This window comes from Procambarus clarkii, chromosome 46 (genome assembly GCF_040958095.1).
Source record: "Procambarus clarkii isolate CNS0578487 chromosome 46, FALCON_Pclarkii_2.0, whole genome shotgun sequence".
NCBI classification, from domain to species: Eukaryota; Metazoa; Arthropoda; class Malacostraca; order Decapoda; family Cambaridae; genus Procambarus; species Procambarus clarkii.
Window position 1 is genome coordinate 33,665,677 of NC_091195.1, and position 72,089 is coordinate 33,737,765.

Below are 72,089 nucleotides of genomic sequence, written 5' to 3' on the forward strand. Positions count from 1 at the left end.
CCCTTTTATATACCTCTAAGCAGCCTTTTATACGGCTCTAGGCGGCTGCTTTACGTATCTCTACGCGGCCATTTTAAGGGCCTCTAGGCGGTCATTTTATGTGCCTCTAGGCGGCCTTATATGTACACCTAGGCGGCCCTTTTATGTGCCTCTTTGCGGCCCTTTATGTGCCTCTAGGCGGCCCCTTTATGTGCCTCTCGGCGGCCTCTTTATGTGCCTCTAGGCGGCCTTATATGTACACCTAGGCGGCCCTTTTATGTGCCTCTAGGCGGCCCTTTATGTGCCTCTTTGAGGCCCTTTATGTGCCTCTAGGCGACCTCTTTATGTGCCTCTCGGCGACCTCTTTATGTGCCTCTAGGCGGCTCCTTTATGTGCCTCTTTGCGGCCCTTTATGTGCCTCTAGGCGGCCCTTTATGTGCCTCTTTGAGGCCCTTTATGTGCGTCTAGGCAGCCCTTTATGTGCCTCTAGGCGGCCCTTTATGTGCCTCTGGACGGCCCTTTATGTGCCTATTTGCGGCCCTTTATGTGCCTATTTGCGGCCCTTTATGTGCCTCTAGGCGGCCCCTTTATGTACCTCTAGGCGGCCCTTTATGTGCCTATTTGCGGCCCTTTATGTGCCTCTAGGCGGCCCTTTATGTGCCTCTTGGCGGCCCTTTATGTGCCTCTAGGCGGCCCCTTTATGTGCCTCTAGGCGGCCCTTTATGTGCCTATTTGCGGCCCTTTATGTGCCTCTAGGCGGCCCTTTATGTGCCTCTAGGCGGCCCTTTATGTGCCTCTTGGCGGCCCTTTATGTGCCTCTTGGCGGCCCTTTATGTGCCTCTAGGCGGCCCCTTTATGTACCTCTAGGCGGCCCTTTATGTGCCTATTTGCGGCCCTTTATGTGCCTCTAGGCGGCCCTTTATGTGCCTCTAGGCGGCCCTTTATGTGCCTCTAGGCGGACCTTTATGTGCCTCTTGGCGGCCCTTTATGTGCCTCTAGGCGGCCCCTTTATGTGCCTCTAGGCGGCCCTTTATGTGCCTATTTGCGGCGCTTTATGTGCCTCTAGGCGGCCCTTTATGTGCCTCTTGGCGGCCCTTTATGTGCCTCTAGGCGGCCCCTTTATGTACCTCTAGGCGGCCCTTTATGTACCTCTAGGCGGTCTTTATGTGCCTCTAGGCGACCCTTTATGCACCTCTAGGCGGCCCTTTATGTGCCTCTTGACGGCAATTTATGTACCTCTAGGCGGCCCTTAATGTGCTTCTAGGTGACCCATTATGTACCTCTAGGTGGCCTTTTATTTGCCTTTTGGTAGCCCTTTATGTACCTCTAGGCTGCCCCCTTTATGTACCTCTAGGCGGCCCCTAAATGCACTTCTAGGCGGCTCCTTTATGTATCTCTAGGTGGCCCTTTATGTACCTCTAGGCGGCCATTTTATTTGCTTCAAGGCGGTTCTTGTATGGGCCTATACACGGCCATTTTATGTGCCTGTAGGCGGCCATTTTATGTGCCTCTAGGGGGCCATTTTATGTGCCTGTAGGCGGCCATTTTATTTGATTCTAGGCGGTTCTTGTATGGGCCTATACACGGCCATTTTATGTGCCTCTAGGCGGCCATTTTATGCGCCTGTAGGCGGCCATTTTATGTGCCTCTAGGCGGTCATTTTATGTGCCTCTAGGTGGCCATTTTATGTGTCTCTAGGCGGCCATTTTATGTGCCTCTAGGCGGCCATTTTATGTGCCTCTAGGCGGCCATTTTATGTGCCTCTAGGCGGCCATTTTATATGATGAGCCTCTACGCGGCCCTCCATCATTGCTCCTATAAGAGACTCTCAGGGGACGGAAGTTTACTTGTAGTAAACTCCATGTAAGTTGTTAACATTATACTGTGAATATTGTCCACAAGAGAGCGGAGGGGGAGAGGGCGATCTACACAGAAGCTCAGATGGGAACCCCAGCAATACAAAAATAAATAATTCAAAGCCTAATTAATATGATATAGCAAAGTTCGTGGTACGGGGGTAGCTTTGGTACTCTTTAAAGTTGTACTCCCTACATATATGCCATTCCCTGTTGGGCACATACCCAGCAGGAATTACTGTTAGAAATTAGGTGAGGCTAGCTCCCTGAGTAGGGTCTTCTAGCTCGCATAGACAGAGAAGCAGACATTATTTTTTGTTGATACAGATTTATCATTTCTTGTTCTATTTTGTGTTGATGCAGTTAACAACTTATTATTACTACCTTCGATATAACTTTTCATCCTTTTGACAACATCAATAATATCAACTAAACTTTCCGAAGAATGTGTAAACATAGCTTCCTTAATCTCTCTTAATAAGGGAGATTTCTAGTTCCTGAGATCAACTTTGTCATTCTTCTCTTTACGGGTTCAAGTTAAATTATGTCCAGTATATTGTATGTTGACCAAACTGAACTGCATAATCTAAATAGGTCCTTACAAGAGCAAGATAAAGGCAGAGAATAACATTACTAAATGCTACACCGTATATTTCTGTGTGAGAAAATGAGCACCATTACTCTACCTAAACCAGAAGCCAACACCACAATGATCACAGGAGTTAGGTCAAAATATTGACAAGTTTTAAGTTATAAAATAAAACAAAATGCAGGAGGCAGACTTTGGAATTTTATTTGTTTTAGTGATCTCAAAAATGTATTTCTGACCCAATGTTTAACACTAACATCTTGTTTTAATAACGTTAAATTGTTTTTCCAGATGACAGAAATCTGAAGAGTATAAAGACAGAAGAAATTAACTAGTTAAAGAACAAATTGAAAATAACAAATAAAGCTGGAACCAAATATTGCATTAACTTGTGAACACATTTAGTAAAATTTGGTTTATATGGAAATCACTTATATTTTTGGTCAATTAAGTGACTGTATTATGGTTAATGCAGTCGGATCATCACCGATTAGATCCGAGTTTGATTCCCTGGCAGTGTGAGATGCTCAGCCTCCTGATACCTCTGTTCACCTAGCAGTAAATATTAACCTTGAAATTAGTCAACTGTTGAGGGATACATCCTGAGGAAGGTCTGTCGTTGGCTTAGGAAGGCCTACACAAGCCTAATAAGCTGCCCGTCTCCGAAAGTGGGAAACAATGTTATGTTTTTAAACATAATATAATAACAAAACCAGCGTGGGACATTTACTGCTTGTGTGAGGTGAGAATCATACGGCCCAATATGGCGGCCTCGAGTCCTGTTATCCAACCGGAAGATGTGAACAGACTGCTGTATGGACTGGCTGTGACTAAGGCAGGACGAGACGCGCTAGCAAGTGTGTTTATGTGGTCGTACCGTGGCACCTTCCCAGTAGTGACTTACCTCACTCAGGACTTGGGGTACACCAATGCTCAGTACAGGCGTGTCTTCGATGATCACCAGAGGGATAAACTCGAAGTTTCCTCTGACGCGGCAACTTTTGACATCACCCTGTTGTATAAACTCCTGCAACTTGTGTGTGGTCTGGCTGAGATGAATGACCCCACGTGGACCACTCCAGGGCCTCAGGGACCATCACTTGAACACCTCATTCACAGCCTGAAGCAACACCGAAACACGTTGGCCCATGATAATGTGAGAATGTCAGAGCAAGATCTTACGTCAACACTGACGGAGCTCAGTGACTTATTGGCTAAGATGCTGGCTGAGGCCGGCGTCCGGTGTGGGACAAACAGCGAGGATGTGGACCATGTGATCAGAGATGTCACCGAGTATATTGGTGGTCTGCTAGCGAAGGTCAGAGAGCCGCTGGATCCCTCAGATGTGGCGTACTTGCCTCAGCTCCGCCAGGAGATTAAGATGTTCAGAATCCATATAATAGAAGAAGTTAAGTAGATGAGCAAACAGGAGCTAACTGACGAGTATAAACTGCTGTACCAGATTGCTCCCGCACCCTGGCTCTTCCTCAACATTAACTACAACCCAAGTCTTGCTTTTACACGACTGCGACTTCTTGAAGATCCCGTCATACGGGCAAGACTCTCCCACGCTGCCAAGGGTCAGGATATAGACTATGAACACATCTTGAGTATGAGACGAGAGGACGGAAGAGTCCCTCAGTGTGTCCTCCTGACGGGGGAAGGTGGTATGGGCAAGACAATTTTACTCATGCTGATCCTCGATGTGAGGGATCTAGATCCCTCAGCTAGTTTTCCTAGTTTCTAGAGCAGGCTAGACACTCTAGAAATTGAAGCTTTCAAAAATAACATATGCTTGTTGGGTGTTGAATGAAAGCTTATGTCAAGAACTATCACTTGAGAGTAGTTAGAAGTCTGTGATTGCTCTGTAGAGAGAATTACAGAGATTTTCCTGTTTCTGTGAAATAGGATGTGAGTTGAGAGTGAGTGTGAGAGGATACTTGACTAAAACCGTTAGAGGTGGGGGGGAAGAGTGGGGGAGCGCTGCCTCACCCCCCCCCCCACATGGGAGACATCACGCCACTCCTTAGGCCTCCTCCTCCTTGTGACGTCACAAGACGCCGAGGGTGACGGAGAGAGGTGATTGGTTTGGGGCACGTGTGGTCCAAGCCTAGTTTTGGCGCGAAGAATTCTGATTGGGGGCGGCACGAGGGGCTGTGCCGGCTCCAAGCTGATTGGTTTAGGGATTGTAGGGAGTAGGTATGGGTATCTGTTGTACCCTGAGCCCGCGAAATCTTGAGTTTGAATTGGGCGGCCAGGGAAGGAAGAGGTGTTTGGGTGGGGCGGCACGCTTGCCGCCTCCACCCCCTGTTAATCGCTTCTGTCGTCCAAATTACTCGATGGGTGGCACTCCTGCCATCAGGGGTTGTCTCAAGGCCTAATTAAGTGAATTGGGGCCAGTGATTTACGGTAGAAACAGAAAAAAGCTAAGGGACAGTTGACTGTGTGAACGCATGAGGCAGGCTGGCAGAAGCCTCGTGGAGTATCAGATTGATCCCTCATCCCTCGGGTCTGAGCATCCTGTCTAGTGGCAATGGACAATTGATGTTGGCCAGTGTACGCGTATGTGTGATTGCAGGCCCATGTTGGACTCTGCATTCCGCCAGGCTGCGTCAGTATGGGGACGCCGCCTGGGGACGCCACCAACCATTGTCACCCCAGTGTAGAACAAAGGCATGGTTCTAGAGTGATGGGGTGGAGATTCCCCAGCCGCATGGGTACTCCTGTGGGCGGCAGCCTGCCAGCCCGCGGCCACCCGTGGCCACCCGCGCCTGCCCGCGCGCCGGCCACCCCAGGCCACCCACCCGCCTGCCCGCGAGGCGGCCACCCAGGCCACCCGCGAGCCGGCCACCCCAGGCCACCCAACCCCCCCTCTCTCAGCTCGGGGGGGGCGCTGTGGCCACCTGCCTTGGCCACATGCCTTGGCCACTTTCCCGGGACAGCCTAGGGCCACATCTTGTCGACGCATGAGGAGCAAGCCAGCTAAGTGTGTCAGCTAAAAGCTAAGTGTGGTAGTCAGTTTTGGGAATGAGGAAAAGTAAGGCAGTAGAAATGAGTAGAAATGAGTACTATTACAGTGTGATGAGTACCGGTGGATGTTCCCGGTAAGAGTTATCTCAGAGCCTCGGCAGGCCAGGAAAAAAACAGCTGGGGGGCAGCTGTCAGTGGAATCCAGATGTCGGGTAGGGGGGTACCTGGAGATAGAGATTATACACGGGACCACGCTGTATGGTAGTATGTTGGTAGACTGACTAGAGGATGTGACCAGTCAGTGTAGAGATTTACCATGTAAGTGATCCAGCCTGTCGATTCTATATAATCGTTCAGGCTGGATTAATGCCATAGAGTACGGTAAAATTATAATCATTAGAGGTAGTCAGGAGTGTCAGTGAGGACCCCTGAAGTCTGTGTAATTAGTACATATTACTTGGTGATATAATTTTCAGAGAGTAGGTGAAGGCCATTTCTATGTGTTCATTTGCATGTCTATGTACTGTGATTGTGTGGTAGTCAGTAGGGGTGATTGCTGACCGAGTGCCTAATGATGTCATTAGCATGTGGGTATGCTGACGGCATCATTATGTTGCAGGTTTGTGCAGTGTTGTTATCAGTATACAATATTATTGCCCCAGGAACTGTGTTGAGGGTAAGGGACCTCTAGGATTATTCAGGGGAATTTTCAGTACTTAATGAGAGCAGGCAATTGATGGGTTAATTGCCTGGCTGAAGTATGTGTGTGTTCACAGTATTCCTTTGCAATCGGGTGCAAGTAAAAGAAGAGGAGGGGCAGTAATATTAGTATACTTGTGTGTGTTGCACAACCGTGTGTGTTATTGTCTGGGCACAGTAATTAGCGAGTTGCAGTGCTGCAACTATATGTGTGGGTAGTGCTGATATGATGTTGCATGCCATTATAGTGTGACCTATGTAACGCTGGGGTTACTTTGTTCTTTAAGTTATGTTGAGGACTTAAGGATTCAGTGAGTTAATTAAGGGGTAATTAACTGGATAAGGGGTGCACACTTAGTATTGGGGAGTGAGTGGGGGCTGTTAAGGGAACAGTGTTGAGCTATAATGAGATACGTCTCGGGAGCAATTAATTGTCCATGTGACAGTTAATTGACCACTCTAGCTAATTATGTAATTAGCCTTCTCATCATGAATTCACGTAGTGGGAGAGGTTCTGTCAGAGTCTGTCAGTATTTGTGTTAACGTAATATGCTCGAGACTAATTACCTTTCAGGGGTATAGCATTAGTGGCTCATGTTAATTAGTGGAGTAATTAGCATTGGAGAGCTCCGGTGACTCGGTAAAGCGAGGTCATGGAGCTAGCATAAATCGTTGTATTAATCATATCCTGTCTGAGGACAGTGGATTATTGGCACATCTTGTTAATTAGGGTAATTAACTCCTTTCCCGTGAATTCACAGTGTTTGATGAGACCTGCTTAGGCAGTGCGGAGTGAGACGTATTTATGGATGGTTAATTATCGGTCCTGGTGACAGTTAATTAATGGCTCAGTAATTAGTGGGTTAATTAGGGTAATTAACACTCACTAGTAATTTTTTGGACACAGACTGTGGAGAAGCTACCAAGTTAGGGTAGGCTTAGTTAACGTAACTCAATGGGGATGTAGTTAGTGGTCCGTTTGACCTTAATTGAGAATTACTCACTGAATACTTGCAAGGAGTCAAGTGTGTTGTAATATGTTGAGTTATTGTTAACAAGAGAGAGACAAGTGTTAAAGATTAACGTAGAGTATCATCATGTTGTTGTCTAGTGGGAGACAATTGTTTGTGATTACCGTGGTACTTTGTTGCTGACTGCTGCGATCAGTCAATTAATGTAATTAATCACTTCAGGCAATTTCTTTTGGTTGTCGTCTGGTGACGAGAGTAGAGTCATACTAGGGATCTGTGGAGCTGTGTCCCAGAATTCCCGCCTTGCCTGTCGGTGTATCGGGTTACAACAGGGCAACTTCTTAGTGGGAGTTGCAAAGAGTGTTCACACGGGGTTGTGATAGGGGGGAGTCACTGTTAGACTTCCGCCTAGTTACGTGGGTCTCTCCTGGGGGGCGGGAGGATCCCTAAGCTTGTGATTATAGTAGCTGTCAGGGGAACCGTGACACTATTGATTGCCTGCTTGTGTCTTTGTTTCAGTGGATCCTTCATTTGTTCAGTTAGTTCATGTTATCAGCCCGAAGTGTCAGCAAGATGGAGCCTGCTGTCACTTCTCGAGGGGCTGTTGAATAGCTGTGTTGCAAATGCCACTTGATGTACAATAACGTAACCATTCGCTGTGGTGTAACTTAGTCTGTGATATTTTTCTTTGTTTTGCAATATTGCGTCATCAGTGGGCACACCTGTGTTCAGGTTAGTTCAGTATGCAGCCTCACAGCAAGGGTTGCTAGTTAGCTGTTTGTTATCGTGCCACTGGATGGACATTAACGTAACGTAAACTCGGTAATGTAGTAGTTAGTCTCTTGTTATTAATAAATTGTTATGTTATAGAAAACAGTCTTTGATGTCAACCCTTCAACCATATTATTCCACTATATTTCTGCATAATATCATTAAATGTTGATGTGATCTTGATAAGGCGGCTGTTCTTGGGAATTCGAATTCCAATTCATAGCGCCACTTCAAATATAAATATTTGATTGTGAGAACCCGTCGGTTACCCTTTATTAGTTTTAACGTCCTGTTTAACTAGAAGGAGCCAGCGGCCAATTGTGGACAGGTTTTCACCCTTGTTGGTGGAGGCCTGGCGGTTTGCTCCCGCTTTTCCTTTTTCTACTGGACTCATGCTTAACTGCCGTGAGCAAACTTTAAACTTGGAGTCCACCTCTTAAGGGAGGTAGGCGTAGAGAAAAATCTCACAGCTGGCGCCCAACGTGGGGCTATGCAACTTGGGTTCGAGCCCATGAAGAGTAGTCTTATTGAATTTTTAAAGTAACATAAAATATCGTTGCAGAATATTGTGGAACAGTATTGTTGGAGGTATGTTTTGTGCACGGTTGTCACACGTAGGTACACACACCACACACACACAGTATGATAGAGGTATTTCATGGTAGATATGGGGAAATCTGTCTGGCTTTTTGTGGCTGCGAGCTAGTGGACATTGACACACTCATTGGCGAGGGGTGTCAGCTCAGCAGCAGGTGTCGTGGACACACAGCCAGCGTGCAACAGTGGTTGCAAGAGTGCACTCAGGATCTGCCTGAGGTGCAAGACACCACCTACCTTAGGGTAGAAGAAGCTTCTAGAAGTGACCTCAAGTGTGAGAGGTCTTATTGGACGACACTGTAGTTGTCAAGGGTGTCATAGGAGTGTAGTTATTGTTACACAGTAGGATCTTAGTGGGAGGTCGCGCCACCAGAGTAGGATCCAAGTAGACTTCTTTAGAGAAGTGGAGTAATTCATCTGTAGTTAGACAGGTGATGGAATTTCTTGCCAGAGTGGGGACTGTACAACCCCAGGAAGAATTCATGGTAGTCACTAGAGAGGTTGAGCAGAGGCTCCCGTTAGCAGAGGTGACAGCAGGGCCGAGTTCGAGCCTGAAGGTGAGAGCGCAGCAAGTCAGTGCTGGCTCAAGTGCAGATTGCAAGGAGGCAATCTCACACAGGGAAGGGAAGACAAACCCACCCTAGTGCACTTAACCCGGTGACAAGGTATGAAGGTAAAGATGCCTAGCTTGGCAGTTCTGAGAAAGACGATTCGATGGATGCATACATCGATCGCCTTTTGAAGAAAGGCTGCCAATGCAAGATGGCAAGGGTCATTTTGGGCTGGTGATTTTCCATGGTTCAGATCCCCAGCAGCATAATGATTTTGTTCTTTAAGGATTGCCTTGGTAAAGGGTTATAGTAGATCTGCAGAGGGAATGCTGATCACATTCCAAGTTAGGTCCAGGGGAGAACTAGACAAGAGGGTTTGACAGATGTCAAAAGTTTTGCTTGAGTCCTTGTTAGAGTAGGGGGACCTAGGAGAAGCAAGGGAGGGACCCCAGGCTCAGTAGGGGAGCATAGGTACTTGTAGAAGAGGGTTTTCTCCCAGATAGTTCAGTCGGTAGAGCAAGACCGGCTGGTGTTGGGCAGTTGGACAGTGAGAGTGATCCTGTCAACTTGTTGCTAGGTCAGGTGGAGGACTGACAGTAAGTCTTTTGTAGGCTGAGGGGAGTGTAGAAGTGCTTCACTGGTAAGGCCACACCAGTGTGTTGCTCATGTGTCCAGTATGACACAGACCGAGGATGGAAATGGGAGGTCCAGTGATGGAAATGGTTGCGAGGTGTTGAGCCGGCCAGGACCAGAGCTGGAGCCGAACATGTTGCCACTCCAAGGTCGGGCAGCACCACCAGGGTGATCCGGTGGTAGTGCACAGAGACCCTCAGGCCAGGATGGATAGGAAACAGAGTTTCACACTCCACACTTGTTTAGCTAGTACACCTGTTGGGCAGGTGTGTGCAGAAAAACTAGCTGGTGTTTTGAATGTATTTTCCTTGCAGGAAAATATATTCTTTAGTGGGAGGTTGTGTGAGGGATCTAGATCCCTCAGCTAGTTTTCCTAGTTTCTAGAGCAGGCTAGACACTCTAGAAATTGAAGCTTTCAAAAATAACATATGCTTGTTGGGTGTTGAATGAAAGCTTATGTCAAGAACTATCACTTGAGAGTAGTTAGAAGTCTGTGATTGCTCTGTAGAGAGAATTACAGAGATTTTCCTGTTTCTGTGAAATAGGATGTGAGTTGAGAGTGAGTGTGAGAGGATACTTGACTAAAACCGTTAGAGGTGGGGGGGAAGAGTAGGGGAGCGCTGCCTCACCCCCCCCCCCCCCACATGGGAGACATCACGCCACTCCTTAGGCCTCCTCCTCCTTGTGACGTCACAAGACGCCGAGGGTGACGGAGAGAGGTGATTGGTTTGGGGCACGTGTGGTCCAAGCCTAGTTTTGGCGCGAAGAATTCTGATTGGGGGCGGCACGAGGGGCTGTGCCGGCTCCAAGCTGATTGGTTTAGGGATTGTAGGGAGTAGGTATGGGTATCTGTTGTACCCTGAGCCCGCGAAATCTTGAGTTTGAATTGGGCGGCCAGGGAAGGAAGAGGTGTTTGGGTGGGGCGGCACGCTTGCCGCCTCCACCCCCTGTTAATCGCTTCTGTCGTCCAAATTACTCGATGGGTGGCACTCCTGCCATCAGGGGTTGTCTCAAGGCCTAATTAAGTGAATTGGGGCCAGTGATTTACGGTAGAAACAGAAAAAAGCTAAGGGACAGTTGACTGTGTGAACGCATGAGGCAGGCTGGCAGAAGCCTCGTGGAGTATCAGATTGATCCCTCATCCCTCGGGTCTGAGCATCCTGTCTAGTGGCAATGGACAATTGATGTTGGCCAGTGTACGCGTATGTGTGATTGCAGGCCCATGTTGGACTCTGCATTCCGCCAGGCTGCGTCAGTATGGGGACGCCGCCTGGGGACGCCACCAACCATTGTCACCCCAGTGTAGAACAAAGGCATGGTTCTAGAGTGATGGGGTGGAGATTCCCCAGCCGCATGGGTACTCCTGTGGGCGGCAGCCTGCCAGCCCGCGGCCACCCGTGGCCACCCGCGCCTGCCCGCGCGCCGGCCACCCCAGGCCACCCACCCGCCTGCCCGCGAGGCGGCCACCCAGGCCACCCGCGAGCCGGCCACCCCAGGCCACCCAACCCCCCCTCTCTCAGCTCGGGGGGGGGCGCTGTGGCCACCTGCCTTGGCCACATGCCTTGGCCACTTTCCCGGGACAGCCTAGGGCCACATCTTGTCGACGCATGAGGAGCAAGCCAGCTAAGTGTGTCAGCTAAAAGCTAAGTGTGGTAGTCAGTTTTGGGAATGAGGAAAAAATAAGGCAGTAGAAATGAGTAGAAATGAGTACTATTACAGTGTGATGAGTACCGGTGGATGTTCCCGGTAAGAGTTATCTCAGAGCCTCGGCAGGCCAGGAAAAAAACAGCTGGGGGGCAGCTGTCAGTGGAATCCAGATGTCGGGTAGGGGGGTACCTGGAGATAGAGATTATACACGGGACCACGCTGTATGGTAGTATGTTGGTAGACTGACTAGAGGATGTGACCAGTCAGTGTAGAGATTTACCATGTAAGTGATCCAGCCTGTCGATTCTATATAATCGTTCAGGCTGGATTAATGCCATAGAGTACGGTAAAATTATAATCATTAGAGGTAGTCAGGAGTGTCAGTGAGGACCCCTGAAGTCTGTGTAATTAGTACATATTACTTGGTGATATAATTTTCAGAGAGTAGGTGAAGGCCATTTCTATGTGTTCATTTGCATGTCTATGTACTGTGATTGTGTGGTAGTCAGTAGGGGTGATTGCTGACCGAGTGCCTAATGATGTCATTAGCATGTGGGTATGCTGACGGCATCATTATGTTGCAGGTTTGTGCAGTGTTGTTATCAGTATACAATATTATTGCCCCAGGAACTGTGTTGAGGGTAAGGGACCTCTAGGATTATTCAGGGGAATTTTCAGTACTTAATGAGAGCAGGCAATTGATGGGTTAATTGCCTGGCTGAAGTATGTGTGTGTTCACAGTATTCCTTTGCAATCGGGTGCAAGTAAAAGAAGAGGAGGGGCAGTAATATTAGTATACTTGTGTGTGTTGCACAACCGTGTGTGTTATTGTCTGGGCACAGTAATTAGCGAGTTGCAGTGCTGCAACTATATGTGTGGGTAGTGCTGATATGATGTTGCATGCCATTATAGTGTGACCTATGTAACGCTGGGGTTACTTTGTTCTTTAAGTTATGTTGAGGACTTAAGGATTCAGTGAGTTAATTAAGGGGTAATTAACTGGATAAGGGGTGCACACTTAGTATTGGGGAGTGAGTGGGGGCTGTTAAGGGAACAGTGTTGAGCTATAATGAGATACGTCTCGGGAGCAATTAATTGTCCATGTGACAGTTAATTGACCACTCTAGCTAATTATGTAATTAGCCTTCTCATCATGAATTCACGTAGTGGGAGAGGTTCTGTCAGAGTCTGTCAGTATTTGTGTTAACGTAATATGCTCGAGACTAATTACCTTTCAGGGGTATAGCATTAGTGGCTCATGTTAATTAGTGGAGTAATTAGCATTGGAGAGCTCCGGTGACTCGGTAAAGCGAGGTCATGGAGCTAGCATAAATCGTTGTATTAATCATATCCTGTCTGAGGACAGTGGATTATTGGCACATCTTGTTAATTAGGGTAATTAACTCCTTTCCCGTGAATTCACAGTGTTTGATGAGACCTGCTTAGGCAGTGCGGAGTGAGACGTATTTATGGATGGTTAATTATCGGTCCTGGTGACAGTTAATTAATGGCTCAGTAATTAGTGGGTTAATTAGGGTAATTAACACTCACTAGTAATTTTTTGGACACAGACTGTGGAGAAGCTACCAAGTTAGGGTAGGCTTAGTTAACGTAACTCAATGGGGATGTAGTTAGTGGTCCGTTTGACCTTAATTGAGAATTACTCACTGAATACTTGCAAGGAGTCAAGTGTGTTGTAATATGTTGAGTTATTGTTAACAAGAGAGAGACAAGTGTTAAAGATTAACGTAGAGTATCATCATGTTGTTGTCTAGTGGGAGACAATTGTTTGTGATTACCGTGGTACTTTGTTGCTGACTGCTGCGATCAGTCAATTAATGTAATTAATCACTTCAGGCAATTTCTTTTGGTTGTCGTCTGGTGACGAGAGTAGAGTCATACTAGGGATCTGTGGAGCTGTGTCCCAGAATTCCCGCCTTGCCTGTCGGTGTATCGGGTTACAACAGGGCAACTTCTTAGTGGGAGTTGCAAAGAGTGTTCACACGGGGTTGTGATAGGGGGGAGTCACTGTTAGACTTCCGCCTAGTTACGTGGGTCTCTCCTGGGGGGCGGGAGGATCCCTAAGCTTGTGATTATAGTAGCTGTCAGGGGAACCGTGACACTATTGATTGCCTGCTTGTGTCTTTGTTTCAGTGGATCCTTCATTTGTTCAGTTAGTTCATGTTATCAGCCCGAAGTGTCAGCAAGATGGAGCCTGCTGTCACTTCTCGAGGGGCTGTTGAATAGCTGTGTTGCAAATGCCACTTGATGTACAATAACGTAACCATTCGCTGTGGTGTAACTTAGTCTGTGATATTTTTCTTTGTTTTGCAATATTGCGTCATCAGTGGGCACACCTGTGTTCAGGTTAGTTCAGTATGCAGCCTCACAGCAAGGGTTGCTAGTTAGCTGTTTGTTATCGTGCCACTGGATGGACATTAACGTAACGTAAACTCGGTAATGTAGTAGTTAGTCTCTTGTTATTAATAAATTGTTATGTTATAGAAAACAGTCTTTGATGTCAACCCTTCAACCATATTATTCCACTATATTTCTGCATAATATCATTAAATGTTGATGTGATCTTGATAAGGCGGCTGTTCTTGGGAATTCGAATTCCAATTCATAGCGCCACTTCAAATATAAATATTTGATTGTGAGAACCCGTCGGTTACCCTTTATTAGTTTTAACGTCCTGTTTAACTAGAAGGAGCCAGCGGCCAATTGTGGACAGGTTTTCACCCTTGTTGGTGGAGGCCTGGCGGTTTGCTCCCGCTTTTCCTTTTTCTACTGGACTCATGCTTAACTGCCGTGAGCAGACTTTAAACTTGGAGTCCACCTCTTAAGGGAGGTAGGCGTAGAGAAAAATCTCACAGCTGGCGCCCAACGTGGGGCTATGCAACTTGGGTTCGAGCCCATGAAGAGTAGTCTTATTGAATTTTTAAAGTAACATAAAATATCGTTGCAGAATATTGTGGAACAGTATTGTTGGAGGTATGTTTTGTGCACGGTTGTCACACGTAGGTACACACACCACACACACACAGTATGATAGAGGTATTTCATGGTAGATATGGGGAAATCTGTCTGGCTTTTTGTGGCTGCGAGCTAGTGGACATTGACACACTCATTGGCGAGGGGTGTCAGCTCAGCAGCAGGTGTCGTGGACACACAGCCAGCGTGCAACAGTGGTTGCAAGAGTGCACTCAGGATCTGCCTGAGGTGCAAGACACCACCTACCTTAGGGTAGAAGAAGCTTCTAGAAGTGACCTCAAGTGTGAGAGGTCTTATTGGACGACACTGTAGTTGTCAAGGGTGTCATAGGAGTGTAGTTATTGTTACACAGTAGGATCTTAGTGGGAGGTCGCGCCACCAGAGTAGGATCCAAGTAGACTTCTTTAGAGAAGTGGAGTAATTCATCTGTAGTTAGACAGGTGATGGAATTTCTTGCCAGAGTGGGGACTGTACAACCCCAGGAAGAATTCATGGTAGTCACTAGAGAGGTTGAGCAGAGGCTCCCGTTAGCAGAGGTGACAGCAGGGCCGAGTTCGAGCCTGAAGGTGAGAGCGCAGCAAGTCAGTGCTGGCTCAAGTGCAGATTGCAAGGAGGCAATCTCACACAGGGAAGGGAAGACAAACCCACCCTAGTGCACTTAACCCGGTGACAAGGTATGAAGGTAAAGATGCCTAGCTTGGCAGTTCTGAGAAAGACGATTCGATGGATGCATACATCGATCGCCTTTTGAAGAAAGGCTGCCAATGCAAGATGGCAAGGGTCATTTTGGGCTGGTGATTTTCCATGGTTCAGATCCCCAGCAGCATAATGATTTTGTTCTTTAAGGATTGCCTTGGTAAAGGGTTATAGTAGATCTGCAGAGGGAATGCTGATCACATTCCAAGTTAGGTCCAGGGGAGAACTAGACAAGAGGGTTTGACAGATGTCAAAAGTTTTGCTTGAGTCCTTGTTAGAGTAGGGGGACCTAGGAGAAGCAAGGGAGGGACCCCAGGCTCAGTAGGGGAGCATAGGTACTTGTAGAAGAGGGTTTTCTCCCAGATAGTTCAGTCGGTAGAGCAAGACCGGCTGGTGTTGGGCAGTTGGACAGTGAGAGTGATCCTGTCAACTTGTTGCTAGGTCAGGTGGAGGACTGACAGTAAGTCTTTTGTAGGCTGAGGGGAGTGTAGAAGTGCTTCACTGGTAAGGCCACACCAGTGTGTTGCTCATGTGTCCAGTATGACACAGACCGAGGATGGAAATGGGAGGTCCAGTGATGGAAATGGTTGCGAGGTGTTGAGCCGGCCAGGACCAGAGCTGGAGCCGAACATGTTGCCACTCCAAGGTCGGGCAGCACCACCAGGGTGATCCGGTGGTAGTGCACAGAGACCCTCAGGCCAGGATGGATAGGAAACAGAGTTTCACACTCCACACTTGTTTAGCTAGTACACCTGTTGGGCAGGTGTGTGCAGAAAAACTAGCTGGTGTTTTGAATGTATTTTCCTTGCAGGAAAATATATTCTTTAGTGGGAGGTTGTGTGAGGGATCTAGATCCCTCAGCTAGTTTTCCTAGTTTCTAGAGCAGGCTAGACACTCTAGAAATTGAAGCTTTCAAAAATAACATATGCTTGTTGGGTGTTGAATGAAAGCTTATGTCAAGAACTATCACTTGAGAGTAGTTAGAAGTCTGTGATTGCTCTGTAGAGAGAATTACAGAGATTTTCCTGTTTCTGTGAAATAGGATGTGAGTTGAGAGTGAGTGTGAGAGGATACTTGACTAAAACCGTTAGAGGTGGGGGGGGAAGAGTGGGGGAGCGCTGCCTCACCCCCCCCCCCACATGGGAGACATCACGCCACTCCTTAGGCCTCCTCCTCCTTGTGACGTCACAAGACGCCGAGGGTGACGGAGAGAGGTGATTGGTTTGGGGCACGTGTGGTCCAAGCCTAGTTTTGGCGCGAAGAATTCTGATTGGGGGCGGCACGAGGGGCTGTGCCGGCTCCAAGCTGATTGGTTTAGGGATTGTAGGGAGTAGGTATGGGTATCTGTTGTACCCTGAGCCCGCGAAATCTTGAGTTTGAATTGGGCGGCCAGGGAAGGAAGAGGTGTTTGGGTGGGGCGGCACGCTTGCCGCCTCCACCCCCTGTTAATCGCTTCTGTCGTCCAAATTACTCGATGGGTGGCACTCCTGCCATCAGGGGTTGTCTCAAGGCCTAATTAAGTGAATTGGGGCCAGTGATTTACGGTAGAAACAGAAAAAAGCTAAGGGACAGTTGACTGTGTGAACGCATGAGGCAGGCTGGCAGAAGCCTCGTGGAGTATCAGATTGATCCCTCATCCCTCGGGTCTGAGCATCCTGTCTAGTGGCAATGGACAATTGATGTTGGCCAGTGTACGCGTATGTGTGATTGCAGGCCCATGTTGGACTCTGCATTCCGCCAGGCTGCGTCAGTATGGGGACGCCGCCTGGGGACGCCACCAACCATTGTCACCCCAGTGTAGAACAAAGGCATGGTTCTAGAGTGATGGGGTGGAGATTCCCCAGCCGCATGGGTACTCCTGTGGGCGGCAGCCTGCCAGCCCGCGGCCACCCGTGGCCACCCGCGCCTGCCCGCGCGCCGGCCACCCCAGGCCACCCACCCGCCTGCCCGCGAGGCGGCCACCCAGGCCACCCGCGAGCCGGCCACCCCAGGCCACCCAACCCCCCCTCTCTCAGCTCGGGGGGGGGCGCTGTGGCCACCTGCCTTGGCCACATGCCTTGGCCACTTTCCCGGGACAGCCTAGGGCCACATCTTGTCGACGCATGAGGAGCAAGCCAGCTAAGTGTGTCAGCTAAAAGCTAAGTGTGGTAGTCAGTTTTGGGAATGAGGAAAAAATAAGGCAGTAGAAATGAGTAGAAATGAGTACTATTACAGTGTGATGAGTACCGGTGGATGTTCCCGGTAAGAGTTATCTCAGAGCCTCGCCAGGCCAGGAAAAAAACAGCTGGGGGGCAGCTGTCAGTGGAATCCAGATGTCGGGTAGGGGGGTACCTGGAGATAGAGATTATACACGGGACCACGCTGTATGGTAGTATGTTGGTAGACTGACTAGAGGATGTGACCAGTCAGTGTAGAGATTTACCATGTAAGTGATCCAGCCTGTCGATTCTATATAATCGTTCAGGCTGGATTAATGCCATAGAGTACGGTAAAATTATAATCATTAGAGGTAGTCAGGAGTGTCAGTGAGGACCCCTGAAGTCTGTGTAATTAGTACATATTACTTGGTGATATAATTTTCAGAGAGTAGGTGAAGGCCATTTCTATGTGTTCATTTGCATGTCTATGTACTGTGATTGTGTGGTAGTCAGTAGGGGTGATTGCTGACCGAGTGCCTAATGATGTCATTAGCATGTGGGTATGCTGACGGCATCATTATGTTGCAGGTTTGTGCAGTGTTGTTATCAGTATACAATATTATTGCCCCAGGAACTGTGTTGAGGGTAAGGGACCTCTAGGATTATTCAGGGGAATTTTCAGTACTTAATGAGAGCAGGCAATTGATGGGTTAATTGCCTGGCTGAAGTATGTGTGTGTTCACAGTATTCCTTTGCAATCGGGTGCAAGTAAAAGAAGAGGAGGGGCAGTAATATTAGTATACTTGTGTGTGTTGCACAACCGTGTGTGTTATTGTCTGGGCACAGTAATTAGCGAGTTGCAGTGCTGCAACTATATGTGTGGGTAGTGCTGATATGATGTTGCATGCCATTATAGTGTGACCTATGTAACGCTGGGGTTACTTTGTTCTTTAAGTTATGTTGAGGACTTAAGGATTCAGTGAGTTAATTAAGGGGTAATTAACTGGATAAGGGGTGCACACTTAGTATTGGGGAGTGAGTGGGGGCTGTTAAGGGAACAGTGTTGAGCTATAATGAGATACGTCTCGGGAGCAATTAATTGTCCATGTGACAGTTAATTGACCACTCTAGCTAATTATGTAATTAGCCTTCTCATCATGAATTCACGTAGTGGGAGAGGTTCTGTCAGAGTCTGTCAGTATTTGTGTTAACGTAATATGCTCGAGACTAATTACCTTTCAGGGGTATAGCATTAGTGGCTCATGTTAATTAGTGGAGTAATTAGCATTGGAGAGCTCCGGTGACTCGGTAAAGCGAGGTCATGGAGCTAGCATAAATCGTTGTATTAATCATATCCTGTCTGAGGACAGTGGATTATTGGCACATCTTGTTAATTAGGGTAATTAACTCCTTTCCCGTGAATTCACAGTGTTTGATGAGACCTGCTTAGGCAGTGCGGAGTGAGACGTATTTATGGATGGTTAATTATCGGTCCTGGTGACAGTTAATTAATGGCTCAGTAATTAGTGGGTTAATTAGGGTAATTAACACTCACTAGTAATTTTTTGGACACAGACTGTGGAGAAGCTACCAAGTTAGGGTAGGCTTAGTTAACGTAACTCAATGGGGATGTAGTTAGTGGTCCGTTTGACCTTAATTGAGAATTACTCACTGAATACTTGCAAGGAGTCAAGTGTGTTGTAATATGTTGAGTTATTGTTAACAAGAGAGAGACAAGTGTTAAAGATTAACGTAGAGTATCATCATGTTGTTGTCTAGTGGGAGACAATTGTTTGTGATTACCGTGGTACTTTGTTGCTGACTGCTGCGATCAGTCAATTAATGTAATTAATCACTTCAGGCAATTTCTTTTGGTTGTCGTCTGGTGACGAGAGTAGAGTCATACTAGGGATCTGTGGAGCTGTGTCCCAGAATTCCCGCCTTGCCTGTCGGTGTATCGGGTTACAACAGGGCAACTTCTTAGTGGGAGTTGCAAGGAGTGTTCACACGGGGTTGTGATAGGGGGGAGTCACTGTTAGACTTCCGCCTAGTTACGTGGGTCTCTCCTGGGGGGCGGGAGGATCCCTAAGCTTGTGATTATAGTAGCTGTCAGGGGAACCGTGACACTATTGATTGCCTGCTTGTGTCTTTGTTTCAGTGGATCCTTCATTTGTTCAGTTAGTTCATGTTATCAGCCCGAAGTGTCAGCAAGATGGAGCCTGCTGTCACTTCTCGAGGGGCTGTTGAATAGCTGTGTTGCAAATGCCACTTGATGTACAATAACGTAACCATTCGCTGTGGTGTAACTTAGTCTGTGATATTTTTCTTTGTTTTGCAATATTGCGTCATCAGTGGGCACACCTGTGTTCAGGTTAGTTCAGTATGCAGCCTCACAGCAAGGGTTGCTAGTTAGCTGTTTGTTATCGTGCCACTGGATGGACATTAACGTAACGTAAACTCGGTAATGTAGTAGTTAGTCTCTTGTTATTAATAAATTGTTATGTTATAGAAAACAGTCTTTGATGTCAACCCTTCAACCATATTATTCCACTATATTTCTGCATAATATCATTAAATGTTGATGTGATCTTGATAAGGCGGCTGTTCTTGGGAATTCGAATTCCAATTCATAGCGCCACTTCAAATATAAATATTTGATTGTGAGAACCCGTCGGTTACCCTTTATTAGTTTTAACGTCCTGTTTAACTAGAAGGAGCCAGCGGCCAATTGTGGACAGGTTTTCACCCTTGTTGGTGGAGGCCTGGCGGTTTGCTCCCGCTTTTCCTTTTTCTACTGGACTCATGCTTAACTGCCGTGAGCAGACTTTAAACTTGGAGTCCACCTCTTAAGGGAGGTAGGCGTAGAGAAAAATCTCACACTCGAGAAGTGGGTAGAGGACCCTGATGCCATACGTCACCTAGGCACTGTGGACCTCGTTTTCTATGTACAGTGCAGGGACTCACATCTTAATACCTTCGATGATCTCCTCCGCCAGTTGCTGCCTCAAACACTTCGTGATTCTGGTGCCGACTTCCAGCTGTTTAAGGAGATAATCTTGAGCTTAAATATATTAGTCCTGATTGACGGCTACGACCAGGTCAACGACCATTCACTAAGGCTGGTGAAGGAGCTGTTGCACCTGCCTGGCAAGGATGTGAGGTTGGTGATAACAACACGGCCGGGGTGGGACCAACAACTGTCACAGCTCGTCCCACACACCAGACCTCGCTGCAACATCCTCGTCTTGGGCATCACTCCAGAACGTCGCGTGGAGTTCGCCGAGAGAACCATGAAGGTGCTGGTGGAGGAAGAGAGCCAACGGAGTGTCATCACAGGGAGGTTTACCCAGCGGCTGGAGCAGATGAGTCAGTTCCTGGGTGAGTACCTCAATACTCCACTCACCTTGACCTTGTTGGCGCTGCTGTGTGTCGAGGCTCCAGAAGAATTTAACAACCTCACCACAAACACTCAAGTCTACGAGAAGATTCATGACTTCATAACCAACAAACTGGTGTCCAGACTCACAGACAAACACGTGACCGAACCCAAAAGGAAATGTGACAAGTTTTTGTTGTTCTTGGAAGAGATTAGTTTAAGAGGGATCCAGAGGAAGGAGTACGACCTTTGGCCGGAGACAGAAGCGGAGATTAGGGTGAAGTGTGACACTCTGGGACTGCCGCAGGAGGAGGTCTTGTCCAACTATTTCACAAGAACCAGCTACCGTCGGGGTCTCAGGGTGGTGTGGGTGTTTGGCTATGTTCACGCTAGGTACCAGGAGTATTGTGCCAGCAGGGGGCTGGTCGCTCTCTTGTTGAGGGCTGAGCAAGACCGAGGTGATCCAGCATCACACCGTGTGTCAGGGAAAAGGTCTATAATCATTGACCTCTTGGTGGATGTTGTACGTAAGGAAAGAGGATCCTTGGGAGATCACCTGAGAGGGTCAGAGTTTGATATTAGAGACGTGCAACATGAGCTTAGGCAACTCTCCAGATGGCAGAACATTTTACTCAGCACTACCGGGGTGCTGTGTGCCCGGGGAGTAGAGCACAGGTTCATTACTTACATAATTGACCTGTCCGAGATGGTAACAAATTCGACTGACGAGCTGTTGAAGCATGTAGCAGAGTCCCGCGGGAGTGAGCACGTCATCCAAGCCGTGTGTGAGAAGCTGCGTACAGAACTTTTGTGGACAATATGGAGTGTTGACTCGTGGGTTGTCCTGCCGCTTGTTCTTAAGAAGGTGACACCTAAGAACATTTACCTAGTCATAAACGATACACCCCAACTAAAGCAGTGTCTGTCTACACTGTCAGTGCTGGCAAAAATGAAGGTAACCATATACTTAGGTCTTGGCGATAGTTTATACAGCAAAGATGGAAATATTGATAAATCAAAACAATGTTTGGAGAGGCTGACAGCCCCCGACAGTGAGTGTACCTTAGAGGGGTTTGATGGTGGCTTGCCTGAGGCAGCCATACCCCTCCTGCCTCCCACCCTCGAGATCCTCCACCTGCGCCTCACACTACAGCAACTGCCCGCCCTCATCCGTCACCTGTCTCACCTTCCTCACCTGCAGGGTCTTGGTAAATATTCATATTTTTCACCATAATTTTTAGGGTTATTTATTAATACCAAAATTATGCAAGGGGCTTCATTCGTCATGTTTAATATAGTAATTCAGATTTACATTGTTTACATATATGTTTACAACCTTATGGACGAAAGACTCCTTATATTGTTTACAAACATAATCACCTTATGGGAGACACACCTTATTTTGTTTACAAATATAATCACCTTAAGGGAGACAAACACCTTATATTGTTTACAAATATAGTTACCTGAGGGCGAGAAGCTCCCAACATTGTTTACAAATATAGTCACCTTAAGGGTGACAAACACCTTATATTGTTTACAAATATAGTCACCTTAAGGGTGACAAACTTTCTACTTTGATTACAAATATAGACTTATTAAGGGCGACTACTCCATGAATAATAAATTTCCGAAACATTCCGCTGCTGTATAAATTCTTGTGCATAAATAATTTCATGAAGTATTTAGCGACGCCAAACTTTTGGTTCTGATGACTTACCACTTTGACTTTGACTCGTGTTACAGATCTCCTTTCACTGTGACCTAATTCCTGTTCAGGATGACCTTTCACTGAGACCTTATTCCTGTTCAAGATGACCTTTCACTGTGACCTAATTCCTGTTTATGATGACCTTTCACTGTGACCTTGATCCTTGGTTAATTAGGCCTTCCGTATCTTTGACCCTTAATTCAGGTGACCCATCTATCCCTGTGACCTTGACCATTGATAGAGATGACCATGACTGTGACCTTGACCATTGATAAAGATGACCATGACTGTGACCTTGACTATTGATACAGATGACCCTGACTGTGACCTTGACCATTGACAGAGATGACCTTGACCATTGACACAGATGACCATGACTGTGACCTTGACCATGATACAGATGACCTTGACCATTGATAGATAACCTTGACAATTGATACAGATGACATTGACGTGGCTTTTAAAAGCTATTAATACATAGTTTAGTTGCTATTAATACTCTCCAAAATACGGACTTGTCATCAGGTAATAAACCCAGCAGTAAGGTGAGTGGATGGCTCAGTATGTCTTCTTGTTATATCTTAGAACATAACAGTAACGACAGTGACTGTATCTAAGTGTTTGTCTTCAGGCATTGACCTAGACGCCATGGGCTATGTGGACCCGGACACCCTGGACGCCACGGGCTACGCGGACCCGGACACCCTGGTCACTCTGCCGTGCCAGGAAAGGAGGCTCAACCTGATCATCAGGCGGGACCTCACTGATGACGACCGCGCCATAGACTGGTGCTGCCACCTGGCGGCTCAGCTGTGTCCTCCCTCAAGAAGACGGTGTAGTCTCCTGTGGTTCCGTGACACGCGTCTCGCCAGTACGTATTGACTACATTTTAACACGTGAATATCTGTAACTCAGTTGTTTAATTCACAGTGCTTCCAGTGGTTTCAGAAATATTTTTACATTAAGTCATGAATTAGAGAACTTATAAGGCTTCTTGAGTAACTTTGAGCACCGTTTAGCGACCAAGAATATTCATTAAGCATGCTTCACTGTTCATAAGATAACACTGATCAATATTTAGCCCAACATTGTCTTGCTTAATACAAGCTAGATTTACTTGATATAAGTTTTCTTTGGCATGAGTGTGTGACGTAGACAGGTGTGGGTGGGGAGAGTAGCCAGGTGTGGGCTTTAGTGTTCCCTCTCATGTGCAGGTGTGGGTGGGGAGAGTAGCCAGGTGTGGGCTTTAGTGTTCCTTCCCATCTGCAGGTGTGGGGAGGGAGAGTAGCAGGTGTGGGCATCAGTGTCCCCTCTCATGTGCAGGTGTGGGGGTGGAGAGTTACCAAGTGCTTCAGTTTTCCCTCTCATCTGCAGGTGTGGGTGGGGAAAGTAGTCAGGTGTGAAGGAGACAGGTGTTGGTTTACTGTTCCGACTCATCTACAAGTGGGGGCTGGCAGTGGTCCCAGCTGTAGAATTCAGTATTTACTCTGATATGCAGGTTTGGATGAGGATTAGGCTAGTGTGGGGCTTCTTCTGCAGGTGTGGGTGGGGAGAGTAGCCAGGTGTGGGCTTCAGTGTTCCCTCTCATCTGCAGGTGGGGCCCAGGAAACAATTTTAGGTTGCCACAACGTACCTGGAAGGTGTTTGAAAGCTGTGACAAAGTTTATTTTCATGTATTAGCTACGTTATTGTGTGGTTGTAAATAAGTTGCCACAACTTATTGCACAACTTTGGCTAAACAATTTTGAGTCCGTGTCGCAACCTTAAATGTTGCATAAAAATGGTTTTCCTGATTGATGGAATATATATAAAAAATATAGAAATATATTAAAAATATATTTTTACATATACTAGAAATAAAATTAAAGCATAATAGAAGGTAGGTTAAAAATATTTTATTCATTACTTTCACTTAATGGAGAATCCATAGTAGTGGTGGTGGAATTGTTGCTGGGTTGTGGTTGGTGGCAGTGGTGGTAGGTTGTGATTGGTGGCAGCGGTGGGTGATGTTTATTGTGGGTGGTAGTGGTTGGTTCTAGTGGTGGTTAATAGTTGTGGTTGGAGGTGGTGTAGTTGATTGCTGTGGTTGGTAATTGTGGTGGCTGAGAGTTGTGATTAGTGGTAGTGGTGGTTAATGTTAGTAGTGGTCGAGGTTATGGTGGTTTGTGGTATCTGGCTCTGCTCCTCTACCCTCCTCCACCTCTGCACCACTACCCTCCTCCTCTTCTGCACCACTACCGTCCCCCTCTGCACCATTACCCTCCTCCTCCTCTGCACCACTACCGTCCCCCTCTGCACCACTACCCTCCTCCTCCTCTGCACCACAACCCTCCTCCTCTGCACCACTACCGTCCCCCTCCTCTGCACCACAACCCTCCTTCTCTACACCACAACCCTCCTCTACACCACTACCCTCCTCCTCTGCACCCCTACCCTCCTCCTTCTCTGCACCACTACGCTTCTCCTTTGCCCCACTACCCTCCTCCACTGCACCACTACCCACCTCCTCTGAACCACTACCCTCCTCCGCTGCACCACTACTCACCTCCTCTGCACCACAACCCTCCTCCTCTGATCCACTACCCTCCTTCTCCTCTGCACCACTACCCTCCTCCTCTTCACCACTATCCTCCTCCTCCTCCGCACCATTACCCTCCTCCTCCTCTGCACCACAACCCCCCTCCTCCTCTGCACAACTTCCCTCCTCCACGTCTGCACCACTTCCCTCCTCCTTCGCACCACTACCCTCCCACTCTGCACCACTACCTTCTTCCTCCTCTGCACCACTACCCTCCTCCTCCTCCGCACCACTTCTCTCCTCCTCCTCTGAACCACTACTCTCCTCCTCTGCACCACTACCCTCATCCTCCTCTGCACACTACCCTCCTCCTCCTCTGCACCACTACCCTCATCCTCCTCTGCACCACTACCCTCCTTCCCCTTTGCACCACTACGCTCCTACTCCTCTGCACCACTACCCTCCTCCTCCTCTGCATCACTACCCTCCCCCTCTGCACCACTACCATCCTCCTCCTCTGCACCACTAACCTCCTGCTCTGCACCACTACCCTCCTCCTCTGCAAAACTACACTCCTCCTCCTCCGCACCACTACCCTCCTACTCCTCTGCACCACTACCCTCCTCCTCCTCTGCACCACTACCCTCCTCCTCCTCCTCTTCACAACTACCCTCCTTCTCCTCGGCACCACTACCCTGCTACTCCTCTGCACCACAACCCTCCTCCTCTGCACCACTACCCTCCTCCTCCTCCTCTGCACAACTACCCTCCTTCTCCTCGGCACCACTACAATGCTACTCCTCTGGACCACTACCCTCCTCCTACTCTGCACCACTACCCTCCTCCTCCGCACCACTTCTCTCCTCCTCCTCTGCACCACTACCCTCCTCCTCTGCACCACTACCCTCCTACTCCTCTGCACTACTACCCTCCTCCTCCTCTGCACCGCTACCCTCCTCTTCCTCTGCACCACTACACTGCTACTCCTCTGCACCACAGCCCTCCTCATGTGCACCACTAACCTCCTCCTCCTCTGCACCACTACCCTCATCCTCCTCTGCACCACTAACCTCTTCCTCCTTTGGCACCACTACCCTCTTCCTCCGAACCTGTATCCTCCTCCTCCTCTGCACCACTACCCTCCTCCTCCTCTGCATCACTACCCTGCTACTCCTCTGCACCACTACCCTCCTCCTCCTTTGCACCACAACTCTCCTCCTGCTACGCACCACTACCCTCCTCCTCTGCATCACTACCCTGCTACTCCTCTGCACCACTACCCTGCTACTCCTCTACACCACTACCCTCCTCCTCCTCTGCACCACTACCCTCCTCCTCCTCTGCACCACTACCTTCCTCCTCCTCTGCACCACTACCCTCCTCCTCTGCACCACTACCCTCCTACTCCTCTGCACCACAACCCTCCTCCTCCTCCTCTGCACCACTACCTTCCTCCTCCTCTGCACCACTACCCTCCTCCTCCTCTGCACCACTACCCTCCTCTTCCTCTGCACCACTACCCTGCTACTCCTCTGCACCACTACCCTCCTCCTCCTCTGCACCACTACCCTCCTCCTCCTCTGCACCACTACCCTCCTCCTCCTCTGCACCACTACCCTCCTCCTCTGCACCACTACCCTCCTCCTCCTCTGCACCACTTCCCTCCTCCTCCTCTGCACCACTACCCTCCTCCTCCTCTGCACCACTACCCTCCTTCTCCTCTGCTCCACTACCCTCCCCCCTCTGCACAACTACCCTCCTCCTCCTTTGCACCACTACCCTCCTACTCCTCTGCACCACTACCCTCCTCCTCCTCTGCACCACTACCCTCCTACTCCTCTGCACCACAACCCTCCTCCTCCTCTGCATCACTACCCTCGTTCTACTCTGCATCACAACCCTCCTCCTGCTCTGCACCACAACCCTCCTCCTCCTCCGCACCACTACCCTCCTCCTTTTCTGCACCACTACCCTCCTCCTCCTCTGCACCACAACCCTCCTACTCCTCTGCACCACAACCCTCCTCCTCCTCTGCACCACTACACTCCTACTCCTCTGCACCACAACCCTCCTCCTGCTCTGCACCACAACCCTCCTCCTCCTCCGCACCACTACCCTCCTCCTTTTCTGCACCACTACCCTCCTCCTCCTCTGCACCACAACCCTCCTCCTCCTCTGCACCACTACCCTCCTCCTCTGCACAACTACCCTCCTCCTCCTCTGCACTACAACCCTCATCCTCCTCCGCACCACTACCCTCCTCCTCTGCACCAATACACTGCTACTCCTCTGCTCCACTACCCTCCTACTCCTCTGCACCACTACCCTCCTCCTCTTCTGCACCACTACCCTGCTACTCCTCTGCACCACTACTCTCCTACTCCTCTGCACCACTACCCTCCTCCTCCACTGCACCACTACCCTCCTCCTCTGCACCACTACCCTGCTACTCCACTGCACCACTACCCTGCTACTCCTCTGCACCACTACCTTCCTCCTCCTCTGCACCACTACCCTGCTACTCCTCTGCACCACTACCCTCCTGCTCCTTTGCACCACTAACCTCCTCCTCCTCTGCACCACTACCCTCCTCCTCCTCTGCACCACTACCCTCCTCCTCCTCTGCACCACTAGCCTGCTACTCCTCTGCACCACTACCCTCCTACTCCTCTGCACCACTACCCTCCTCCTCCTCTGCACCACTACCCTCCTCCTCCTCTGCACCACTACCCTCCTCCTCCACTGCACCACTACCCTCCTCCTCCTCTGCACCACTAGCCTGCTACTCCTCTGCACCACTACCCTCCTACTCCTCTGCACCACTACCCTCCTCCTCCTCTGCACCACTAGCCTGCTACTCCTCTGCACCACTACCCTCCTACTCCTCTGCACCACTACCCTCCTCCTCCTCTGCACCACTACCCTCCTCCTCCTCTGCACCACTACCCTCCTCCTCCACTGCACCACTACCCTCCTCCTCCTCTGCACCACTACCCTGCTACTGCTCTGCACCACTACCTTCCTCCTCCTCTGCACCACTACCCTGCTACTCCTCTGCACCACTACCCTCCTCCTCCTCTGCACCACTAACCTCCTCCTCCTCTGCACCACTACCCTCCTCCTCCACTGCACCACTACCCTGCTACTCCTCTGCACCATTACCTTCCTACTCCTCTGCACCAATACCCTCCTACTCCTCTGCACCACTACCCTCCTCCTCCTCTGCACCACTAACCTCCTCCTCCTCTGCACCACTACCCTGCTACTCCTCTGCACCACTACCCTCCTCCTCCTCTGCACCACTAACCTCCTCCTCCTCCTCTGCACCACTACCCTGCTACTCCTCTGCACCACTACCCTCCCCCCTCTGCACAACTACCCTCCTCCTCCTCTGCACCACTACCCTCCCCCCTCTGCACAACTACCCTCCTCCTCCTCTGCACCACAACCATCCTCCTCCTCCGCACCACTACCCTCCTCCTCTTCTGCACCACTACCCTCCCACCTCTGCACAACTACCCTCCTCCTCCTCTGCACTACAACCCTCCTCCTTCTCTGCACCACTACCCTCCTCCTCTGCACCAATACACTGCTACTCATCTGCTCCACTACCCTCCTCCTCTGCACCACTACCCTCCTCCTCCTCTGCACCACTACCCGGCTACTCCTCTGCACCACTACTCTCCTACTCCTCTGCACCATTACCCTCCTCCTCCACTGCACCACTACCCTCCTCCTCTGCACCACTACCCTCTTACTCCTCTGCACCACTACCTTCCTCCTCCTCTGCACCACTACCCTTCTACTCCTCTTCACCATTACCCTCCTTCTCCTCTGCACCACTACCCTCCTACTCCTATGCACCACTACCTTCCTCCTCCTCTGCACAACTACCCTTCTACTCCTCTGCACCACTACCCTCCTGCTCCTCTGCACCACTACCCTCCTCCTCCTCTGCACCACCACCCTCCTACTCCTCTGCACCACTACCCTCCTCCTCCTCTGCACCACTACCCGGCTACTCCTCTGCACCACTACTCTCCTACTCCTCTGCACCATTACCCTCCTCCTCCACTGCACCACTACCCTCCTCCTCTGCACCACTACCCTCTTACTCCTCTGCACCACTACCTTCCTCCTCCTCTGCACCACTACCCTTCTACTCCTCTTCACCATTACCCTCCTTCTCCTCTGCACCACTACCCTCCTACTCCTATGCACCACTACCTTCCTCCTCCTCTGCACAACTACCCTTCTACTCCTCTGCACCACTACCCTCCTGCTCCTCTGCACCACTACCCTCCTCCTCCTCTGCACCACCACCCTGCTACTCCTCTGCACCACTACCCTGCTACTCTTCTGCACCACTACCCTCCTCTTCTGCATCACTACCCACCTCTTCCTCTGCACCACTACCCTCCTCCTCCTTTGCACCACTACCCTGCAACTCCTCTGCACCACTACTCTCCTCCTCCTCTGCACCACTACCCTCCTCCTCCTCTGCACCACTACCCTCCTCCTCCTCTGCACCACTACCCTCCTCCTCCACTGCACCACTACCCTCCTCCTCCTTTGCACCACTACCCTCCTCCTCCTCTGCACCACTACCCTCCCCCCTCTGCACAACTACCCTCCTCCTCCTCCTCCTTTGTGTCCAATTGATTTGGACACAAAGAATCCAATTCTTCTACCTCGCCACCACATCATCACTAAACTTCTTGTTTTACATCACCACCAATATGGTACTTTACATGGTGGAGTGTTAGATACTCTTACCGACCTTAGACAAAAGTACTGGCTTCCTCAAGGTCGTCAGACAGTTAAGTCAAATATTAAATCTTGTGTAATCTGTAAAAGATACGATGCTAGAGTATGTCCTTACCCAGGACCTCCACCACTCCCTGAAGAAAGAGTGGTTCATCTTCGTCCCTTTGAAACCACTGGTGTTGATTACACAGGAGCCTTACTTCTCACTGGCAACCCAGATAATATACCAGTGAAAGCATACATTTGTCTCTTTACGTGTGCTACAACCAGAGGCGTACATTTAGAAGTCACTTCAGATATGAGTGCTGAAGCCTTCATCCAGGCCTTCCGCAGATTTGCTGCTCGCAGATCTTGTCCCAAATTAATGATATCGGACAATGGTTCCAATTTTGTGGCAGGAGAAGCTTGTTTGCGAGAAGGCTGGAATCACCCAGAAGTACAGTCGGTCCTACGGAGACGACAATATCACTGGAAATTCATAGCACCGAGAGCCCCTTGGCAAGGTGGGTTCTATGAGCAAATGGTAGGCACAGTCAAGAAGTGTCTAAGGAAAACTTTACACAGACAAAAGGTCAGTTACTCCGAACTCCAAACTATTGTTGTGGAAATCGAGGCGCGAGTCAATAACCGCCCAATAACCTACCTGTCTGATGATTTCAACCAGAGAGAACCTCTGAGTCCCTCACACTTGATCCATGGAGGTCTACTGAGCCCTCTCATCTCTTTAGCCGAAGAGGACCCTGTAGACCCGTCACATGTGACCAGAGGTGACTTGGTGGAAAGCTACCAGCATCTCTCCAGAGTTATTAACAGGTGGAATGAGGTGTGGACTCGAGAGTACCTCACAGCTCTACGAGAGTACCACTACGGAGCTTCGAGTCCTTACAATAAAGTGCAATTAAAACCAGGGGACCTAGTACTAGTCGACAGTGATGGTCCAAGGTCAGAGTGGCCCATAGGCAAAATTGTTGGCATTCATCCAGATCATCAAGGTGTCCTGAGAGTAGTTAAAGTTTTATGCCGAGGCAACACTACTCTAAAAACTTTAGAGAAGCTGGTTCCTCTTGAATTGGCTGAGCGAGAACATCAGCCAGGTCCAGTTTCCCCAGTAATTTCCGAGGACAGTAATTCTGATCCTCAGAGCAACCGCCCCACTAGAGCTGCTGCTCAACAATGTAGGCGGAATCTGCAAGCCTATTACAACTCTGAACAAGAGTAATTCCTTTTACACCCAATTTAGATAACTATGATGATACCGCGGTGTGATGTCAAGTAACAAACCATTACAAGTCACTATGACCCAGGACATTCCCATCACAGTAGATTCTGTTGTTTAAATTGTATGATTTAAAATCTTTAATTATTGTGTAGGCTATAAGTAACATTATTTATCTAGAGTACCTGAGAGTTTGCAGACTTAGAGATTTGTAACATACACATTACATGTCATAGCGACACCAATCTCAAGTTTATTGTAGGCTTTCTTAATTATTAGCTTTAGGGGGCATATCAATGTAAAATTAAAAGTGGTTCAATTTGCTTATAAATTTTTTTATGAAATGGTTATAGAAAGGGCTGCAGCTGGTCCAAGTTTCATCATCACACCCTAAACAGAAAAGGAGAAAAAAAATAAATAACGAATTATGCAACGAATTTTCAAATAGTTTCAGGGAACACATGTGTTAACTAAAATCATTTCTATAACACTCAGATATTAAATTAAGCACATAATAAAGGATTCTAGGGATCAGTTTTATCAAAAAAGTGTTTAGTGCAATAATATAATTTTTCAAAGTTACCCTTCTAAAAAAATATGCAATATATGATATTTATAAATTTTTATAAAATCAACAAATAGACTTTGGACTAAAATGTCTACTAGATTATGTAGAAGCACAAACGCTACATATAAGGTGTAATTTGCATGTAAATTGATTAATAAATGAAAGCTCTGAAGTAATTTGAAGGTGTAAATTACTTTCCAGAGTAAAATAAAGATCCAAGTTCGGCCACCTGTAGCTGAGCTTGACTTCGACAGATTTCGTTCATAATTGGCACCCTTGCAGATAGGCTTCCATTGAGCAAGGTGTGGAAGTTTCATGCAAATCCCTTGATAACAAACGAGAAAAAAATATTGGCAAAAAAAAAAATAAAAAAAATAAAAAAAATAAAAAAATAAAATATAAATATATTGCACATGCATATTATAATTATTACAAGAGTTTGTGCTTCTACAGCAGATAGTAGACATTTTAGTTGACACATGTGTTTCCTGAGATTATTTGAGAATGTTGAACATTCGTTGCATAATACGTTGTGTATTTTTTTTCTCCTTTTCTGTTTAGGGTGTGATGGTGAAACTTGGACCAGTTGCAGCCCTTTCTATAACCATTTCATAAAAAAATTTATAAGCAAATTGAACAACTTTTAATTTATAACGATTTAGAATGATATGCCCCCTTAGGTAATTCATAATAACATGTTTCATTTGACATGAAATTAGCAAGACTTAAGTTTCTTGTATGTCCTTGACAAATACGGGACATTCGTTATGTGTGTACTAACATACTAATATACTAATATTAATACCAACTTCGGGATAGGTGTCAGTACTCCACATTACACTACGACCCTAGAATCCTTCCCCCAGAGTTATGTTGGAAATTTCCAACACTAAATACAACACTGTTGTATTCTCAGTAATTATTACTAATTCTACTAATCATTGTAGTGATAAAATTAACCCAACGTAGAGTTCACATGTACTAATAATTACATCTGTAAAATAAGGCTAGAATTCTTACGTCACCCGACGCCAGTATTGCGTCAGATTCGATTGTAATAAACACATTTATATCCAATGTGTCTGAGAATTGAATTTGATTCTCTATAAACAACGGTGTTCTGTGTGATAATTAATTACAGGTAAACTGATCTCCAATTAAAGCCAAATAGAGCGTTTATAGTTATAGCTGTTATCTAGTAATAAAATTAACGTCACGCGTGAATGCCCTGGAGAGACTTTAATTCTTCTCCATTGTTCGTTTACTATCATAAAACGGGCAAATAATAATATTTAACTCCTCCAAATAATAAACCCGTCCTAACCCGAGCATTTCAAGCACAACTGCGAGAAATGATAATATCCATAATAAATAATTTGGGTAACAAACGCGGGACGCGGAGCGGGGCGGAAGAGACGCCAGTCCACGTGTTGAAGCATTCACGAGCAGACGTGTTCATGTGGCGAAGCGCTCACGAAGAGACGCCATTACCCAACCATCAGGGTAGACGCCATCAAATCTCTAGAAGAAAGTCGCCACTGTGAGGTGTGAAGAACCTTTGCAGACAATACCTTCACTGGTGTGAAGGTATTGTCTTTTATGCTGGTGTCTTTTACATAACAAGTCGAATGGTCAAGAGATTAATTTGATATTCGGCCAGAACCTGTTAAATTTGGTTCTATGTAACTCTACGTGACCGGCCAGTGAAGCGCGTCAGTATCTAGGATAGGCTAGACTGGAACCTAGGACGCGACCTTCGGCAAGCCTTAACTTACACAGTGCCCATATTAGCTAAGTACCTTGATCCTTATTTGATGCATCATATAAGGGGTGGGTTTATAGCTGGGTAGCTTGTTGTGACGCCGTGCGACAATAAAAAACTACAGGTCATTATTTTCTCTTATGTTTAATCTCATTTTCTTGAATATAGATTTCTAGTAGTTTAATTTGTTACTACTGAAACCAATTTGATTTACAGCGTGTGTGAAGAATTCTCCGAGCTGTCATTTCCCATGTTAATCAACTCCCAGTGTTCTATGACGAGTCCAAGAGAATCAGAAGATGAGTCGTAACTAACTTCTGGGGAATCGTCATTAAGCTAAGATTCCTTTTGTATTCCTTGATTATTATCTGTACTCCTTTACATGCAGAACTCTGTTCATTGGATTAACATGTGTTTATTATACTTATTATTTCATGTTCGTAGTCTATGTTCTCTTTGAAGATAAAGATAATGACTCTATAAATATTCATAAGATTAGATTATTATACATTGGACTGGTGAACGAACCACACTAGTTCCTGGACGTATTGAGTTCCAGTAATACCCCCACCCCCCTCCCCCCCCAATGTAGGTGTTTGAGGCTTTGATTCATTTAATTATACAGCCCATTAATTATTTCAGTGATCATATTCTCTAGTATTTTATCCATAGTTACTGGTTCATATAGGAATTTTCTAATGATCATAATTTCTTAGTTTCCCTCTTTACTATAAAAGCGGGTGGTCCTTCGTAATTGATTTTACTATATTAATATTTAAATAATTTAGAGTCAAGCCCCAAATGTCCCACATCCTCTGCACCACTACCCTCCTCCTCCACTGCAACACTACCCTCCTCCTCCTCTGCACCACTACCCTGCTACTCCTCTGCACCACTACCCTGCTACTCCTCTGCACCACTACCTTCCTCCTCCTCTGCACCACTACCCTGCTACTCCTCTGCACCACTGCCCTCCTCCTCCTCTGCACCACTACCCTGCTACTCCTCTGCACCACTACCCTGCTACTCCTCTGCACCACTACCCTCCTACTCCTCTGCACCACTACCCTGCTACTCCTCTGCACCACTAACCTCCTCCTCCTCTGCACCACTATCCTCCTCCTCCTCTGCACCACTACCCTCCTACTCCTCTGCACCACTACCCTCCTACTCCTCTGCACCACTACCCTGCTACTCCTCTGCACCATTACCCTCCTCCTCCTCTGCACCATTACCCTGCTACTCCTCTGCACCACTACCCTCCTACTCCTCTGCACCACTACCCTGCTACTCCTCTGCACCACTAACCTCCTCCTCCTCTGCACCACTACCCTGCTACTCCTCTGCACCACTACCCTGCTACTCCTCTGCACCACTACCCTGCTACTCCTCTGCACCACTACCCTGCTACTCCTCTGCACCACTAACCTCCTCCTCCTCTGCTCCACTACCCTCCTACTCCTCTGCACCACTACCCTGCTACTCCTCTGCACCACTAACCTCCTCCTCCTCTGCACCACTATCCTCCTCCTCCTCTGCACCACTACCCCTCCTACTCCTCTGCACCACTACCCTCCTACTCCTCTGCACCACTACCCTGCTACTCCTCTGCACCATTACCCTCCTCCTCCTCTGCACCATTACCCTGCTACTCCTCTGCACCACTACCCTGCTACTCCTCTGCACCACTACACCTGCAACGGCGGTTGCAATGCAATCAAATCAGTAGTCCTTCAATGACAACAATAACTAATGGGTTCACTGGCAACTCCAGCACCCTTCCTCAAATTAATCCTTACGTTAACACTCCGTCCCACGGACGATCAACAATCAATAACAATTGATTTACGTTAATAACAAAATAGCATTTACGTTAATAACAAGGTAACATTTACGTTAAATTAACAACTCTTACAACTGTCACTAGTAACGCGGAAATTTCACAACACTCTACCCGTCGAGCATTCAGTGAGAAAATCCCATTAATCCCTGTACTACCAGACAGCTGATTAATCTCTTTACTAGTTACGTTAATTTACGTTAATCGGTTACTAATCACTCAGCGATGGTAAACTCTGATTTACAATGTCCAAAGTGCTAAGAGAACGGTAATCACTCGTGATTACCTTTAGAGTAATTAATTACTATCCTCAAGATCAATAATTAATCAATTAAAATACGCAACCTTTCACACTGGCTCAGCAATTTACATTAAGGTATGAATTCCGTCTAAGCCTTCCATACTCAGATCAATTCAGGTGGCTAATAACAGTAATTAGCACCACGTTTACGTTATTCTAAAATGACGTTACTCCTCCCACGAGTCAATCAAGTGCCGGTACTTCCGGGCAGATAACAACGTTACGTTAATGGGACAATGTAGCCTTCGTGTGAGTCGCTCAAACAAGGATCGAGGTTAATTACTTTGACTTCCTGAAACACGTCAATTACCCGGCCCACTGACCGTTAATTACGACAGACAATACTCTAATTCTTATCTGGCTGATGGCTAGGCTCCTCGAGACTACCGTAGCTGCTTGCAGGAAAGTAAATTAACCCAAACGTATTCTACGTTACTCAAATTGTCAAAGAACAAATTCTCTTAAAGCAATGGGCGTTCCCTTGGTTACGTTATATTAATTGCCTCACAATCACCTCACTGAATACTGGACTTCGATGTCCTACCAGATAACCAGGAGAATATGTGTACCCAAGTACTCGTCTACAGCCGAGTTCACCCACGACAATGACAAATCACACTAACAAATCACAGTGATTTACGTTACAATCCGGTTGCAATGACAATACTGCAGAACCTAGTAAAATAACATACAGGACATGAACCCTCTAGAACACTGCCCCACAATGGCTTTACTGAACTGCAATCACATACGGTGATGCTCAACACTAGCAACAATCACCATCAAATAACAACCCCTTTGCAATAACACACACGGCAAGTACTCTAATTTCCAAATATTTGAATACTGCACACACTTACTTACTGTTGCAAATGACCCCAATGCTCTCAATAACCCCTAGAACATAGGTCAATATATTTCAATCACCTCACAGTAAATAACACAATAACACTGGGCACCGTGACACTACGATTTTATATATATATATATATATATATATATATATATATATATATATATATATATATATATATATATATATGTCGTACCTAGTAGCCAGAATGCACTTATCAGCCTACTATGCAAGGCCCGATTTGCCTAATAAGCCAAGTTTTCATGAATTAATTGTTTTTCGACAACCTAACCTACCTAACCTAACCTAACCTACCTTTTTCGGATACCTAACCTAACCTAACATATAAAGATAGGTTAGGTTAGGTTAGGTAGGGTTGGTTAGGTTCGGTCATATATCTACGTTAATTTTTACTCCAATAAAAAAAATTGACCTCATACATAGTGAAAAGGGCAGCTTTATCATTTCATGAGAAAAAAATTATAGAAAATATATTAATTCAGGAAAACTTGGCTTATTAGGCAAATCGGGCCTTGCATAGTAGGCTGAGAAGTGAGTTCTGGCTATTAGGTACGACATATATATATATATATATATATATATATATATATATATATATATATATATATATATATATGTCGTACCTAGTAGCCAGAACTCACTTCTCAGCCTACTATTCAAGGCCCGATTTGCCTAATATGCCAAGTTTTCCTGAATTAATATATTTACTATAATTTTTTTCTTATGAAATGATAAAGCAACCCTTTTCTCTATGTATGAGGTCAATTTTTTTTTATTGGATTTAAAATTAACGTAGATATATGACCGAACCTAACCAACCCTACCTAACCTAACCTAACCTATATTTATAGGAAAGGTTAGGTTAGGTAGCCAAAAAAAGCTAGGTTAGGTTAGGTTAGGTAGGTTAGGTAGACGAAAAAACATTAATTCATGAAAACTTGGCTTATTAGGCAAATCGGGCCTTGAATAGTAGGCTGAGAAGTGCGTTCTGGCTATTAGGTACGACATATATATATATATATATATATACATATATATATATATATATACATATATATATATATATATATATGTCGTACCTAGTAGCCAGAACGCACTTCTCGGCCTACTATGCAAGGCCCGATTTGCCTAATAAACCAAGTTTTCCTGAATTAATATATTTTTTCTAATTTTTTTCTTATGAAATGATAAAGCTACCTATTTCATTATGTATGAGGTAAATTTTTTTTTATTGGAGTTAAAATTAACGTAGATATATGACCGAACCTAACCAACCCTACCTAACCTAACCTAACCTATCTTTATAGGTTGGGTTGGGTTAGGTGGCCGAAAAAGTTAGGTTAGGTTAGGTTAGGTAGGTTAGGTAGTCGAAAAACAATTAATTCATGAAAACTTGGCTTATTAGGCAAATCGGGCCTTGCATAGTAGGCTGGGAAGTGCGTTCTGGCTACTAGGTACGACATATATATATATATATATATATATATATATATATATATATATATATATATATATATATATATATATATATATATATAATTACTGCTGACACATGTAGCCTACAGCTATCAAACGTTATTGGGAACACTAAGGAGAATCTCACACTCCTTAAATCACATGGGTGAGAGATTTATCAATCACGCATGCCGATAAACACTCTCGAGAGTTACGTTACTCGATAGAGCGATGACGGTCTCTCCAGACAGCCTCGTCACTCACCAAATTCTACCAAAATTACGTTAATACATATATATATAAATATAAATCACACTTGTCACGGCCCTGGGAACAATACAAGAAATTAAGACCACACTGTGGTACACTCCACAATAATCATTGCCAGGAATCACTGGTGTTACACATACCTGAGCGCTCAGTGTTGGAATTCCACACCTGCAAGACCACACATGGAAATGATATCGCTCCGTCCCACGGACGATCAAAAATGATTAAACCACAATAGAATACTATAATTATTACATGGACATCCTCTCAGTCCTTGGCTAATCTATGTATACTCTGTTCCCGTGTGTATCCACACACACACACTGTACGTCTGTACACACCTGACTTAAGTCCCTCTGGACTGACAAGATGAAACAAAGGTGAGTATCTCCTCGCCCACACTCCACTCCACCTGAACAGGTGCTGCGTGACAATGTGACGGAACACTTGACCTCGAATTCAAGCTTTAGAGACTACTAATCACCAGAAATGCACACATAGGTACTTACTCATTCACACTGCCGGCTACACACCATTCTCATACATCAGGCACCCCGCTGTAGGTGGCTGGCTCGCACAGGGTGGCGTAGGCGGCGGTAATACCTTACGTGGTATTCATTCGAAAAATTGGCGCACACTCGAACCCCGTTCGTACCCAGGTGACGCGCTCAACGATAGCGTCTCACACAAACATGGGAAATCTGCCTTAACCCTGACACGAATTTCCCCGTTCCCATCGACTGCTACAGAGCACTAGCAAGTCTAATCAACACTGGTATGGGATCTACGAGTCCGTTACTGCTCGTATGCACATTCCCCACGATCCCAGATCACTGTACCTCATCCCACTGTACACAATGTCTTAAACCCCTCCAAGCGACGACTTCGGCCGGATTCTGTGACGACCGCTGTCGTTGGTGAAGCAGGAAGCATCAGCAATTGAGTAGTCCAGCCACCACGGCGCCCTATACTTCAATTTGGCCGAATTAAGTACAGGAAGCGTCTTGACAAGGTGGCAGCTGGGTTCAGAATGATGCTCACACCGACGACTCCCGCGTCCTTCTCGAAATATTCAATGAGAGGAAGGCATACAGCGGCCTACCCCTCTCATCCAATCAGCGACGGTGTAGCATAGCCCCTAGGGCAACTCCAAGATGGCCGACCAACATGGCGGCTCAAGATGTTTACTAAGATGGCGGCTGTTTCCATGACAACGACTCAAGTGGCCAGCGAGCGCGGGAGGCCCACAGCTCACCCACGCTTGCGGCCTAGCTGTTCCCGCGCAAAGTTGTCTGGCTCCATGCCATACAATGAGATGATGCTATCAGCTCTAGCACTGTCCACAGTCATGCCACCCCGGCCAGGGTAACATTTGTGGACTGCTGATGACTGGGGCTCTCACATGAGCCCAAACACTAGATGTTTCGGTTGCTGGTTACCAAACTTAAGTCCGCCCACTTAACAAGTGCACTTTACAAGTGTACTGGCTCCCACAGGCATACGAGCACTATTGTAAGTGAGCTGGTGAACCATCTCCTCACACCACTACCCTCCTCCTCTTCTGCACCACTACCCTCCTCCTCGTCTGCACCACTACCTCCTCCTCTGCACCACTACTCTCCTCCTCCTCTGCACCACTACCCTCCTCCTCCTCTGCTCCACTACCCTCCACCTCCTGTGCACTACTACCCTCCTCCTCCTCTGCACCACTACCCTCCTCCTCCTTTGCACCACTACCTTCCTCCTCTGTACGACTACTCTCCTCCACTTCTGCACCACTACCCGCCTCCTCCTCCACACCACTACCCTCCTCCTCCTCTGCACCACTACCCTCCTCCTCCTTTGCACCACTACCCTCCTCCTCTGCACCACTACCCTTCTCCTCTGCACCACTACCCTCCTCCTCCTCTGCACAACTACCCTCCTCCTCTGCACCACTACCCGCCTCCTCCTCCACACCACTACCCTCCTCCTCCTCTGCACCACTACCCTCCTCCTCCTCTGCACCACTACCGTCCTCCTCTGCACCACTACCCTTCTCCTCTGCACCACTACCCTCCTCCTCCTCCGCACCACTACCCTCCTCCTTTGCACCACTACCCTCCTCCTCCTCTTCATCACTACCCTCCTTCTCCTCCTCTGCATCACTACCCTCCTCCTCTGCACCACTACCCTCCTCCTCCCCCTCTGCACCACTATCCTCCTCCTCTGCACCACTACCCTCCTCCTCCTCTGCACCACTACCCTCCTCCTTCTCTGCACCACGACCCTCCTTCTCTGCACCACTACCCTCCTCCTCCTCTGCACCACTTTCCTCCTCCTCTGCACCACTACCCTCCTCCTCCTCTGCATCACTTCCCGCCTCCTCCTCTGCACCACTACCCGCCTCCTCCTCCTCCTCCTCTGCACTACTACCCTCCTCCTCCTCTGCACCACTTCCCTCCTCCTCTGCACCACTACTCTCCTCCTCTGCAGCACTACCCTCCTCCTCCTCCATAAGAGATGGGTGTTAGGAGTTACCAGTAATCTGCAGGCGTCTGTGGGGAGAGTAGCCAGGTGTGGGCTTCAATGTTCCCTCTCATCTACAGGTGTGGGTGGGGAGAGTAGCCAGGTGTGGGCTTCAATGTTCCCTCTCATCTACAGGCGTGGGTGGGGAGAGTAGCCAGGTGTGGGCTTCAGTGTTCCCTCTCATCTACAGGTGTGGGAGGGGAGAGACTGCTGCGAGAACTTCACCGGAGGGGCGTCACTGGTCGCTTCCTTGCGATTGGGATCCGGGACAGTGAGGAGAACAAGAAGTACCTCCAAGAGCTCAGTGCGTCGCTGAACAATTTTAATAATGTTGATATATGGTAGATTGTTGAGACCAGCCTCACGAGACCAATAATGTACAAGGACACATCTACGAGGAGCTGGTTGTTGAGACCAGCCTCACGAGACCAATAATGTACAAGGACACATCTACGAGGAGCTGGTTGTTGAGACCAGCCTCACGAGACCAATAATGTACAAGGACACATCTACGAGGAGCTGGTTGTTGAGACCTGCCTCACGAGACCAATAATGTACAAGGACACATCTACGAGGAGCTGGTTGTTGAGACCTGCCTCACGAGACCAATAATGTACAAGGACACATCTACGAGGAGCTGGTTGTTGAGACCAGCCTCACGAGACCAATAATGTACAAGGACACATCTACGAGAAGCTGGTTGTTGAGACCAGCCTCACGAGACCAATGTAGATGTACATTACATCTCAATGATTATGATGTACATCTCTCAATGAGATGGGTACATCTCATCAAGTATTAAATGTTCATGTGTAGATGTACAGTAATCTACAGATGTATATGTGTAGATGTACAGTAATCTACAGATGTTCATGTGTAGATGTACAGTAATCTACAGATGTATATGTGTAGATATACAGTACAGATGTACATGTGTAGATGTACAGTAATCTACAGATGTATATGTGTAGATGTACAGGAATCGACAGATGTACATGTGTAGATGTACAGTAATCTACAGATGTACATGTGTAGATGTACAGTAATCTACAGATGTATATGTGTAGATGTACATGTGTAGATGTACAGTAATCTTCAGATGTACAGTAATCTACAGATGTACAGTAATCTACAGATGTATATGTGTAGATGTACAGTAATCTACAGATGTACATGTGTAGATGTAAAGTAATCTGCAGATGTATATGTGTAGATGTACAGTACAGATGTACATGTGTATATGTACAGTAATCTATAGATGTTCATGTGTAGATATAAAGTAAATTTCAGATGTACATGTGTAGATGTACAGTAATCTACAGATGTGCATTTGTAGATGTACAGTAAATTACAGATGTACATGTGTAGATGTACAGTAATCTACAGATGTACACGTGTAGATGTACAGTAATCTACAGATGTACATGTGTAGATGTACAGTAATCTACAGATGTACATGTGTAGATGTACAGTAATCTACAGATGTACATGTGTAGATGTACAGTAATCTACAGATGTACATGTGTAGATGTACAGTAATCTACAGATGTACATGTGTAGATGTACAGTAATCTACAGATGTACATAACATAGAGACCAATGTCCTCCTACATACGAGGACCTCGCTGGAACTCTTACCACTGACGGGTTTATCAAAGTTTTATCACAAGTTGGGTTTAGTAAGACATACAACAAGACCATGTGTATGTTTGTGCTTTGTATAAGTTATTGTGTGTTGGTTGTATGATAAATATATCCAAAGGTTACTTGATCAACCGGGCTGTGACTTTAGGCTGTGAGCAGACGTGTCTAACAGCCTGGATGACCAGAGCAGCAGCCATAGCGGCTTGGTCGGTGACCAGACCAGGAGACATGGTCGGTGACCAGACCAGCAGCCAGGAGACATGGTCGGAGACCAGACCAGCAGCCAGGAGACATGGTCGGAGACCAGACCAGCAGCCAGGAGACATGGTCGGAGACCAGACCAGCAGCCAGGAGACATGGTCGGTGACCAGACCAGCAGCCAGGAGACATGGTCGGAGACCAGACCAGGAGACATGGTCGGAGACCAGACCAGCAGCCAGGAGACATGGTCGGAGACCAGACCAGCAGCCAGGAGACATGGTCGGAGACCAGACCAGCAGCCAGGAGACATGGTCGGTGACCAGACCAGCAGCCTGGAGACATGGTCGGTGACCAGACAGGCAGCCAGGAGACATGGTCGGAGACCAGACCAGCAGCCAGGAGACATGGTCGGTGACCAGACCAGCAGCCAGGAGACATGGTCGGTGACCAGACCAGCAGCCAGGAGACATGGTCGGTGACCAGACCAGCAGCCAGGAGACATGGTCGGTGACCAGACCAGCAGCCAGGAGACATGGTCGGAGACCAGGGGTCATGGTCCCCAGAACGACCAACTGGTACACTACAAGTGGGTGGTATGAATGTGTATGATGGTGGATTAAAGGATCTCTTGTGTCGACGATGAGTCACAATAACGTGGCTAAAGTATGTTGACCAGACCATTCTCAAGTCGATTGTGACAATCGACTTGAGAATGGTCCAGGACGGACCGAAACGTCGTCGTCCCTTCACCGTCTAGTGTGTGGTCTGGTCTACAATTTCTTGTGTCCATTGTAAGAATGAGTTTTTATGCTGTAGTATTAATGAACTTTGGTACGCAAGTGGTATGGATGAGTTTTGTTATATTAATGATATAAATAATTTGTTTATACTGGTTATATGAACATATATGGTATGCTGATGGCATGAATATGTTGTAGTATGCTGGAGGTATGAATGAGTTTTAGTATGCTGGAGGTATGAGTGAGTTTTAGTATGCTGGAGGTATGAGTGAGTTTTAGTATGCTGGAGGTATGAGTGAGTTTTAGTATGCTGGAGGTATGAGTGAGTTTTAGTATGCTGGAGATATGAGTGAGTTTTAGTATGCTGGAGGTATGAGTGAGTTTTAGTATGCTGGAGGTATGAGTGAGTTTTAGTATGCTGGAGGTATGAGTGAGTTTTAGTATGCTGGAGGTATGAGTGAGTTTTAGTATGCTGGAGGTATGAGTGAGTTTTAGTATGCTGGAGGTATGAGTGAGTTTTAGTATGCTGGAGGTATGAGTGAGTTTTAGTATGCTGGAGATATGAGTGAGTTTTAGTATGCTGGAGGTATGAGTGAGTTTTAGTATGCTGGAGGTATGAGTGAGTTTTAGTATGCTGGAGGTATGAGTGAGTTTTAGTATGCTGGAGGTATGAGTGAGTTTTAGTATGCTGGAGGTATGAGTGAGTTTTAGTATGCTGGAGATATGAGTGAGTTTTAGTATGCTGGAGGTATGAGTGAGTTTTAGTATGCTGGAGGTATGAGTGAGTTTTAGTATGCTGGAGATATGAGTGAGTTTTAGTATGCTGGAGGTATGAATGAGTTTTAGTATGCTGGAGGTATGAGTGAGTTTTAGTATGCTGGAGGTATGAGTGAGTTTTAGTATGCTGGAGATATGAGTGAGTTTTAGTATGCTGGAGGTATGAATGAGTTTTAGTATGCTGGAGGTATGAGTGAGTTTTAGTATGCTGGAGGTATGAATGAGTTTTAGTATGCTGGAGGTATGAGTGAGTTTTAGTATGCTGGAGGTATGAGTGAGTTTTAGTATGCTGGTTTTAGTATGCTGGAGATACCTTCCTTGAGGTTGTTTCGGGGCTTAGCGTCCCCGCGGCCCGGCCTCTTCATTGCTAGACTGGTCAACCAGGCTACTGGACGCCGCTGCTCGCAGCCTGACATATGAATCACAGCCTCGTTGATCAGGTGTCTCGAGTGTTCATGAGTGTTCTGTCATGAACACTGTGAGAGGTTGGCCAGTTATGCCTCTTATGTGTACTGAAATAGTATAAATATAGTGGAAGGGATAGATAAGCTACCTTCCAGTCTGTAGTGGAAGGGATAGATAAGCTACCTTCCAGTCTGTAGTGGAAGGTATAGATAAGCAGCCTTCCAGTCTGTAGTGGAAGGTATAGATAAGCAGCCTTCCAGTCTGTAGTGGAAGGTATAGATAAGCAGCCTTCCAGTCTGTAGTGGAAGGTATAGATAAGCAGCCTTCCAGTCTGTAGTGGAAGGTATAGATAAGCAGCCTTCCAGTCTGTAGTGGAAGGTATAGATAAGCAGCCTTCCAGTCTGTAGTGGAAGGTATAGATAAGCAGCCTTCCAGTCTGTAGTGGAAGGTATAGATAAGCAGCCTTCCAGTCTGTAGTGGAAGGTATAGATAAGCATTTGTTTGCTTATTTTATGAATAAGTTTTGGTATGAAATTGATATATTAGCATTTTCTACACTTTATTATCAATATGACTTTATTTACTATTGTTTATTGGATCACTATTATTTGTCTTGGCTCTTTATTTGTTAAGGGATCTTAGTTATTGTAACATTTTAAGGATTTTAGTCATTGAGAATTTTTGTCTGACTTTAGTCTGCCTTAACCATATTATCCTCAAGATCAAGAAGAAGCATTTATACACCTGTGTTATTTTAAGTTGCTTAATGTACAACTAAATACAGTAAGTTGCCTATTGCAATTTACAATAATGCATTAAGCAGCTTACTGTATATATGTTCTTTTGTATTATTAGTATTCTTTTGTAAATTTGCTCTAATACAGTAGCTAGCTTTTGGGCACTTACTTTATTACAGTAATTAACGTACTATACAAGATATTTCATACAGTATGCAGCTTACTGTTCAAGTAGTTTAATACAGCAAGTGTCCTTCTGCACACTTAAATGTACAATTACTTTAGTAAAGAAACTGCAATATGTACACCTCCTTTGATACTGTAAGTAGTACTGTACTATATTTTTTATAGTACAGTACAGCAAGTATTAAAGTAAATACATGCATTATCTGAAATAAAGCAACATATAAGTTTAAACAAGTTAAACACTTTTATTTTCACTCATTCTCTGAGGCCTATTGTTTGGAGGTATTAACTTCCTAGTGGTGTATGATATGACTTTTTCAACAGAAACAGAGTAAGACAAATCCGAGTGGTAAACGTTGTCAATGGTCCTCAGGACTCTGGCTTGAGACCTGTCTTGTTTACCGTATATATAAACCATGTAGATACAACACTCAAGTGCATCATTACCATAGTTGCTGATGATTTGAAAATGTAGATTAAAATAAATTAAGAAAAACTTCTTAAATCGTTACAAGAGGACTAAACCTTTTATAATTTAACAAAAGATTTGCATATCCTGGTCAATATGCTCAGTTTAATATTACTTTGGCTTTCCATTAAATGACTGGAGAGGAAAGTCTTATTTCGATAATTTTCTCATTGATGATGACCTAACTGGTCACATCTGAGGGTATAAGACTCAGTGATTGTGACAACCTATCCTGACATTTTCCTGTCATAGACACCATCACTATACCTCACTGTCGAACTGTTGCTGCTGACAGTGAGAACAGTACCCAACCTTAAAACATTTAAACTGGGAGAAAGTCACTATTGCTGACCTGGAAAAGCTTTGAGTTTCTGTTTAAGATAAAACTTGATAATAATCATATATCAATTATTTCAACTGTCAACGCTAATCTTCAGTTTAATATCTATCAAAACAGTTTCAATTACTATTTTTTCCCATCTGTCATCTCAGTGTTAGTTAAGGAAGGGGAGAGAGAATCCTTCTAAAAAACAAATAGAAGAAGTATGCCTGGTTGGAATTGTCACGTTAAAGAAATCCAAATTACATCTGTCATTGGGATACTCTGCGGCAAGATGCTGGGTGTCCCAGAGATGGCTGGGATACTTCAATGCGAAAAGAACTAAGGGCGGAGAGACTATTCTCGCCAACTGGACCAGCGAAGAGACTCCGCCGGAAAGATTTACTGTTCCATGTGCTTATCGGCAACTAACAATGAAGATTTACACCCCTCCCAGGCGCAGGTGTTACAAGTGCCAACGGTGGAATCATGTTGCAAGGAACTGTTGGAATGATGAGCGGTGTGGCCACTGTGCCGGAAAGCATGCAACGTCTGTGTGTGATGCTAAAAAGGGTGGTGCACTAAAACTGAGGTGTGCAAACTGTCACGTGGAGGGAGTTCCCGCCTGGCATGGGGACTGTGCTGCACTCCCGCCGTGAAGGGCTGCCCGGGGTACACCAGCTGGGGGCGCCAGTAACCACCCTGGCTCATCTGCTGTGCCCCCACCGGTCACTCCGTCACACTCTCCTCCCTTACCCAACCACTCCAACGCCACGGCTAGTAGCTCGAGTGACACAGTTGTAGGCCCCAGCAATTCATGTTGGTCGGGGGGCCTGGATCAGGCACAGAAAATTAGTGAGCTTATGCATACAGTAGAAAAACAAAACAAAATTGTGGAAAACCTGACCAAGCAGATAACCGAACAAAATAAGGAAATCATGCACCAAAAGACGATGATAGCCACTCTTCAGGACACTGTGAGAGTATTAACTGAGTGCAGGCCACACCAACCTGGGGTACCACCATGTGCTCCCATGCGGCCAGTACCCCAGGGGAGACCCCAGCAGGGGGTGTCCCAGCCCTCACACCAGCTGGGCTCTCCCACCACGGCTCCCCACACCCCAGCCTCATCAACGCAGTGCGCTATGAACAGAGGTAAACTATTCCACGTAGAAACGCATAGTGCTGTCGATGAGTATTATGGCGCAACTGATCCTGATAATGAACGTAGTGACACTGAGGGTGAGAACTTTAATGGTGATGACGATCAAGATGTTGATACCGGGTCTAATAAACTCTGTTTGAAGGAATACAGTAGTGGAAATGATGAAAGTGATTGTGGTAAAGAACAAAGTGAAACCAGTGACGCTTGTAGTGATAATGACGAAGTTCAACTGGACGTGGATGCCCGCCTAGGGCCGCGCACGCCACATCCCAGATGGTTCTGCCGTGACAACTTTAAAGAAATGGTGACAGGTGATGTGCTGACTGAAGAGGAAAAAGAAGCTGTAATAAAGCACTACAACCGGTATGTAGACATACTTGCTTTCCTGAAACTGCAGACTGATAAAGTACAAAAGAACAATGGCGGCCTCTGAATCTCATAAGAACAAGTACAGTGTCATCAAGATACTCAGTTGGAATATTGTTTCTCTTAGAAAACGGTATTCAGACCTCCATCATAAGGTTATGACTGAAGACATAGATATTGTCTGCCTCCAGGAAACCCTAACTCCCGCAGGTAAAACCCCGCAGAATTTGCCTAGTTATCAGTGTTATAATCCCAGATCAAAAAATACGTGTCTTATATATGTTAAAAAATCCCTGCCACATGAGCCACTTCCCGCCCAACAACGAGAGGGGTTTCAATATCATGGTATCCGGGTACACGTTGGTAACTCTACACTTAATGTTTTGAATGCCTATGCACCTACTGGCCTCCTCCTGTATACTGACCTACCTAGTTTTGCACATACTGATTCTACAATATTAATTGGGGATTTAAATGCTAAACACAAACAATTAGGGGATCAACTCACAAACACCAACGGGAGAAGATTGTTGGCACTTCTCGATGCATATGATGATGTTCAAATTATCAGTAAGAATCAACCAACGCAAATATATGGAGGAGTCCTAGATAGGTGCATTGGCTTTAACCTGTCATACACAACTCATGAGACTGATATTATGGATGACTTAATGTCTGACCATTTAGCCATAACAGCTAACATACATGTGGCTAATGTTGACCTACCTGGCACTAAGCTGAGTAGACGCAGGCTAACAGTAAGGAAAGAGCAAGAAAAATTCTTTATAGACAGCATAGAACATTGGTATAACAATTATGAGCCTGAGAATGTACAACAGTTTTATGATGACCTCATAAATAATACCTATGAGGCCATCAAAAATAGTGAGTCACGGAAAACAAAAAGACGTACCGGTAAGCAGGTCAGACACAACCAGTACTATGATGATGCTAAACTGAAAGAACTTAAATCAATTGCTAGACAGACAGGTAAAGCATATAAGAGCCTTAGAACTCCTCAAATGTTAAAACTGTTTCAGGCCGCGCTTGCAGCGGCAAGGAAGAGAATGACTGAACTGAGACAAAATGAATGGGAGGGTTTTGTTAGTGGACTTAACCTGCATACTCCCCTGGGCAAAGCCTGGAAAGGCATAAACAAAATTATTGGTAAAAATAGTAGACAAGTTTCACACCCAAACCCGCTACAGAAAGCCAATCAGTTAATTGCAAAATGGGCTCAGGTTTCCAGCCTTGGAATGTTACCAGCTAGCACTAGGGAGAAATTGCAGGCGAGGTCCACAGACAGAAATTCTCTCATAAATTTCATGATGAGCAAACAACATGATGAATGTGATGTTCCATATACAGATTATGAATTGGATGCAGCCCTCTCCAGGGGCAGTAGCACTGCTCCTGGTGAGGAGGGTATCACCTATGATATTCTAAGACTCCTACATCGTGTACCCGGTAACTCATTATTAGAATTGTTTAATGCCAGCTATGTCACTGGGCAGTGGCCTGTATCATGGACCACCAGTCTTACGGTACCCGTACCAAAGCCTGGCCAACCTGATGCTTTCCGTCCCATCTCACTGACCAGTTGCATGTGCAAAACCTTTGAGAGAATGGTGCTTAATAGATTATTGTATAGAGTTAAAGAGCACATGTCACCTGATATCAATGGTTTCACACATGGTAAAAGTGTACACAACTGTATCACAACCTTTCTTACTGTTCATGGAGATAAAAGGCACAAGTACACAACATTTCTTGATTTAAAAAATGCCTTTGATATTGCTAATAGGGAAGTGATTATGTATGAATTAGCGAGAATGGATATAGGGGGTACATTTATTACAATGGATACGAGGCTATCTTACCAACCGGAAGTCCTCTGCACTGTTTCAAGGCTACAAGAGTGAAACTAAAGTAATGCAACTAGGCACCCCACAAGGAGGAGTACTTAGTCCTACCTAGTTTAATGTTCCAATTAATGCTTTACTAAAATCAATCCCAACTAGTCCGGCAAACATCACTATCAGCTATACAGATGACATCCTTGTGCATACTAAAACCCACCGCGAAATGCAAACAGTCTTAAATTGTATACATACAGCTTGTGAGAGCCTTGGTCTTGTAATCAACGCTGCTAAAAATAAGGTATTTAACAGACAAATTGGCAACCGCAAAAGTGGACCACGAAAACTTAAGATAGACAACATACCAATAGACTATGTCTCTTCTTTCAAATACCTTGGTGTCTCTGTCCCTTGTACCTCAACAGCAGTCAATAAGTTTCATCAACAATGTAGAGACAGACTCAAGGCTCTCAGAACTGTAGTGGGGTACAGCCCGAAATATGGTGTTAATATTAGAATAGCAAGAATGATGTATTTAGCGTATATAAGGTCTCTGATAGACTATCATGCACCAGCTTTGGTCCTGCAGAATGGCAAAAGTATTGATAGACTGGAAAAAATTCGAAATGAAGCACTCAGAATTTTACTTGGCTGTCCTATAACTACCAAAGTTCTCATCATGCGGAAAGAATTAAATATACTTAGCATTAGAGATAGAATATTTGAAATTAATATTATGATGGAACTAAAGCTGCTGCGTGATAACAAAAACAACTTTGTGTCAGTTGCACGGTTAGAACGCATACGAAATGGAACTAGCGAGTCTAAATGGATTCAAAGAACTGCCACTCATATTAAAATGATGGGACTGCACGATGTATATACAGATGAAAGAGTACAGAACTTCCTTCCACCCTGGCAGATAGTACCTTTTGACATCCTGACCCCTGCATACCCCACCAAGAAACTAATCATAATCAACCCTCATGCTCAGCTTGCTGCTAAATTAAGCACCATAGAACACATTTACAATATACAAGCTGAAAACAACATAGCACAGACCATATACATTGACGGATCACTCAATACAGCTACAGGGAGGGCAGGAAGTGCTGTTATTGCTCATCAGCCCGATGGCAGCACAATTCAAAGAAATATCCGAATTAGTAACTGGGCGTCCACAATGCAAGCCGAGTTGGTAGCGATACTGGTAGCACTCGAAATTATTGACAACACTGAAGTAGACAGCTTAATTATTTCTGACTCCCTTTCCTCACTACGAGCAATAAACAGTTTGCAATCAAGTAATAACGTGCTTGTCTTGGAAGCTAGACGTAGATATATAAGAATACTTAGCAAGAGGGTAAATATAAAAATGATGTGGATTCCTTCTCACATTGGCATGCAGGAACATGACAAAGTTGACGCCCTTGCTAAGGCTGCAGTAAATAAAGACAGTATTGAACGGAATCTTGAGTTATCAAATAGATCCCTTAAAAGTGTCATTAGACGAGAACTCCTGGATGGATTTGAAGAAAGTAGAACAGTGCAAACTGGAACTAGCAGGTCCATTGTTCATCACAATGAAATGTGTGAAGTAAAACATGTGTATGGGGCAAGTAACAAAGTCAGTAGACTAACAGATGTTGTCACAGCTCGTATAAGACTTGGCTACAAGTATCTCTGGCAGTTCGGCTTGTATAGGGATCTAGATGAAGTAAAGTGTAAAGTGTGTGGACATAGGCAGGGACACACACTCGAACACAATATCTTGGATTGTTGTAAAATTGAGCCTTTTAGAGATAAATCTAAGCTCACTCTGTATGATATGGCAACCTATCTTATTACCATGGATAAATTACCTGAAATCCTTGCACTGTATCCACATTTTGCTTCCAGTAGATGAACGACATATGAGATTCAGAAACAAGTAGTGTATTGTGAGGACTAATAATAAACAGAAGCTCCCTTATGACTCTGTAATATCCCCATTGGCCAAACTATTATGTATTAACGACAAGACCTACCATTAATGTATGATGACTTACTGTAAATATGTAGCTCTTGTAATAGCACTTTCTCTGTAACTAGCTGACATTGTATCTGTAAGGTGTGAAGGATTGAAGAAATTGTTTATGTAATAATCTAAGATGAGGTCTGATAAAGACCTTTTGTGCCCTCTGTAATGCTTTTGCGCTACCGCTCACAGGATGAGTATGGGGTGCACAATCAATGGCTGAGATACCCTGTGGCAAGATGCTGGGTGTCCCAGAGATGGCTGGGATACTCTGTGGCAAGATGCTGGGTGTCCCAGTGATGGCTGGGATACTCTATGGCAAGATGCTGGGTGCCCTAGAGATGGTTGGGATACCCTGTGGCAAGATGCTGGGTGTCCCGGAGATGGCTGGGATACTCTGTGGCAAGATGCTGGGTGTCCCAGAGACGGCTGGGGTACCCTGTGACAAGATGCTGGGTGTCCCAGAGATGGCTGGGATACTCTATGGCAAGATGTTGGGTGTCCCAGAGATGGCTGGGATGCCCTGTGGTAAGATGCTGGGTGTCACAGAGATGGCTGGGATACCCTGTGACAAGATGCTGGGTGCCCCAGAGATGGCTGGGATACCCTGTGGCAAGATGCTGGGTGTCCCAGAGACGGCTGGGATACCCTGTGACAAGATGCTGGGTGTCCCAGAGATGGCTGGGATACTCTATGGCAAGATGCTGGGTGTCCCAGAGATAGCTGGGATACTCTGTGGCAAGATGCTGGGTGCCCCAAAGATGGCTGGGATACCCTGTGGCAAGATGCTGGGTGTCCCAGAGATGGCTGGGATACTCTGTGGCAAGATGCTGGGTGTCCCAGAGATGGCTGGGATACTCTGTGGCAAGATGCAGGGTGCCCCAGAGATGGCTGGGATACTCTGTGGCAAGATGCTTGGTGTCCCAGAGATGGCTGAAATACCCTGTGGCAAGATGCTGGGTGCCCCAGAGATGGCTGGGATACCCTGTGGCAAGATGCTGGGTGCCCCAGAGACGGCTGGGATACTCTATGGGAAGATGCTGGGTGTCCCAGAGATGGCTGATATACTCTGTGGCAAGATGCTTGGTGTCCCAGAGATGGCTGGGATACCCTGTGGCAAGATGCTGGGTGTCCCAGAGATGGCTGGGATACCCTGTGGCAAGGTGCTGGGTGTCCCAGAGATGGCTGGGATACTCTGTGGCAAGATGCTGGGTGTCCCAGAGATGGCTGGGATACCCTGTGGCAAGATGCTGGGTGTCCCAGAGATGGCTGGGATACCCTGTGGCAAGATGCTGGGTGTCCCAGAGTTGGCTGGGATACCCAGTGGCAAGATGCTGGGTGACCCAGAGATGGCTGGGATACCCCTGTGGCAAGATGCTGGATGCCCCAGAGATGGCTGGGATACCCTGTGGCAAGATGCTGGATGTTCCAGAGATGGCTGGGATACTCTGTGGCAAGATGCTGGGTGTCCCAGAGATGGCTGGGATACCCTGTGGCAAGATGCTGGGTGTCCCAGAGATGGCTGGGATACCCTGTGGCAAGATGCTGGGTGTCCCAGAGATGGCTGGGATACCCTGTGGCAAGATGCTGGATGTTCCAGAGATGGCTGGGATACTCTGTGGCAAGATGCTGGGTGTCCCAGAGACGGCTGGGATACCCTGTGGCAAGATGCTGGGTGTCCCAGAGATGGCTGGGATACCCTGTGGAAAGATGTTGGGTGCGCCAGAGACGGCTGGCATACTCTGTGGCAAGATGCTGGGTGCCCCAGAGATGGCTGGTATACCCTGTGGCAAGATGCTGGGTGCCCCAGAGACGGCTGGGATACCCTGTGGCAAGATGCTGGGTGCCCCAGAGACGGCTGGGATACTCTGTGGCAAGATGCTGGGTGCCCCAGAGACCGCTGGGATACTCTGTGGCAAGATGCTGGGTGTTCCAGAGATGGCTGGGATACTCTGTGGCAAGATGCTGGGTGTCCCAGAGATGGCTGGGATACCCTGTGGCTGGGTGTCCCAGAGATGGCTGGGATACCCTGTGGCAAGATGCTGGGTGCCCCAGAGATGGCTGGGATACCCTGTGGCAAGATGCTGGGTGCCCCAGAGATGGCTGGGATACCCTTTGGCAAGATGCTGGGTGCCCCAGAAACGGCTGGGATACTCTGTGGCAAGATGTTGGGTGTCCCAGAGATGGCTGGGATACGCTGAGGCAAGATGCTGGGTGCCCCAGGGATGGCTGGGATACTCTGTGGCAAGATTCTGGGTTCCCCAGAGACGGCTGTGATACTCTGTGGCAAGATGCTGGGTGTCCCAGAGATGGCTGGGATACCCTGTGGCGAGATGCTGGGTGCCCCAGAGATGGCTGGGATACCCTGTGGCAAGATGCTGGGTGCCCCAGAGATGGCTGGTATACCCTGTGGCAAGATGCTGGGTGCCCCAGAGACGGCTGGGATACCCTGTGGCAAGATGCTGGGTGCGCCAGAGACGGCTGGCATACTCTGTGGCAAGATGCTGGGTGCCCCAGAAACGGCTGGGATACCCTGTGGCAAGATACTTGGTGCCACAGAGACGGCTGGCATACTCTGTGGCAAGATGCTGGGTGTCCCAGAGATGGCTGGGATACTCTGTGGCAAGATGCTGGGTGTTCCAGAGATGGCTGGGATACTCTGTGGCAAGATGCTGGGTGTCCCAGAGAAGGCTGGGATACCCTGTGGCAAGATGCTGGGTGCCCCATAGATGGCTAGGATACCCTGTGGCAAGATGCTGGGTGCCCCAGAGACGGCTGGGATACTCTGTGGCAAGATGTTGGGTGTCCCAAAGATGGCTGGGATACCCTGTGGCAAGATGCTGGGTGCCCCAGAGATGGCTGGGATACTCTGTGGCAAGATTCTGGGTGTCCCAGAGATGTCTGGGATACTCTATGGCAAGATGCTGGGTGCCTCAGTGATGGTTGGGATACCCTGTGGCAAGATGCTGGGTGTCCCGGAGATGGCTGGGATACTCTGTGGCAAGATGCTGGGTGTCCCAGAGACGGCTGGGGTACCCTGTGACAAGATGCTGGGTGTCCCAGAGATGGCTGGGATACTCTATGGCAAGATGTTGGGTGTCCCAGAGATGGCTGGGATGCCCTGTGGCAAGATGCTGGGTGTCACAGAGATGGCTGGGATACCCTGTGGCAAGATGCTGGGTGCCCCAGAGATGGCTGCGATACCCTGTGGCAAGATGCTAGGTGTCCCAGAGACGGCTGGGATACCCTGTGACAAGATGCTGGGTGTCCCAGAGATGGCTGGGATACTCTATGGCAAGATGCTGGGTGTCCCAGAGATGGCTGGGATACTCTGTGGCAAGATGCTGGGTGCCCCAGAGATGGCTGGGATACCCTGAGGCAAGATGCTGGGTGTCCCAGAGATGGCTGGGATACTCTGTGGCAAGATGCTGGGTGTCCCAGAGATGGCTGGGATACTCCGTGGCAAGATGCTGGGTGCCCCAGAGATGGCTGGCATACCCTGTGGCAAGATGCTGGGTGCCCAAGAGACGGCTGGGATACTCTATTGGAAGATGCTGGATGTCCCAGAGATGGCTGGGATACTCTGTGGCAAGATGCTTGGTGTCCCAGAGATGGCTGACATACCCTGTGGCAAGATGCTGGGTGTCCCAGAGATGGCTGGGATACCCTGTGGCAAGGTGCTGGGTGTCCCAGAGATGGCTGGGATACTCTGTGGCAAGATGCTGGGTGCCCCAGAGATGGCTGGGATACCCTGTGGCAAGATGCTGGGTGCCCCAGAGGCGGCTGGGATACTCTATGGGAAGATGCTGGGTGTCCCAGAGATGGCTGGGATACTCTGTGGCAAGATGCTTGGTGTCCCAGAGATGGCTGGGATACCCTGTGGCAAGATGCTGGGTGTCCCAGAGATGGCTGGGATACCCTGTGGCAAGGTGCTGGGTGTCCCAGAGATGGCTGGGATACTCTGTGGCAAGATGCTGGGTGTCCCAGAGATGGCTGGGATACCCTGTGGCAAGATGCTGGGTGTCCCAGAGATGGCTGGGATACCCTGTGGCAAGATGCTGGGTGTCCCAGAGTTGGCTGGGATACCCAGTGGCAAGATGCTGGGTGACCCAGAGATGGCTGGGATACCCCTGTGGCAAGATGCTGGATGCCCCAGAGATGGCTGGGATACCCTGTGGCAAGATGCTGGATGTTCCAGAGATGGCTGGGATACTCTGTGGCAAGATGCTGGGTGTCCCAGAGATGGCTGGGATACCCTGTGGCAAGATGTTGGGTGCGCCAGAGACGGCTGGCATACTCTGTGGCAAGATGCTGGGTGCCCCAGAGATGGCTTGTATACCCTGTGGCAAGATGCTGGGTGCCCCAGAGACGGCTGGGATACCCTGTGGCAAGATGCTGGGTGCCCCAGAGACAGCTGGGATACTCTGTGGCAAGATGCTGGGTGCCCTAGAGACCGCTGGGATACTCTGTGGCAAGATGCTGGGAGTTCCAGAGATGGCTGGGATACTCTGTGGCTGGGTGTCCCAGAGATGGCTGGGATACCCTGTGGCAAGATGCTGGGTGCCCCAGAGATGGCTGGGATACCCTGTGGCAAGATGCTGGGTGCCCCAGAGATGGCTGGGATACCCTGTGGCAAGATGCTGGGTGCCCCAGAGATGGCTGGGATACCCTGTGGCAAGACGCTGGGTGTCCCAGAGATGGCTGGGATACCCTGGGGCTGGGTGTCCCAGAGATGGCTGGGATACCCTGTGGCAAGATGCTGGGTGCCCCAGAGATGGCTGAGATACCCTGTGGCAAGATGCTGGGTGCCCCAGAGATGGCTGGGGTAGTCTGTGGCAAGATGCTGGGTGCCCCAGAGATGGCTGGGATACCCTGTGGCAAGATGCTGGGTGCCCCAGAGATGGCTGGGATACCCTGTGGCAAGATGCTGGGTGCCCCAGAGATGGCTGGGATACCCTGTGGCAAGATGCTGGGTGTCCCAGAGATGGCTGGGATACCCTGGGGCTGGGTGTCCCAGAGATGGCTGGGATACCCTGTGGCAAGATGCTGGGTGCCCCAGAGATGGCTGGGATACCCTGTGGCAAGATGCTGGGTGCCCCAGAGATGGCTGGGATACCCTGTGGCAAGATGCTGGGTGCCCCAGAGATGGCTGGGATACCCTGTGGCAAGATGCTGGGTGCCCCAGAGATGGCTGGGATACCCTGTGGCAAGATGCTGGGTGTCCCAGAGATGGCTGGGATACCCTGGAGCTGGGTGTCCCAGAGATGGCTGGGACACCCTGTAGCAAGATGCTGGGTGCCCCAGAGATGGCTGGGATACCCTGTGGCAAGATGCTGGGTGCCCCAGAGATGGCTGGGATACGCTGTGGCAAGATGCTGGGTGCCCCAGAGATGGCTGGGATACCCTTTGGCAAGATGCTGGGTGCCCCAGAAACGGCTGGGATACTCTGTGGCAAGATGTTGGGTGTCCCAGAGATGGCTGGGATACGCTGTGGCAAGATGCTGGGTGCCCCAGGGATGGCTGGGATACTCTGTGGCAAGATTCTGGGTTCCCCAGAGACGGCTGTGATACTCTGTGGCAAGATGCTGGGTGTCCCAGAGACGGCTGGCATACTCTGTGGCAAGATGCTGGGTGCCCCAGAAACGGCTGGGATACCCTGTGGCAAGATGCTTGGTGCCACAGAGATGGCTGGGATACTCTGTGGCAAGATGCTGGGTGTCCCAGAGAAGGCTGGGATACCCTGTGGCAAGATGCTGGGTGCCCCAGAGATGGCTAGGATACCCTGTGGCAAGATGCTGGGTGCCCCAGAGACGGCTGGGATACTCTGTGGCAAGATGTTGGGTGTCCCAAAGATGGCTGGGATACCCTGTGGCAAGATGCTGGGTGCCCCAGAGATGGCTGGGATACTCTGTGGCAAGATTCTGGGTGTCCCAGAGATGTCTGGGATACTCTATGGCAAGATGCTGGGTGCCTCAGTGATGGTTGGGATACCCTGTGGCAAGATGCTGGGTGTCCCGGAGATGGCTGGGATACTCTGTGGCAAGATGCTGGGTTTCCCAGAGACGGCTGGGGTACCCTGTGACAAGATGCTGGGTGTCCCAGAGATGGCTGGGATACTCTATGGCAAGATGTTGGGTGTCCCAGAGATGGCTGGGATACCCTGTGGCAAGATGCTGGGTGTCACAGAGATGGCTGGGATACCCTGTGGCAAGATGCTGGGTGCCCCAGAGATGGCTGCGATACCCTGTGGCAAGATGCTGGGTGTCCCAGAGACGGCTGGGATACCCTGTGACAAGATGCTGGGTGTCCCAGAGATGGCTGGGATACTCTATGGCAAGATGCTGAGTGTCCCAGAGATGGCTGGGATACTCTGTGGCAAGATGCTGGGTGCCCCAGAGATGGCTGGGATACCCTGTGGCAAGATGCTGGGTGTCCCAGAGATGGCTGGGATACTCTGTGGCAAGATGCTGGGTGCCCCAGAGATGGCTGGCATACCCTGTGGCAAGATGCTGGATGCCCAAGAGACGGCTGGGATACTCTATTGGAAGATGCTGGGTGTCCCAGAGATGGCTGGGATACTCTGTGGCAAGATGCTTGGTGTCCCAGAGATGGCTGACATACCCTGTGGCAAGATGCTGGGTGTCCCAGAGATGGCTGGGATACCCTGTGGCAAGGTGCTGGGTGTCCCAGAGATGGCTGGGATACTCTGTGGCAAGATGCTGGGTGCCCCAGAGATGGCTGGGATACCCCGTGGCAAGATGCTGGGTGTCCCAGAGATGGCTGGGATACCCTGTGGCAAGGTGCTGGGTGTCCCAGAGATGGCTGGGATACTCTGTGGCAAGATGCTTGGTGTCCCAGAGATGGCTGGGATACCCTGTGGCAAGATGCTGGGTGTCCCAGAGATGGCTGGGATACCCTGTGGCAAGGTGCTGGGTGTCCCAGAGATGGCTGGGATAATCTGTGGCAAGATGCTGGGTGTCCCAGAGATGGCTGGGATACCCTGTGGCAAGATGCTGGGTGTCCCAGAGATGGCTGGGATACCCTGTGGCAAGATGCTGGGTGTCCCAGAGTTGGCTGGGATACCCAGTGGCAAGATGCTGGGTGTTCCAGAGATGGCTGGGATACTCTGTGGCAAGATGCTGGGTGTCCCAGAAATGGTTGGGATACCCTGTGGCAAGATGCTGGATGTTCCAGAGATGGCTGGGATACTCTGTGGCAAGATGCTGGGTGTCCCAGAGATGGCTGGGATACCCTGTGGCAAGATGTTGGGTGCGCCAGAGACGGCTGGCATACTCTGTGGCAAGATGCTGGGTGCCCCAGAGATGGCTGGTATACCCTGTGGCAAGATGCTGGGTGCCCCAGAGACGGCTGGGATACCCTGTGGCAAGATGCTGGGTGCCCCAGATACGGCTGGGATACTCTGTGGCAAGATGCTGGGTGCCCCAGAGACCGCTGGGATACTCTGTGGCAAGATGCTGGGTGTTCCAGAGATGGCTGGGATACTCTGTGGCTGGGTGTCCCAGAGATGGCTGGGATACCCTGTGGCAAGATGCTGGGTGCCCCAGAGATGGCTGGGATACCCTGTGGCAAGATGCTGGGTGCCCCAGAGATGGCTGGGATACCCTGTGGCAAGATGCTGGGTGCCCCAGAGATGGCTGGGATACCCTGTGGCAAGATGCTGGGTGTCCCAGAGATGGCTGGGATACCCTGGGGCTGGGTGTCCCAGAGATGGCTGGGATACCCTGTGGCAAGATGCTGGGTGCCCCAGAGATGGCTGGGATACCCTGTGGCAAGATGCTGGGTGCCCCAGAGATGGCTGGGATAGTCTGTGGCAAGATGCTGGGTGTCCCAGAGATGGCTGGGATACCCTGTGGCAAGATGCTGGGTGTCCCAGAGATGGCTGGGATACTCTGTGGCAAGATGTTGGGTGTCCCAGAGATGGCTGGGATACCCTGTGGCAAGATGCTGGGTGTCCCAGAGATGGCTGGGATACTCTGTGGCAAGATGTTGGGTGTCCCAGAGATGGCTGGGATACCCTGTGGCAAGATGCTGGGTGCCCCAGAGATGGCTGGGATACTCTGTGGCAAGATTCTGGGTGCCCCAGAGACGGCTGTGATACTCTGTGGCAAGATGCTGGGTGTCCCAGAGATGGCTGGGATACCCTGTGGCGAGATGCTGGGTGCCCCAGAGATGGCTGGGATACCCTGTGGCAAGATGCTGGGTGTTCCAGAGATGGCTGGGATACTCTGTGGCAAGATGCTTGGTGCCCCAGAGATGGCTGGGATACTCTGTGGCAAGATGCTGGGTGTCCCAGAGATGGCTGGGATACCCTGTGGCAAGATGCTGGGTGCCCCAGAGATGGCTGGGATACCGTGTGGCAAGATGCTGGGTGCCCCAGAGATGGCTGGGATACTCTGTGGCCAGACCAGAGCGCTCGTGAATCGCCTGGTGGGGGGGGGGGTGGATTACCACTGCCCCTCGGTTTAATATACCATTCGTTCCTCTCCTCTCTTCTGTTTCATCTAAGCTCGCTGGGTCCTGCAGACCTCTGGGTCCTGCAGACCTCCGGTTCCTCAGACCTCCGGTTCCTGCAGACCTCTGGGTCCTGCAGACCTCCGGTTCCTCAGACCTCCGGTTCCTGCAGACCTCTGGGTCCTGCAGACTTCTGGGTCCTGCAGACCTCCGGTTCCTCAGACCTCCGGTTCCTGCAGACCTCCGGTTCCTCAGACCTCCGGTTCCTGCAGACCTCCGGTTCCTCAGACCTCTGGTTCATGCAGACCTCTGGTTGCTGCAGACCTCTGGTTGCTGCAGACCTCTGGTTCCTGCTGACCTCTGGTTGCTGCAGACCTCTGGTTCATGCAGACCTCTGGTTGCTGCTGACCTCCGGTTCCTGCAGACCTCCGGTTCCTGCAGACCTCCGGTTCCTGCTGACCTCTGGTTCCTGCTGACCTCTGGTTGCTGCAGACCTCCGGTTCCTGCTGACCTCTGGTTGCTGCAGACCTCCGGTTCCTGCAGACCTCTGGTTCCTGCTGACCTCTGGTTGCTGCAGACCTCCGGTTCCTGCAGACCTCCGGTTCCTGCTGACCTCTGGTTGCTGCAGACCTCCGGTTCCTGCAGACCTCCGGTTCCTGCTGACCTCTGGTTCCTGCTGACCTCTGGTTCCTGCTGACCTCTGGTTCCTGCTGACCTCTGGCGAGAGTTTTATCTCTGCAGCCCTCTCTATATAAGGGTATAACGCCCTCCAGAGAGTATAAGGCCCTCTAGAGGAGTATAAGGCCCTCTAGAGGAGTATAAGGCCCTCTAGAGGAGTATAAGGCCCTCTAGAGGAGTATAAGGCCCTCTAGAGGAGTATAAGGCCCACTAAGATCAAATATACCATCTATTCAAATAATAACAGTCTTAACAAACCCATTCGTTACACAATAATACAAGCATCAGTGATTTATACTGTGGAATAACTACTTACTTTTTTCCTGAAATCAAAGTTACGTGTGACTGTTCCTAGGATATGAATGACTTCTTTGATTGCAGCTCCCAATTGTTGAGCAACTTTCACTGATTTGTGATTCTGACTTCAAGGTCCTTCTTCGTCAACCTGCTGCAAGGTAATATTGTTGATTTGGTAGTTGAGATGTGCAATGTTATGCCCCACATGCAAGGTCTTTGCATTTTTTTATATTAAAGAGCATCTACCAATCTTCCGAAACTGTGGGGATAACGTAAATAACTTTGTAGATGATGCAATAACGTGGCTGAAGAATGTTGACCAAACCACACACTAGTTTAGTTTAGTTCATTTATTATGCACCCCATATCCATCTTGTGGGCGGTAGTGGAAAGGGTCACAGAAGCACATAATGGGCTCAGGGACTGAACCCCACAATTCATTTAGCTAAGCAAGTTACAATCTTGATGAGCTAGTTACAAACTTTAATATAAGTCGTCACATCAACAATGGGTTCGAGATCGACCTCAAGTACAGGTTCTAAATTAAGCAACTGACATATGTGGAGAGCTAGTGTCACAATTGATATGTTTGTCCTGCACACCGCCCCCCATCCAGTAGGCAGCGGTGGATAGGTTACAATCACTTAGTTACTACCTACAGTTAGCAAACTGGGGATATTTGGCTAAAATTTCTGGTAGCAGATCATTTTGAATGAAATATTTACACATCGCCTGAACATTGGTTGTAGAATTGTCTCTAAATTCACGTATCTTTTCACACTCCATCACATAGTGACGGAGGGTGTGCGAATAATTTTGTTGACACAGTTTACATTTGGTCAGGTCTCTATCAGCAGATAATGAGAATTCCCAGAGATACTTGTAACCGAGTCTAAGCCGAGCAGTAGAAGTCTGCTGATTTTATTGGATGATCCATAGATGTGTGGCTCCTCTTGCATGATAGTATGATGATAGATGGAATTACTGGTGTCAATTTCACTTTGCCTCAGATCTACAAGATCTTGTTGAAGTTCTCGGTGTACTGCTGCTCTCAGATTGCTCATTGACAATCCAAGGTTACACTGAACGGCTCCTTTAAAGGCAGATTCTTTGGCTAACTTATCAGCTCTATCATGCAATCGGAGGCCAACATGAGATGGAGACCACATGAAATGGACACACACTAGAAGATGAATAGACGACTACGTTTCGGTCCGTCCTACACCATTATCAAGTCGATTGTGTTGAGATGAATGAGACACGAGAGTAAGGCAAGAGAGAGGTGAGGAGGAGGAGGAAAACTTAAAAGAAAGTAAGGGAACGGCGAGAGGAAAGGACGGGATAGGTGTAATTAAGGGTGAAAGGGGAAAATAATAGGAGTAAGAAAGGGAACGTAAAGAAAGGAAGAGAAAGAGAACAAAAAGAAAGTGTGAAAAAGGATGGTTAGGCTTATGTTAGGTCACGTTAGTTATAAAGTTTAGAACATTTAAGAATGTACTGTGAAAGGGAAGAGTCAACAGCAACAAAGCCAGGACAAATATTCATGTTGGGTAGGTAGTGTATCAAAGACGATTCAACAAGACGGCGTCTGTGAAGAGTAGAGGCAGGAAAGATTATTTTAGAAGAAGACCAATCAATTGGATGACCAGAGTCCCTAACATGACAGACGAGAGCTAGCTTTGTATGGCCTTAATATCATTCTCACTATGTTATCTGCAGTTTTGATAATATGGTTTGGAATATTCTATTCTATGATATGGATGTATATGACAAAAAAGTTGGCCCCAAAATGGAACCTAGTGGTACTCCACTCATTGCATTTGTCCTGTCAGATTCATTTCAGTTTAGGACGACCCTTTGTTTTAACCATAGGTTTGTCCATTCTAGTAATCTACCATATTCCATGTGCTCGTACTTTCCTTGTCAGTCTTTCATGTGGAACCTTGTCAAAAGTTTTAAGAAAGTCCATGTATCGGAAGTCCTTGTTTGAATAGCTAGTTACCGTTTCCAAAAATTTAAGCAGGTTTGTAGAGCATGATTTATTTTTAAGAAGGCCATTGTTGTGACCCAAAGTGTGGGAGTGAATAAATTAAAAAAAATCTCTCAGAGTATGGGACAAGAGAAGTTTTACTCACCTAGTTGTACTCACCTAGTTGTGCTTGCGGGGGTTGAGCTCTGGCTCTTTGGTCCCGCCTCTCAACCGTCAATCAACAGGTGTACAGGTTCCAGAGCCTATTGGGCTCTATCATATCTACACTTGAAACTGTGTATGGAGTCAGCCTCCACCACATTACTTCCTAATGCATTCCATTTGTCAACCACTCTGACACTAAAAAAGTTCTTTCTAATATCTCTGTGGCTTATTTGGGCACTCAATTTCCACCTGTGTCCCCTAGTGCGTGTTCCCCTTGTGTTAAATAGCCTGTCTTTATCAATCTCGTCGATTCCCTTGAGAATCTTGAATAAGTTGATCATGTCCCCCTAACTCTTCTGTCTTCCAACGAAGTGAGGTTTAATTCCCGTAGTCTCTCCTCGTAGCTCATACCTCTCAGCTCGGGTACTAGTCTGGTTGCAAACCTTTGAACCTTTTCCAGTTTAGTCTTATGCTTGACTAGATATGGACTCCATGCTGGAGCCGCATACTCCAGGATTGGTCTGACATATGTGGTATATAATGTTCTGAAAGATTCCTTACACAAGTTTCTAAAGGCCGTTCTTATGTTAGCCAACCTGGCATATGCTGCTGATGTTATCCTCTTGATATGAGCTTCAGGGGACAGGTCTGGCGTGATATCAACCCCCAAGTCTTTCTCTCTCTCTGACTCTTGAAGTATCTCATCTCCCAAATGATACCTTGTATCTGGTCTCCTGCTTCCTACCCCTATCTTCATTACATTACATTTGCTTGGGTTAAACTCTAACAGCCATTTGTTCGACCATTCCTGCAGCTTGTCCAGGTCTTCTTGAAGCCTCAAGCTGTCTTCCTCTGTCTTAATCCTTCTCATAATTTTGGCGTCGTCAGCAAACATTGAGAGGAATGAGTCTATACCCTCTGGGAGATCATTTACGTATATCAGAAACAGGATAGGTCTAAGCACAGAGCCCTGTGGGACTCCACTGGTGACTTCACGCCATTCTGATGTCTCACCCCTCACTGTAACTCTCTGCTTCCTATTGCTTAGGTACTCCCTTATCCACTGGAGCGCCCTACCAGTTACTCCTGCCTGTTTCTCCAGCTTATGCATCAACCTTTTATGCGGTACTGTGTCAAAGGCTTTCCGACAGTCTAAAAAAATGCAGTCCGCTCATCCTTCTCTTTCTTGCTTAATCTGTGGCACCTGATCATAGAATTCTATCAAGCCTGTAAGGCAAGATTTACCCTCCCTGAACCCATGTTGAGGGGTTGTCACGAAGTCTCTGCTCTCCAGATGTGTTACTAGGTTTTTTCTCACAATCTTCTCCATCACCTTGCATGGTATACAAGTTAAGGACACTAGCCTGTAGTTCAGTGCCTCTTGTCTGTCACCCTTTTTGTATATTGGTACTACATTAGCAGTCTTCCATATTTCTGGTAGGTCTCCCGTTTCCAGTGACCTACTATACACTATGGAGAGTGGCAAGCAAAGTGCTCCTGCACACTCTTTCAATACCCATGGTGAGATTCCGTCCGGCCCAACAGCTTTTCTCACATCCAGCTCCAATAGGTGCTTCTTGACCTCATCTCTTGTAATTTCGAATCTTTCCAAGGTCACCTGGTTTGCTGCCACCTCTCCTAGCGCTGTGACTTCTCCCTGTTCTATTGTAAAGACCTCCTGGAACCTTTTGTTGAGTTCTTCACACACCTCTTTGTCATTCTCTGTGTACCTGTCCTCGCCCACCCTAAGTTTCGTCACCTGTTCCTTCACTGTTGTTTTCCTCCTGATGTGACTGTGTAGTAGCTTTGGTTCGGTCTTGTCTTTATTAGCTATATCATTTTCATACCTTTTCTCAGCTGCTCTTCTCACACTAACATACTCGTTCCTGGTTCTCTGGTATCTCTCTCTACTTTCTGGTGTTCTGTTATTACAGAAGTTCCTCCATGCCCTTTTGTTCAGCTCCTTTGCTTTCATACATTCCCTATTAAACCACGGATTCTTTCTTTGCTTCTCTGTTTTTTCCTGTCGGGCTGGGACAAACCTGCTTACAGCCTCCTGACATTTTTGGGTGACATAGTCCATCATGTCTTGTATGGACTTGGTTCCGAGTTCTGTGTCCCAATGTATATCCCATAGGAATTTATTCATCTCATAGTTTCCTTTCGGTACGCCAGCCCTTTGTTTCCCAGTTCTTTTTTGGGGGTGATAATTCCTAGCTCAACCAGGTACTCAAAGCTCAATACACTATGATCACTCATTCCCAAGGGGGCTTCCAACTTAACTTCCCTTATATCCGACTCATTTAGGGTAAATATCAGATCAAGCAAGGCTGGTTCATCCCCTCCTCTCATTCTTGTCGGTCCCTAGACGTGTTGACTTAGAAAGTTTCTTGTTGCCACATCCAGCAGCTTAGCTCTTCATGTGTCTGGGCCTCCATGTGGGTCTCTGTTCCCCCAATCTATCTTGTATGAATGAGTGTGTGTGTGTGTGTGTGTGGAAGGAAGCTAGTGGATACATCTGGGACGACAGGACGTCGGTACCGTTTAAGAATCAGCTGATTACCTGGTTTTTACTAAGATCTGTATAATGCAATAATTACATATGTTCACCTATCAGTGTATGTGTAGGAAGAAATTTGCATTCTACTATGTTCATTATATGAGTTTTTGATTATGTATTTGCATCATGCTGGCGTGTGCCAGTAATGATAGTATTCTCTTATATATCTTGTGGTTTGATCATGGATGAGAGGAGTCAGGTTGGTGTCTCCTGGTGGACACGACCATATAAGGCAGTTTGTCACCAGCAGTGGTGCACGCGACGTGACCATATAAGGCAGTTTGTTACCATCAGTGGTGCACGCGACGTGACCATATAAGGCAGTTTGTCACCATCAGTGATGCACGCGACGTGACCATATAAGGCAGTTTGTCACCAACAGTGGTGCACGCGTCGTGACCATATAAGGCAGTTTGTCACCAACAGTGGTGCACGCGTCGTGACCATATAAGGCAGTTTGTCACCATCAGTGATGCACGCATCGTGACCATATAAGGCAGTTTGTCACCAACAGTGGTGCACGCGTCGTGACCATATAAGGCAGTTTGTCACCAACAGTGGTGCACGCGACGTGACCATATAAGGCAGTTTGTCACCAACAGTGGTGCACGCGACGTGACCATATAAGGCAGTTTGTCACCAACAGTGGTGCACGCGTCGTGACCATATAAGGCAGTTTGTCACCAACAGTGGTGCACGCGACGTGACCATATAAGGCAGTTTGTCACCAACAGTGGTGCACGCATCGTGACCATATAAGGCAGTTTGTCACCAGCAGTGGTGCACGCGACGTGACCAATTATGCATCTGGACATACCCTGTAAATTTATTTCTTGGTATTGCATAATATTACTGAATTATTTTCGGTATTATGCAAAGTGTACATAATTATGTTTATACTTGTTTTGGAGTGATTATTCCCAGTACGTCAGAGTGTCTGCAAGAATTCGTATTTGATATATATTGGTAACTGTGTGGAGGCCAGGCATTGAGGCGTGGGCAGCGTTAATAGTATCGGGAGGATGGAGCTATCTTGAGGTTATCTTGAGAGGATTTCGAGGCTTAACGTCCCCTCGGCCCGGTCCTCGACCAGGCCTCATTTTTGTTACACACCCCCAGGAAGCAGCCCGTACCAGCTGTCTAACTCCCAGGTACCTATTTACTGCTAGGTAATATCAGGGGAGAAAGAAACTGCCCATTTGTGTCCGCCTCCACCGGGGCTCGAACCCGGAACCTCAGGACTACGAATCCGAAGAGCTGTTCATTCAGCTGTTTGGCCCCTTTGGACGTGTTGGTGACGTGAGCTGGTTGGACGTGTGTCTTAAATAAGTCTGTTTGGTTTCTGTTTATGCTCATAGGGTTTGATAATGAGTCTGGTTAGACGAATATACATATTCTATACCATCTATCTTGTATTGTGTAGTCAGTGATCAGTGCTTAGAGGTGTTATTTCACCCATTGTGTTATAAGAATGTATGTGGATTGATTTATATCTATTTAGTGTGGGTTTGTTACCCCATTATACAGTAACCTGATATTGTCCTTTATATGGTTGTATTTCTTTCTTTCCCTAGATATTCTTGATATTAATTGTGAGGCCATTTTACATGATTTACAACTGTACGGCAATATGAGCCTTACATAGGTGACTGGGCTTATAATAACAGTACCGTCTAAGACTCATCCGCCAGTTATGACTGCTATAAGGAAGGCGTTACTTCAAGGACCCAGGGTGGCCGGAAACGCACAAGGGCTGGTTGTGTGGAGGACCAGACGACATATGTGACAGATGTGGAACTGGGAGTTGGCATTTGGCTGGAGCAAGTGACGGAAGGTAGTTCTGTCCTACACGTCAGACTGGGCGGTGATCCAATGGAAGCCGAGGGTACATCAACAGAGTAAGTGAGGACATCAGTTGGTGGACATGTCCCAGTCTGGTTGCCTCCACACCTCAGTGTAGCAGTGTAGACCGCTTTGTGGTTTACGTGAGTGGTCAGCTTGGGTAGCATATTTGTGATTTATGTGTGACTAACATTGGGCCTGTAATTTGATAGATTTTAGGAATTCTCAAAGATATATATTGTGACGATATTCTCTTTCAAGAGATTGAGCCTGCTCTTCTCTACATGAAGTTACGCATAATATACAAGAATAAGATGCTACCTTCAAGATACGTTTACCAGTAGCACAAAAACGTTTTGACCAGGAGGCAAAACGTAACCAAGACTCCACTCCCTCCACGCCGGCTCATCATCAACCAGCCAACTACCCTTCCCAGCCTGCCAGCTCCTGATTGGTGACTCGCTGACTGCACACTGCACCTCAGCGCCCCCTACCTGAGTCGATGTCTGGGCTTGGTCCAGCCATTCAAGTCAGAATATCTTGTGCTCTCCAGCAGTGAACAACTAACTGATATACGCTGTCTATCAGCTGGATGTTTCTGAGCTAGCGCTAATATTCTCAGCACCTGATTATATTTCACCTGATTATTTTTCATCTTTAAACTTTATTATTATTGTAGAGTAAACTTCATCCCTATTATTCATTTGTTATATTGTTTTGACTTGTTCTTTTGCACTGTACATTGCCAAGGGATTGTGTTTGTTTATATTTGTTTTCTAGATTAATTAAAGTTTCATTGTTCATACTTTGTGTTTTGCATGTCTTCCCCTATGTTACCACAGACAGACAGAAAACAGGTTAGCAGTCTATCTTTTTTTTGTAAGTGTGACTAAGCATTGACACCTGGCATTGGAGGACTGCCGAACATCTACACTCCAACACTTTCTCGTCACATTTAATAGGGGCCTGTCCGGGAGCTTCACTCAGGTACTAGTACCAGAACGTCAATTTGTGGTAAGTGTACTTGGCTTTGATACAGTTGCTTTTCAATATTTTCATTACTTTTAATATTTATATGGTGCTGTGTGTATTGTGCATTCCAAGAGTAGCATATGGTGAGTGTTGGATAACTTTTGATTACATGGTGACTGGAGGCCTCAGTCATTCTCTTAATTGGTCATCCCTCCCTCCGTGTTATTACTCGTGTTTTCCACCTTTTGTTCCCAGGATATTTCTCAATCTCAGACAGATCATCATTAAGGGTACCCTGGTACTTTGGTTTGTCTTCGGGTCAAAGCACCCTATCTTCTGCAATCCGACCGAAGGAGGATAAAGAGGGCCATAGTTCCTCTAGCACGGACTACGTTGCTGAGTTGGGACCTCAGCAGCAGTTTTCGTCACCAGTTGACACTCGCACCCCTACACGTCGGTCAGAGATGATGATATTTACTTAGGTAGAGAATTAGCTTTCTTTTTTCAGAGCACAAAGTTCGCTAATTCTGTAAGTATCATATTTCATTTAGTGGGAAAACCCTTGCTTCTGTCCTATAGAGACTCGGCAAGGTCTGCCTACATTCTTGGACTTCCTTATTCACTTTTGGAACAATTAAATGCTTCATTTGTTTTAGAAACTCAGTTTCATTTATTTAGTAGGATTTTCTTGCCCTTATTCTCTTACATTGAGTACCGGGTACAAGATTTCCTGCACTTTTGATTGACTATTCATTTACTATACTAAAATTAACTTTAACGATTCCACAGGATAGTTGCCAGTTGCCACGTCATCCTGTTACTGACACTTACCATATCACAGGTATTCGTTGTACATTTATTTGCTAACTTTCACCATGTTTCGTCTCCAAGCTTTTCGTAACGATCCAGCAGGTGAAATTGGAACCTTAAGTCGTGCCAAGAGGACCGAATTACAAACTCTTGCACACGAGTATCAACTAGATGTTTGTTCCCCATGGAGCCAACAAAAATAAATTGCATAACTTAATAATGGATCACCTCTTAAATGAAGGGAAGATTGACTCTGAAACTCACGAAACTTATTCTATTACAGATAAACATGATCTGGCAACTATAAAACTCAAGCTCGAACTTGCAAAACTCGAACGGGAGCAACAGCAAGAATCTATCCACATGAGAGAAAGAGAGACTGCCCTGGCGAAAAAAGCTCTACAAATCAGGAAAGAAGAAGCTGCAATCAGGAAAGAAGAGCAGGAAAGAGAAGCGGCAATCAAGAAAGAAGAACAAGAACGTGAGGCGGCCTTGGCGAAAGAATCTCTACAACTAAGGGAAAGAGAGTCTGCAATCAGGAAAGAAGAAAAGGAACATGAGACTGCACTACTCCGTGAGCGTGAGCGAGTACAGCTTGAAGCAAAACAACGTCACCTGGAGATGGAACACGAACATGATAAACGGCAAGCTAATAGTGCTCTCGAATGTCGTCGGCAAGAACTCACGTTGGAAACTACACACCACACTCAGCGCCAACAAGCAACCGCTAGTCTTCCCGTAAGTTTCAATGTCTTCCATGCAAGTAAGTTAATGCCACCATTCGTTGAGACAGAGATTGATGTCTTTTTCACCACTTTTGAGACCCTAGCTAAAAAACTTAGCTGGCTTGCAGATCAATGGTCTACCCTTCTCAGAGTGCATCTTAAAGGTAGAGCTGCAGTTACTCTTAGTACCTTAGCATCTGAGAATGACTACCAGACCCTGAAGCAAGCAGTTTTGGACGCCTACCTTCTCTCCACCGAAAGCTACAGACGAAAATTCTGTGACCATCTAAAGGCAAGTACCACCACCTTTCTAGAATTTGCTAATACCAACAAAGATATTTCATGAAATGGCTGGAAGCAGCACATGTCTCTACATTTACAGAGCTCGTCAACCTCATGCTAGTTGAGGAATTCTTGAGACGTGTTCCCCCTTCCGTCCGTTTATATCTAGCAGATAAAGAAGAAACCGACTACATCAAATGTGCGAAATCAGCTGACACCTACAGCCTCATCCACCAGCTTACACCATCACCACCTCCCAGTAAGAAGTCTTGGTATAGTTATGATAAAGTAGGTACAGATCAAGCAAGCTCCCAATTGTATTGTAAGTATTGCAAATTCAATGGACATTCCATAGATAGATGTAGGAAAGCTCAATACAAAGGCAATGAAACTACTAAACCCAAACAGACTCCTCCTAAGTCCAGTAAGCCTGTGATGAATGTTGGTGTTCCTATTAATGATCTTTCTCTCTTCAGCAAACACCTGTATCCTGGAACTGTCTGTTACGAACCCGGATCCAGCATCCGAGCCAGGAGCAGTAACGACTACGCCATCTGTGGGTCAGCTGCCGAAACCCCCGCCAAACGAACGACGACACCGTATGAGGACGGCGAATATCGGCCACAAGGGCCAGTTTCCAGTCCTGTGCAGTTCACAACACAGCCGCTCCTGACCTCTGGTGAGGTGGTGCTCCGACGACAGCGCCATCTATGGACTGGATACGTCAGGTGTTTGTGCCCGAGCCCGTAAGTGAGGTGTTTTAGTGTCCCAGTTATTGATGACGTGTCTGCTTACAGAGCCGACCTGGGACTACTGTGATGGGAGTCGAGTCAGTCTACCCGAGGCAGCCAGTCTCCATACCTTGAACCTTGCTGCAGCTGTTGTGACGTCGTACCCCCGGAAGAACACTGTGGTGTGTTATCCTGCCAGTGGAGTGGCAGTAAAAGGATTTACCCGGGACCGACTGTTGGAGACGATCATCCACTGGGGTACTGAAGACAGGAGAGTGACTTGTGTTGTCACACGAGGCTCCTGTCTAGGGCGTTCCCCTTTTGTCGTTCGTGGAGTGGCTGTACCAGCCTTGTTGGCTCAGAACCTGCCAGCAGACCAGCTGGACGTGTGGTTGACGGCCTCCATGGCGGTGCCCCCAGTGGACCTGTGTTTTGGCTGACCTGTGGCCCGGGTAGGCTCGGCATTCTCAGAGGACACGTCGTGAGGCCACGAAGAAAGCACCGCGGACTCAGCACCTAGCTTCTTGATCCAGAGTCTTCAGCAGAAGACTAATTTGTGAATAATCCCCTTGTCTAGTGTTAATACCCCTCCCCCTTGTGCACTCATTTATTTTATATATTTAAACGGTGATGGTAATAATTATAATATTAAGTTCTTAACTTTCTTTCCCTACTCCCTTTAAGTTACTTGTGTCACGGATCTCATCCCTTGATAGCCACTACTGGCTTGGGAACGGATACATTATATCTTCCTCTAACAACATCAGAGTAAGGACCCCGTTGCGTCCCGAGAGGGCCGTAACACTGTCTCTACCAACGGTACAGATTTGGAGGGACGTTTCAAATTGAAGATCTTGAGGGGCACAGCGGCTCTTCAGTCCATAATATTGAAATCAGCTGTGTCTAACATCACCTACACCGGGGAAACAGTCCTTATCACTGACCTCACTGCTACCACTCCGTATCCACTCGCCAGAGTCCACCTGGATTGTCCTTTTGTGACCGGTGAAGTCCAAGTCGCCATCAGGGAGAAGCCTTTTTCCATGTCTGGAGTTCATCTTCTCCTGGGTAACGACTTGGCAGAAGATTTACAACCGTCCAACCTGATCATCATGGACAAACCCCCAGGTGTGTAACTCTGTAGTGGACAATCCCATCTTTGAGTATGTTTCAGCAGAGGTCTATTATAGTCTTGTGGGTTGGTGGTGTCGTCGTGTTCCTCCTGTACAAACAACCCAACCCACAACTCGGTAGAGTGCTTATACCTCACTAGGAGATCACACTAGGCACTTCTGGCTCTTGGAGAGGGGCTCAACGCCACACGTTTAGGGGATGCGGCTCCAACACTTAGCCTCGTTGTCACGTGCACACACCCACTCGAGCCGTTGTGACTCCCCACTCTCTCCTTATGAGATATGATCTCAATCCCCTATGACTTACTAGT

General features: G+C 47.5%; 1 protein-coding gene across 1 annotated transcript; it reads left to right on the forward strand.

Moving 5' to 3' along the window:
- Positions 1-3,841: 3,841 nt before the first annotated feature.
- Positions 3,842-40,916, forward strand: LOC123770606 (uncharacterized). The gene is made up of 4 exons (XM_069301624.1): positions 3,842-4,091; positions 19,915-21,675; positions 22,810-23,049; positions 40,448-40,916. Exons 1-4 carry the CDS (start codon positions 3,842-3,844, stop codon positions 40,600-40,602), a joined length of 2,406 nt encoding a protein of 801 aa, XP_069157725.1. The 3' UTR covers positions 40,603-40,916.
- The last annotated feature ends 31,173 nt before the right edge of the window (positions 40,917-72,089 follow it).

Bases quoted from the DNA above. Each gene is read 5' to 3' on its own strand.
- LOC123770606 (XM_069301624.1), top strand. From the start codon at position 3,842: ATGAGCAAACAGGAGCTAACTGACGAGTATAAACTGCTGTACCAGATT. The intron at 4,092-19,914 runs GTATGGGCAAGA...TGCCGTGAGCAG, and splicing joins CCTCCTGACGGGGGAAGGTG to ACTTTAAACTTGGAGTCCAC. The intron at 21,676-22,809 runs GTAAATATTCAT...GTTTGTCTTCAG, and splicing joins TCCTCACCTGCAGGGTCTTG to GCATTGACCTAGACGCCATG.